Source organism: Marmota monax, unplaced genomic scaffold (genome assembly GCF_021218885.2).
Source record: "Marmota monax isolate L192 unplaced genomic scaffold, Marmota_monax_Labrador192_F-V1.1 WCK01_AAM20220418_F8-fsc00327, whole genome shotgun sequence".
Lineage (NCBI taxonomy): Eukaryota > Metazoa > Chordata > Mammalia > Rodentia > Sciuridae > Marmota > Marmota monax.
Window position 1 is genome coordinate 615,738 of NW_026692808.1, and position 71,140 is coordinate 686,877.

At 48.6% G+C, this 71,140-nt stretch overlaps 1 protein-coding gene and 1 non-coding gene across 5 annotated transcripts; one reads left to right on the top strand and one right to left on the bottom strand.

The window, feature by feature from the left end:
* Nucleotides 1–8,402: 8,402 nt before the first annotated feature.
* On the bottom strand, nt 8,403–32,497 carry Znf496 (zinc finger protein 496). Of its 4 annotated transcripts, none has more exons than XM_058580636.1 (9): nt 32,226–32,497; nt 30,905–31,010; nt 30,148–30,574; nt 29,621–29,804; nt 26,176–26,252; nt 17,643–17,775; nt 17,006–17,116; nt 16,186–16,299; nt 8,403–10,870 (listed from the first exon to the last, which is right to left on the bottom strand). In XM_058580636.1, the coding sequence occupies exons 3-9, from the start codon at nt 30,535–30,537 to the stop codon at nt 10,128–10,130; spliced, it is 1,752 nt and encodes a 583-aa protein (XP_058436619.1). In that variant the 5' UTR covers nt 30,538–30,574; nt 30,905–31,010; nt 32,226–32,497; the 3' UTR covers nt 8,403–10,127. The 4 variants fall into 4 exon arrangements, with proteins under 4 accessions (XP_058436619.1, XP_058436620.1, XP_058436618.1 ...); XM_058580637.1 differs by having other exon boundaries at nt 8,403–10,873; nt 30,148–30,527; nt 32,226–32,494; XM_058580635.1 differs by having other exon boundaries at nt 8,403–10,873; nt 32,226–32,494.
* Nucleotides 32,498–42,069: 9,572 nt separating this feature from the next.
* Nucleotides 42,070–42,198, top strand: LOC124095278 (small nucleolar RNA SNORA70). Its single transcript, XR_006852446.1, has one exon. It is a non-coding gene; the product is annotated as a small nucleolar RNA SNORA70 (small nucleolar RNA).
* Nucleotides 42,199–71,140: the final 28,942 nt, after the last annotated feature.

The window sequence follows — 71,140 nt, forward strand, 5'->3', positions numbered from 1 at the left end:
ATTTCTCCTACCAACCAGCCCCTGTGTACTTGTTCAATGTTTTAAGCTCCAACTATAAGTGAGTTCAAATAGTGTACTTGCACCCCCTCCTCCACAGAAAATTTTAATTAAGCTTCTCCAGAATCTTCACCATAATTGATCTTAGGACTATCAGCAAAAGAATCTCTACAAAAGAGTTCAATGTAGTTAAGTTTCCTATTTCCTGTATCTCTATCTTACAATAATTAAATTTGGCCACAGGTCTGAAAGAGATGAGCACTCCAGGTACTGAACACCTCTTTACTAGTGTTTCACAGACATTTTTGGACTATCTAGTATAGTAATAACTTACAGAATAGTTGGTAAAAGTTCTCAAGGGTAGTGGCTCTGCAAATGCAGAGTGTGATAAAAAAAAAAAAAAACAGATTCTTTTAACTAGGTCCCTGGCCTTGGGCCCAACTTCACAGTTCAAGAATAGGAGAGGATGTACCAACTGGGCTCCATGGTAACAGCTGGCAGGGGGAGGAAAGAAAAGGGAGAAGCAGCTCTCCCATTCTCAGGCGCTGTCCTTGAAGGGTTAACTTGCCCAGAACAGTGAAGGAAAAGTTGCTTTTGCGTGAATTTCTGCAGATTGTGGACTTCTGAGCCCCTCCCCTCACACTCTGGGTATAAAGTTCTAAAACTCCCTGAACTCAGGGTTCAGGGGCATTAATTGATTACCACAAAAAAGCTGTACCCTCTGAACCTGGCTGCAGCCAAATGTCTCCAGTGTCTCCAGTGTCTTGCCTGGTCTATCCCTAAAACAACAGTATTTGGGCCAAGGACAGAGTTCTTGGTAACTGGCTAGGGACCAAGGTGTCAACTCTTGGGACTTTTCAGCCATTTAGGATCCAACCTATAACAGGTTTCCCCCTCCATTTCAGAAGTGTCCTGAGTCTGTTTCCCTGCTTGTCCATCCATCATTTTCCAGAGGCAGGGCATGTTGAGACACAGGAGCAGCTCTGCAGATGAGTGTCCCCTGGCCAGGCTAGGGCCCTGGAGCTCAGGTTACGCCTCTGCCCATGTAGCTCAGGGCATGCTGTCCCCACGCTGAGGCTGGGAGAGGTAAAGTGGCTCCAGGAATTCAGCGCCATGCAAAAGTGCTGAGACCAGGAAACAGAAAAGGAATTTGCTTCCCCCTCCTTCTCAAAACGTGGCTCAGAAGAACTTTTCACTTCTCACCAAGAAGAGAAAAAAGACAACAAACAAACAAACAAAACTAATGTTTAGTGTTGTCAAATCACGTCTTTTACATTGTTTCCTGTCCAGGGTGAAGGTGCAGAGAGTGTGATGGCAAGGAGCAGGGCTTTGGGGCCACCTCACAGCTTGGCATGGCTCCCGAAGCAGCCCGGGAACAGTGCTTTGCAGTCCAGGCATCTGACTGCTCACTCGCCAGGAGACAGCCAGCAGGATCAGCACAAGTCTTCTGGACCGAATGAGGTCTCCTCTACAAGCTCGGTCAGGCTGGGCTCTGAGTACATGCTTGACAGATGCAAGCAGAGACCTGGATGAATAAAAGTACACTGGCTGCTATATGGTCAAGAGAAAGCAAAATGTCCTTGAGCCTCTGATGCTGCATTTGACAGGCTGTGATTACCTCACAGACAAAAGTCTCTCGGTTCTTAACACCAGACAAAGAATGCTGTGTAGAAAGAATGGGCTCTTAAGACTCCAGATCTCTAATTTTGGAACTTCTGCCAACTTGCTGACTATCTCAAAAGACCTACTTACCTTATTTTCCATCGGCCCTGTCAGGTAGACAAGTTGTCTTTTTTTTTTTTTTCTTTTGCAGTGCTGGGATTGACCCCTAGGTCGTGTGTGATCTGGACCAATGCTCTAGCACTGAGCAGTCCCTCAACCCTCAAACACTTTTAAAAGCAAGTTATTTGACTTCACCCATTGTTGTCCTTTCCCCTTTAGAAGTTCAGTCCCTCCCATCCTTGACAGAACACGTTTGGCTGCTATCTGAATCTGTGTCTCCTGATTTGCAAATCTATTCTGAGTGTGAATAAAGACCATCTTTGCTTTATTGTAACCTGTTTGTGATTTCTTGGCCCACATGCATGCAGAGATCTGGGCTTCGAGGTAGTGGCCATAGACACAGAGTTGTTGGGATAGATTGCCCAGAGCCTGGAGCTCCTGACGGGGCCAGCCCAGGAGGGGCCCCAGGCATCCAGGGGCAGTGCCCTGGCTGGGAGCCAAGATTGGGTTCTGCACAGGAGGTGGTCGATGGCATGAGCCTCACACTGCCTACCACGGCTCTGGCTCTAGGTGCTGGACCCTGGCTGAGTGGCTTGCTCCTCTGGGCTTGGCTTCCTTAACAGAGGAATGGGTGAAGCCATACTACTTTGTTTTTCTCACTCATTTTTCTTTTTTAATTATGAAAAAAGGGGGCACAGTTCAATGGCAGGGCACTTGCCTGTCATGCATGAGCCACCGGGATTATTCCCCAGCACTGAGAAAGCACCCATGTGTCGGGGAACAGACCCCGAGACCCTCTCTGCTTGCTCCCTCCCTAGCACCTGTAGTGGTTCAGGTCTTAAATCCCCCCTCCCAGGCCCATCTGTTGAGGGCTGGTGGTCAGCCTGGGGTGCTCCTGGGAGGTGGACCTTTGGGAGGATGCTGGGCCAACAGGGGGATGCTCTTGAGGGGATGCTGGACACACCCTTCCCCTCTTTCCTGGCTTCCTGGCCTCCGGGAGGTGAGCAGCCTTGGTCCACCGCAGGCTCCTCTGGTGATGTGCTGCCTCACCATGGGCCCAGAAGCCGGGGAGCCAACTGACCAGAGACCAAAACGAAAATTCCACATTGTTTACCTCAGGTCTCATGTCACAGTAATGGAAAGCTGACAGTGCACACTTGTTTGCTTGTTTTTGTTTTGTGGTGCTGGGAGCTGAACCCTAGGTGGGCCTTGGGCATCAGAAGCATGTGCTCCACCAATGGCAGCCCCAGGTTTTCACAGATCCACGTGCATTCGAGGACCTTCAGAAGGCAGGTTGGAAGAAATGACCAGAACAAGATGCTTCTCTATGTTTCAGACGAGGAGCGATGCATGTGGGACGGAGCAGCAGGCCAACTGGCCCTCTGAGCCGGCAAACTCTAAGAGCATCCATAAGAGACACGGGGGAGTGGAGAAGGGGACGGGAGGCCAGGGGTGTCCAGCAAGCTTTGGTAGAGCTTCATTTCGGCCCAATTAGCAGTCTCCGTTTACCTGCCTTGGTGTGAGGAGGACAGCCTTCCCTGAAGAATCTCCACAGCTTGTCCCCGGCAGGTAGAGGCCATTCCTCAGGTGACTTTGGCCTGAAGGAGGTGGCATGCTGATTCAGAGGTCCTTCACTCCTCAGGGCAAAGTGCACCCAGGATCTAGCGGTCTCAACCACATGCAAGGGTATACAGTGCGTGATGCCCAGCAGCTTCAGGTTCACGGCAAAACTGAGCCGGAGGTTTGGAGCCACTGTCCATACCACTGTCCCTCCCCTCCTTTGTGGCACCCCTGCTCCCTCCCCCTTCCCCCCACAGGCAGCGCATCTTGGCTGCTGAGGTTGCGCAGCACCTCTCCACCACCCAAGCCCTGGTGTGTGGAGGGCTCCCTCTTGGTGTGCACACTACAAAACCAGTGATCACTGACCCTGTAAAACTGTAATCACTAACCCTGAGCTGGGGACACAGCAAGTGAGGCTTGGGAGCAACTCACCCTTTTGTGAGAAGGTGGAGGATACTTGCTGAAGCTTCCTTCCCTCCCTCCCTCCCTCTCTCTCCTGTGTGTGGTAGGAGGGATTGACCCAGTGGTGCTCTCCCACTGAGCTACACCCCCAGACCTTATGTTTTGAGACAGGGTTTTGCTAGTTGCCCTGCCTGGTCTTGAACTTGAGATCCTCCTAACTCAGCCTGTCAAGTGACTGGAATTAAAAGTATGCACCATTGTGCCCTGCTTTTTTTTTTTCTTTTAATTTTTTTAATATATTTTTTGTGATGCTAAGGATTGAAGATACCCAGTCCCTGGGTATCTTTCATAAGAATGCTAACACCATTACTCATGACCTAATCACCTCCTAAAGACCGTCCCCTAATACTGTTAACTTGGGGATTTGGAATTTCAACAGGAGGATTTTTGGAGGGACACACAGTATAAGCATCACCTATTCTCCCTGGACCTACCTCTCTGGGGTGTTCCTTGCTGGGGTCTTAGTTCTACTGGTGCCTGGGAACAGCAGCAATTCTGTGAACCCAGCAAGCGGATGTCCCTGAGTGAACGGCCCTGGGCTGAAGCCAACACAGGATGGTTGGTACAGTGGAGGCAGATGGCACAGCTTTGACCACCGAAGAGAACAGTGCAGACCTGAGGAGAACCTGCTGGATACAGCTCTCTTGTGGAACAAGTCTCCCCCCGCACCCCTGTGGTGGTTTATGATGAAAAATGACACTGGTTCCTGGCACAGAGCTTCAGCAACCCTTGAGTTTCCCTGGTGTAAAAGGGTCTGTTATGCAGAGGTGGTGACTACTGAGAACCCTGGGTATTTTCAGGGCTGGGGCTAATACCAGAAAGAGCAACCACAGGGACAGAGGTTTGGGGCTCCGGGCAGACCGACTCCAGGAAGGCTGGGGCTGGAGCTAGTGTTCAGTCTCGTGGTCTGGGATCCAGTCTCTCCTGCCTGATGGGCAAATGTGGGAGGGTGGGGTGCCCTGACTCTGCAGGGCTGGACGGAGCACAGAGGCCTCCCCCTGGGCAGCTGGCAAGGGCTCTCTCTAAGTTACATCCATCATAACAACATCTCAGCAGCCCTCTGTTCTGAGTTCCAGGAGTTGTTCCGTAAAGAAGCCAACCTGACAGGGGAATGACACTCCTGGGTTACAGAGGCCAGTGCCGTTGCTGGGACCTGGAGTGTTCCCAAAGGCCCAGTGTGATGGGTGTGGTCCTCAGCATGTCTCTACCAGAAGCTTGAAGACGAAGGACCTTTGGGAGTTAGGTCCCTGGGGTGTGCCCTGGAAAGGGGCCAGGGGTCTGTAGTCCCTCCCCTCACCGAGAGGTAAGCTGCTGCCTCCACCACACACCTTCTCCACAACATCCTGCTCCACATGGGAATCAGCAACAGGACCGAGACTACAGCTGCACCTGCTCAAAGTGTGAGCCAAACAAGCCTCTCCTTCTCCTGAGGGGCAGGGTACCAGGAATCAAACTTGGGCACTCACCCACTGATCCATCCCCAGCCCTATTCTGCACTTTGTTTAGAGACAAGGTCTCACTGTGTTGCTTAGCACCTCACCATTGCTGAGGCTGGCTTTGAACTCACTGTCCTCCTGCCTCAGCCTCCCGAGCCGCTGGGATTACAGGCGTGTGCCACCATGCCCAGCTCCTTTTATTTATTTATTTTTAAACAGCAGATTTATCTGATATTTGTTGCAGTGATGGGAAGATGACCAACAGATGGTCAGAGATGTGGGTGACCCCTGAGACATGCAGCTCATAGGGAAGTCTTGTGGGGGACATTGCCTTTGACCAGTGGACTAGACCCTAGCTCTGGGTGTTTGGACATCTGGCTGGTGTCGCAGCAGGGGCCGGTGTGCCTCACCCCTGGGCCAGATGCTTTCCACACACCTGTTCAGACAGGAGTCCATTCTCTTGGAGACAGAAGTAGTGGCATGTGGATTTTTGCAACACATTGAAATTTGTTGCAGACATTTAGAGCTAGAAGATGTAACAAAACATGGTGCGGCCCAAGCGCTTGGTGGTCAGTGGCAGAGAAAGTGTCCACAGCAGTGAATGGGATCTGTCTGTTTGCATCTTCCCGACCCTCCATGCCCAAGATTGCGCCTTCCTCACGCTTCCTCCCAAGAAGGACCAGCATCCTCTGCTGTCACTAATGGCAGCTAAATGAATATCTCCACAGGGACAGAAGTCCAGCCTGAGGCTGTTAGGACTCTGTTGTTCCTCTCTGGGTCTTCTTTACTGAATCACCAGGTTTTGCTTCTGTAAATTGCATATCTGGTTGGACTTTTGGCTCCTGGGCACAGATTGTTAGAGAAAATTGATAGAAAACATCTCAGAACATGCAACTGGAGACATAATTCAGTGGTAGAGCACTTGCCTAGTGTGCATGAGGCCCTGGGTTTCCCCCAGCCACCACTTCTGCCTCCAAGATCGTGGACTCCCATCTGAACAGGTGTGTGGAAAGCACCTGGCCCAGAGGTGAGGCATGCCGGCCCCCAGCCTGACACTAGATAGACATCTGAACACCCAGAGCTGGGGTCTGATCCACTGGTCAAAGGCAGTGTCCTCCACGAGACTAATGAAACCCTGCAAAAGAAGAAAAAAAAAAAAAAAAAAAGGAAAAGGGAAAAGGTTTCAGATAGTTTAGATCATATACACACAGACTGTCATCTTGACATCAGTTCAGCCATTCTGTACAAGTCTTGGTGGCCAAAAAGAAACGTGTCTAGTCTCCAAGCTGATAACCCGCAGCTGGCTAGGTGGGTGTTGATTACATTGCTCAGGCTCAGTGCTGCTGTGATCCATTCTAGATGCTTTTCTGAGGCCCATAAAAACACCAGAGAGGACACTTAAAAATGCTTCTATTGGTGGGCAGGTTGCATCTTCCTCAATGGCAAAGGGTTCCAGCTGGATTCCAGAGGGGAGGATTTGCCCTAGTTACTATTAGATGTGGCTTTCCTCTCATTCTCCCTGAACACAGCACCATCCTCTTTTTTGGTACTGGGAATTGAACCTAGGGACTTATACCTCTGAACTACATACATCTCTTGTCTTCTTCTTCTTCTTTTTTTTTTTTTTTTTTAATTGTGAGACAATGGCAAGGGTCTCACTAAGTTGCCCAGGCTGGCCTTGAACTTGCATTCTCCTGCCTCAGCCTCCTGACTCATGGGATTACAGGCATGCCCCGAACTTTTTAGGTGTGGTGCTGAAAACCTGACATCAGCATGTAAGACCTGCTCCACCATGGAGTGCTACCCTTAGCCTTAGGTGTGCTTTCTCTGACTAGTAGCATGTCAGGGCAGGTATATTGTTTATTTCTCCCCAATTTTCTGTACATTTTGGCATCTTAAAAAATCTTTAAGACTGGGGAGAGATTGCCCCTCCCAAGGCCAGCCAGTTCTTAGTTCTAGGACAAGGCTCCACTGACCAATCCTGAGATAATTGACAAAGCACACCTGACCAACACCACCTGCTTTAGAGTCATGCAAAACCCCAGCCCTCATCCTCCTCTGCGTGTCCTTGCCAGCCCCTAAAGACAGGATTAAGGACAGGGTTTCCTCATCTTCCTGGTGCAGCTGCACTGGTCAATGTGCCTTTCCTGCTTTTCATCATGACTTTTCATTTGGTTTTGGGGTGAACAGCTGACCTGAACTGTGGGATCCCAGAGTCAGGCATCTGCCTGGGTAGCAGGATGCCGTAGGCCTGAAATGGGATCCTCCCCTCACTTGTTCTTCCCAGCTGGGCAGGAAGCACACTGGGAAAGGGCAGAGTATCAATGTGTAGGAGCCAGGATGGTAACCACCTCTTCACCCCCAGGGGCCAGATCAAGTGACCATAACCAGCTAAGGCCTGAAAGCCTAACAGGACACCTGACACCCACTGCTCTGGCTGCACTGCACATGTATTCTGTAATGAAAGTCTAACATAAATGCTAAGTCAGCGAGTCTTTATTATGCACCCGTGCATCTGAGTCCGTTACGCCGCCAAGCGACTGCAGGAACATGGCAAGAATGTGCGTCTCAGATGTGGGGTCTCAACTATGGCAAGGTGGAGGAGGAGCTCACCTGTGGGCTCAGCCCCCATGAAGAGATGGGGAGAGATGGAAGGCACCAAGTGGACTAGCTGCTCTCAGAGGCCACAAGTACCAGGAGCCAAAAAAGTGACAAAGATGCACCTGGCCCAAGTCCCCGTGCCCTTACCCACAGAGCAGGGCCTGTTGGCTTGGAGGACCGGTGGACACATCCTCAGAGCAGGTGGCTCCACTTGCGTCTCCTGCCAGGACTCAAACTGGGACTGGCGCTCCTTCACCCAGGAGGGTTTCTGAATCCTCAGAGAGTGTGACCCTACAGTGACTGAACTGCCTTGCTGGGCTGTGGATCAGCAATAGGGGTCCCTGACAACACCTGTGAGGATGCAGAGCCTCCTTATGGTCAAGCTCCACAGCCTTACTGGTGATCTGATTCTGTATTGGAGCACACCAGTAAGCTGAGCATTGCTCCCCTTTTTGACACAGTCTGAAGGTGGGGAGGCCCTTCCTGAGGCAATGGGGCCTGATGAAACCTCCTGCGGGAACACAAGATGGGGAGAAATGTGCACACAGACAGCCTGCTTCCGTCCGCATACTCCTGACCCTCGGCCTTAAAGATGTGAGGCAGGTCAATACAAAAGACAAACTATTTAGAAACTAGGACCCTCAATAGTTTATTTCTGATTTAAGGTATGACCAGATGTTTTATTGCATTTACTATTCCAGGTTAACATGGGTGCATCTACCCAGGAATAGAAATCTGGTTGTAAAATTATCACCCTTATTGGGTTTAGGGTGGAAGTGTCTTGATGTGAGCAGCAAGGGGCACCAGGCACCAGAAGCACCCGGCTTGGGGCTCACCCAAGTTGAGTCCCAAGAGGAGCTCTGACAAACCCAGCCTGGTGTGGCCCTGAGGCTGGCAGCAGCTGCACCGAGTCAAGGCTCTTCCCCACCTTGCCCGCCCGCACAACCTGTCTTACAGAAGAGTGAGACCAAGCTTTGGATTGTTCAAGGTTGCACTACCAACAGCCAGTCACCAACAACTGAGAACCCCAGATACTGAACTTTAAGACTCTTCCTTGCAAAGGACAGCCACTTGGGAGCGCACAGCTGGTTGGCCTGCCTGGTAGAAGGACAAGCTCCTCTGCATTGGGAAAGACAGCAGCACCACAAGATTATCTGCAGTTTGGGAGTAAACTGTGTCCCCGCAAAATCCCCATGTCGGAGTCTTTCCCCCATTATCTCAGAATGTGATTATTTGGAAATGGTCCCTGCAGAGGCAGATGAGGTTACAGTGGGGTAGATAGGATGGGTAACCCAATGACTGGTGTCCTCAGACACACGTGGGGAGCACCACACAAAGAAGGCAGTGATAGACTGCTGCTCCTGCAAGCCAAGAACAATCATCTGCTAGCAGACCCTGGCTCCAGTCCTCAGGAAGGACCAACCCTGCTGATGCCTGGACCCTGCAATTGCAGCTCCTGCACTGATGGAGTACCTCCCCTGGCTAGAAGCTCCGGGCTTTGCTACTTTGTTACTGCAGTCCTAGGAAACCAACACCACTGGTAGTGAAGTGAATGCACATGAAGAACTCCACCCACTTCATGTGAGGCTGTCCTGGGGTTGGGCTCAATCAGGCAGAACAATCCCTCCTTGGGAACTGAGCTCCCCATATTCTTAGCCAGGGTGAGGGAGGAATATAAGTGCCTTTTAAATGATGACATCTCAGTTTCCATCCCAAGAACATTTACCAAAGACCTTCAGGGTACAAAGACAAGACGTTGGGGTGGGTGTGCAACGTGGTTTAAAATATGTGCTTTGCTCCGAGACCCCCTCTCCACCCCCAACCCCTCCAGGGCAGAGGGAAAGCATGATGGACCTGGGCGCCACCAAGATTCCAGGCCCCAACACGGTTCCTGAAGAGCTCAGGGTCTCTGGGGGCTCCTGAGATGTTAAGGAACCTGGGCTGACTTGGATTACATGGCACCGATCTGTGTTGGGCCCTGACTAGGCCTTCCTCCTGGCCCATCATCCACCCACCCAGCATTTCACTATGGGATGGGACGTGTAGCCACCCTGAACACTCTCTGTGCTAGGGCAGGAGAGGAAGGGATGTGCCATCAAGGGGTCACCGAGGTGGGGGCAGCCCAGTCTTCCTGAGGACCTGGAGAGCATCCCCGTGAGGGTGCCTAAGGCAGACGCCAAGGGCGAGTTGCACAGCAGAAACAGAAGAGGGGCTCGTTATCTGGGGAGGAGGAGGCCACCGAGGCACCTGGAGAAGTAGACACTACCTGAGAGCAGGGGACAGGAGGAGGGTCTCTGTGGGCGGTGCCGGGGCAGGGCTTAGTACCAAGGGGGCGGGAAGCACCCGGGCTCAGTAGGAGTTCAGGGCCTGCTTGGAGCGCCGCTTCATGTGCAGCCGCTCATGGCGGAGGAGGTCGCAGTTCTGCCGGAAGCTCTTGACGCAGTAGCGGCACTGGAAGGGCTGGCCCTCGTGCTTCAGGTGGATGTCACTGCGGTGCCGCACCAGCTGGTCATGCCGCTGGAACAGCTTCCCACAGTCCCGGCACTGCTCGCCCAGCTTGGCCTTGCTCTTCTGCAGCAGGGCGTGCGCGTCCCCGCCCTGGGCCTCAGGCGCGCCCGGCTCCTTCTGTGCGTGCTGCAGTGTGTCCGGCTGCAGATGTATCCGCCGGTGCGAGAGGAGGTGTGAGTTAAGCCGGAAACTCTTCCCACAGGCGCCGCAGCGGTAGGGCTTCTGGGCCTCGTGGGCCTCCAGATGCCCATCCAGGTCCTCGCTGTCACTGAAAAGCTCCCCGCACACCGAGCACTCGTGCGGCTTCTCTTGCTCTCTGCGGCTCCTCAGATGCCGGATGAAGTTGACCCTCCAGCGGAAGATCTTCCCGCAGTTCGGGCACACATAGGACTTCCTGGAGGTCTGCACTTCGCCCCCCACCTCGTTGCTGTCGTGGCGGGAAGTGGGGAGGCTGCGCGGCTTCTCCCGGGAGCTCTGTGCCTCCTCTGTGCAGTACGGGCCGTGCTGTGTGTCCTCCTCCCCTGAGCTGGACAGGACAATCTCGATGGTCACCTCCTCGTCCAGGCCAGTGGGTGGGTCGCCTCCTGCTACAGGAAATCCAGGTGGGGTCAGTGGCGCTACCCAGGCTACACCCCAGTCCCCCTGAGCCTTACCCAGGAAGTTTCAGGGGAGTCCATAAACCCCAGACCTTGACCTCACCCTGGGTCCACTGTGAAGCCTGAGAAGGAAAAGAAGCATTCTGCCCATCTCTTTTCCCTCTCTCCCTCTTCCCTGCCATGCTCCCCTAACCCTCACCTTCAACCCACTTTTCCCTAGCCACAGAGACCTCTGTTCTGAGAAGGGGCACTGATCTGTGCCAAGCCTGGCCAACACACCATGTCCCGTAACCAGACACAAGTACATTCTGCCCAGACATGACACAGGACCCTTTATGCCATAGCTGGAGTTGCCACATACTGGGCACTGGAGAGCTCCTGGAACTGCAGACCCCCCCCCCCCCCCACAGCCTGGCTTGCTCTTGGACACCATTGCAGCACACTTCATTTGCCCTGTTATACATGTCAACTAAGGGGACCTGTCTAAAGGAGAGGGCTGAAGTGAGACCTGAGCCTGGCAGTGCCGTCCCAGGGTAAGGCTATATAATGGTCCCAGCCATTCAGGGAGCTCTTCCGGCTCCTCTTCTCTGCTGACTGGACCCCAATAACTGCACGGGAAGCCAACAGGTTTTTGACAATTTCACAGGAGCACAAATACTGCCGGCTTGGACTATGTGATGGAGAGGAAGGAGCAGTCAGGCCTAGGGGCTGCACACACCAGGCCAGCACACTGTCATGCTCTGCGGAGTGTTGTTGACAAGGAGAAGGAAGAGGACCATAACCACATTGGAGGTCCTGCCACCAAGGGCCCCAAGGGCATGGGCCAGACTTGGGTCAGCCTCCCCAGTTCCTGAACCAGGCCTTGGTCCAGGGCATGAAGGACAAAGTACTAAACCAGAGACTGTCATCCAGCCTGGAAATCCACAGGAATTTGTCTGGGCATGGTGGCACATGCCTGTAGTCCCAGCTACTCAGAAGATTGAGGCAGGAGAGTCTCTTGAGCCCAGGATTCAAGATCAGCCTGGGCAACATGTTGAGACCCCGTCTAAAATAAAAAAGAGAAATCTACTGGAATTTGCTAGGTTGGACTCCCTTGGATCCTAGGACCCATCACCCTTTCTCCCTTCCCCTCCTGGGAGGATGATGTGCATCCCGTGCCTGTCCTCCACTAAGCTCTGGAGGTACACCACGTGCCTGGTTGCAGCTCCATAGCTGATAAGGGATTCTGCCTTAGGATGAATTTTACCATCCCCTCCATGCCTGATTTAGGTGTGCGTACAGACGAGACTTCGGAGGTGGGGTCAATGCTGTGGGTTAAGACTGGTGTTGTCACAGGGAAAATGTATGTTGTGTGTTGAGAATTAGCCCAACTGGTTTAGAACTCCTGGGCTCTCATGACTCATGACACAGCCCAGGTAGCTGGGACCTTGGCTGCGCAGTGCCTGGGTTGGGGTGGCTATATGCTGCATGTACGAGGGGCACAGCTAGGAGGGGCTGTGGCAGGTGGCGGGGGCTGACCGTGCACCCTCACACTCCTGTGTCAAAACCTTGACCCTGCTAGCTCAGATGTGACTGTGTTGGGAGACAGTCTCTCAGGAGGTGCTTAAGCTAAAAGGAAGTGTTCTGGTGGCCTGACCAGTGTGACTGATGCCCTTGAAACAGAAGAGAAGACATGGACAGCCTGGCATCCACAGGCCAGGGAGAGGCCAAGACTAGGAAACCAAGCCAAGCCCCAGCCCACAGTCAACTCCAGAATTTGGAGAAAATCAGTTTGAAAATCAGGCAGTCAGTGAGACTTGGTTAAGGAAGTCCTGGAAGATTAATATCATGCATATAGGAGGACATTGCCTAAAACCAGTGGAAATGACCTCAGAGTGACCCACCAATGCAAGGCAGAAAGCCCCTCGAACAGGGAAGGCAGGTGACAGGAGACTGTGACGGGTGCTTGCACGACACCAGAGGGGTGTGTATGTGGGTGCACACACACACATGTATGTGGCTCTGTGTTTGCTGGGTGTGTCTGTGTGTGCGGGGTAGTGTGTGTGTATGTGTGTGCTAGGTGTGTGTGTGTGTGTGTGTGTGGCTGTATGGGCATGTATGTGGAATGTGTGTGTGTGCTGGGTGGGGTGGTGTGTGTGTGTGTGCGCACATGCACAGGGTGGTGTGTGTGTGTGTCTATGTGTATGCTGTTTGGTGTGTGTACATTTGTGTGTGGCTGTGTGGGCATGTATGTGGTATGCGTGGCTGTGTGTGTGGCTGTGTGTGTCCTGGGTGTGTGTGTGTGGCTGTGTGTGCTGGGTGGTGTGTGTATATGTGTGTGACTGTGTGGGCATGTATATGGTGTGTGTGTATGTGCTGGGTGGCTGCTGTATGTGTGGCTGTGTGGGCATGTGTGTGTGTGTGTGTGTGCACAGGGTAGTGTGTGTGTCTATGTGTGTACTGGGTGGTGTATGTGTGTGTGGCTATGTGGGCATGTATGTGGTGTGTGTGCTGGGTAATGTGTGTGCATGTGTGTGTGCTGGGTGGTGTGTATGGGGGCTGCGTGGGCATGTATGTGGTGTGTGTGTTCTGGGTGGTGTGTGTGGTTGTGTGTGTACTGGGTGGTATGTGTGTGTGTGTGTGTGTGGCTGTGTGGGCATGTATGTGCATGTGTGTGTGCTGGTTGGTGTGCAGGTGACTCAGTGGTCCAGTGCCCTGAATTCAATCCCTGGAAACCACTCCCCCCAAAAAACAAAACAAAACACTTGCCCAGGCTAAGATGCTGTGCCATTAGCCACAGGAATCATACCAAGAGAACAAAACAAACATGAATGAGTGGAAAAGTGCAAAACACAACACACCACTGAGTACCAGGCAGGCAACTCACAGGAAATGCAAAAGAGAAGAGAGCGTGCTGGGCACCTGGCACATGTCTATGATCCCGGCGACTCTGGGGGCTGAGAGTCATAAGTTCCAGGTCAGCCTTAGTAACTTAGGGAGACCCTTGTCCAAAAATAAAAAATAAAAAGGGCTGAGGATATAGCTCAGAGGTAGAGCACCCCTGGGTTAACCTCCAGTACTGTACAAAAATAAGATATTCTGCTTTGGTGACAGGAAGGTGACCATTCAGTGGCACAGTGAGTAGTAGAGAATCCCGTGTGGTCCCAGACCAGAGGGGCAGACCTCACCAGTGTCAGGGGTGTGGGGTGGCAGGAAAAGTCATGCTGGAAGGAGAGTTGGCAGGATCCACCCAAATGAAAACAGGACCTGCTCTGAAACTTTCCTCTCCTTCTCCAAGAAAGCCACACCTAGTGTCACCACAGGAGAGCAGGTTCTGCATCAGAGCATCCTCAGGGAGAGCAGCACAGACTCCTGTTCAAAGACGCCCGTCCACCTCCCACCAGCACCCAAGGACCACGGGAAGGGCTGTGGTCAGAGGAAGCTGGGAGGGGTTAAGGAAGCCCGTCCACCTCCCATCAGCACCCCAAGGACCATGAGATGGACTGTGGCCAGGGGAAGCCAGGAGGGGTCAAGGAAGCCCGTCCACCTCCCACCAGCACTCAAGGACCATGATATGGGTTGTGGTCAGAGGAAGCCGGTCCACCTCCCACCAGCACCCAAGGATCACGAGAAGGGCTGTGGCCAGGGGAAGCCAGGAGGGGTCAAGGAAGCCCGTCCACCTCCCACCAGCACTCAAGGACCATGATATGGGTTGTGGTCAGAGGAAGCCGGTCCACCTCCCACCAGCACCCAAGGATCACGAGAAGGGCTGTGGCCAGGGGAAGCCAGGAGGGGTCAAGGAAGCCCATCCACCTCCCACCAGCACCCAAGGACCACGAGATGGGCTATGGCCAGGGGAAGCCAGGAAGGGTCAAGGAAGCCCGTCCACCTCCCACAAGCACCCAAGGACCATGAGAAGGGCTGTGGTCAGAGGAAGCCGGGAGGGTCAAGGAAGCCCGTCCACCTCCCACCAGCACCCAAGGACCATGAGACGGGCTGTGGTCAGAGGAAGCTGGGAGGGGTCAAGGAAGCCTGTCCACCTCCCACCAGCATCCAAGTTCCACAAGATGGGCGTGGTCAGAGGAAGCCCATCCACCTCCCACCAGCACCCCAAGGACCACAAGATGGGCTGTGGCCAGGGGAAGCCAGGAGGGGTCAAGGAAGCCCGTCCACCTCCCACCAGCACCCCAAGGACCATGAGATGGGCTATGGCCAGGGGAAGCCAGGAAGGGTCAAGGAAGCCTGTCCACCTCCCATCAACATCCCAAGGACCACGAGAAGGGCTGTGGCCAGGGGAAGCCAGGAAGGGTCAAGGAAGCCTGTCCACCTCCCACCAGTACCCCAAGGACAAGATAGACTGTGGTCAGGTGAAGCAGGAGGGGTCAGGATCGGGCACACACCGCCCTGGGCAGCACTCCCCCATGCAGAGGCAGGCCCCTCAGGAAACAAGGAGAAACCACTCTCATGGGGAGGGCTCATCCTTCCAGTCCCACCTGCTGTAAAATCCCCTTTGTGCATGTGACAGTGAACCCAGCACAATGGTCACATGCCCTGCACAGAGATGAGTGCTAATCACACCATTCACACACCTGCCCCTTGATGATGGAACTGTCCCACACTCAGGGAGGAAGACCATTCCACACCCACCAGCAGTGCTCCACTGGCAACCTGCCTCAACCGCCCAGGGAAGGCCGTAGGAAGGCCTAGGGTCAGTGGTCAGCGGGAGAGACCTGAGCAAACAGAACTAGGGCCAGAGGCTGACAGAATGAGACTGCGAGAGTTCAGTTCCACAGCCCTGCCAACGCACGCATGCACACACACCACATGCATATGACCCACGTGTGCACACACATCTTCTAACAAACCTCACACGCAAATGCCCCACGTGTGCACATACCTAACACCTCATATGCATATGCCCCATGTGTGCACATACACCTTCTAACACACCTCACATATATGCTTCACGCGTGCACACACATCTCCAAACACACCTCACACGCATATGCCCCACGTGTGCACACACCTTCTAACACCTCACACGCATATGCCCCACGTGCACACACACCTTCTAGCACACCTCCCACGCATATGCCCCACATGTGCACACACCTTCTAACACCTTGCATGCATATGCCCCATGTGTGCACACACATCTTCTAACAAAGCTCACACACATATGCCCCACGTGTGCACACACCTTCTAACACACCTCACATGCATATGACCCATGTGTGCACACACATCTCCTAACACACCTCACACGCATGTGCACCACATGTGCACACACCAGTGCGGTAGCACGTGCCCATGTGCCTCCTCACCTGGGCAGGTGCTCTGGGTGAGCACCATCTGCTGGCAGGTCTGGAGCTCGGGCACCTGCAGCTCCTCCCACTTCCTTCTTTCTTCCATGGGGAATGGCTGCAGGCTGGGAAAGTCTTTCCAGAGAAGAAAAGGAAAAGGAGATTCACCAGGCACTGTACCCCCTGGAGGAGGCACCTGAGCAGACATAGGCTACGGCCCTCCTGGGCCAGCCCCTATAGCCACAAGGCAAGGGGTGACACCACAACCCGGTTCTGAAGCTGGACGGAACCAGTGTGGATCCTGGTCCTGCTTGCTCATTTCTGTGGTCAGAGACAAGTGACTTAGGTCACCTCCATGTCCTGTGCTGGGTTTGCTGCAGACCTGCAGACCCCACCATGCCGGGGTTGGGTGGGGCGTACCTGTTCCTGGTGCACACATCCACACTGGCTCAGTGCCAGTGCTAGGTCCCAAGAGGGAAAGAGGCCAGGGGACGCTGTGGATTCTGTGCAAGTCTGGCTTCACAGTGTGGGGGCAGAGGAGGCAAACCCAGCATGTGCAGAACTCCAGCCTCTCCCTCCCCCTGGGTGCCCTCACACCCCTGCAGGAAGAGGGCGGTAGCAGGATGGGACAGGCAAGTGTCCAGAAGGCCCTATCCAGAGAACTCCCCGCCAACCTGGCCTGCTATGGACACCTGACCCTCCATAAGGGCCTGAGATTATCAGCAAAACCAGGAGATACTTACAGGCTGGGCAGGGCTTGGGCTGCAGCCGATCAGAGCTGGGAAGAAGCTGGGAAAGGCCCAGCTCTGGCCTTCCACCTACTTCTGGAATGGTCACTCACCTAAGTAGGAGACCTGTGGCTCCTCTTTCCCCTGGAGGTCCTGCAGCTCTGGAACCCGGGGCCCGTTCTCCTCTCCCTGGAGCAGATCTGGCTGGGCTGCTGGGTCGTCTGCTCAAAAGAGGGCAGGATAGGCCTGCATCAGCCATCTGCTCCTGCAGACAACCAGGGCAGGCTGCGCAGGGGACTCTCCTTCAGGCCCAGAGGGAGGAGGTGGAGGGAGGCCGTTGGGAGAGCAGTCAGGGATGTGCAGGGTGCACACGTGCAAAGGCCAGAGCAAGCAGGGCAGCAGGGGGCATGCAGCCAAGGCGGGCCTGGGGCTAGGGCATGGCTCTGAGGCGCACAGGAGGTCGGAGGAGACGACAGGGTTGAGAATGGCCCGGAGAGCCGAACACTGAGATCACGTCCTGTGGGGCTCTGTGGGAGGGAAAGCCAGGCGAGCCTGAGCAGCAGGGGCAAGACAGTAGAGCAGTCAACCAGACAACAGTCTGTGGAGTCCCCGCACAGGCGGCCCCGTGAGGCTGGAGGGTGAACAGGGTGCTCTGATGCAGACCTGCCGCCTGATCCTCCGGGAGGAGGCTGGCCTTAGGGAGAGAGACCTCAGGTTGCGCGGCCTCGGTGGGGAGGGGTTAAGCCTTACTCGCAGGCATGGAGACCCCGTAGTCCTCCCCAATGATGAATTCTCCGTAGAAGCCCGTCTGGGCGGGGTCGAGAAGGGACCAGTCCTCTTCCGAGAAGCATAAAATCATGTCCTTGAATGGAGAAACCCGGTTCTGAAACCACAGGAGAGCAGGGGTGGCTCAGGGGGCGGCTGGTGCCCTAGTCCGTCAGGCTGCTGGGACGCGACACCACAAGCAGTGGAAGTGAGGTCTCACAGGTCTGGGGCCGGAAACCAAGGCCTCAGCAAGGCCTTCATTGTGGGGCACGGGATGCGCGGGCTGGAGGGTGGGGAGCTTCCCGGGGCACCTCAGGTGTGTGCTGTTTGTGTTCCCACCGTGCAGACCTCCTCCGAACAGAGCCACTCCAACTCGGCTAAACTGACAGGATCTTGGAATTCCTCAGGCAAAGGCCTCGCCTACAGTGCTCTTGACCTCAGAACCCTCCTCTTTTGAGAAGGCCAGGCTTCACCTTTTGGAGTCATGACAGGAAGGCCTACATCTTTCCCCTGTGGTCCAATTGACTCCAGCTGCTGAAGGGGCAGTTCTTACATGTCCTCTAAGCTTCCTAAGGTTGTTACACAGAACTCACTGTAATAAAACCCACTCTCTGCAGTAGCAGTAAGGAGAGCCAACTTCCACCTTGGGATCCAGCCTGGGGACTGGTACCAGAGGAGACATCTCCCTTAAGAATTCCCGATATGGGCTGGGATAGCTCAGTTGGTAGAGTGCTTGCCTCCATGCACAAGGCCCTGGGTTCCATCCGCAGCCCCTGGAAAGGCCCCTCCAGGTGCCCTACCTAGGCTGGGATGCTCAGTGGCACAGTATCTGCTTAGCATGTGAAAAGCCCTGGGTTCCATCCCCAGCACTGCAGAGAACAATATGCAGACAGGTACTTCTTCAACTGTCCCCTGTGCAGACCAAGTCAAGGGGACTGACCACAAAGACATGAAAGGCAGCCTGGGACTGTGGTCTCAGCTTGTTCCTGTCTGTAGAGGAGCAAGCAGCACCGTGGGTCATGGATTCACTGAAGGGTGGCTCAGGAATGGCCAGCCCCGGGAACCTACTCACACCTGCCTCTGTCTGATTCTGACTGAGTCTCCCACCCAACACTGGTGAGTTCCTTCAAACTTTCCTCTGGACCCAAACAACCCATTTTGGATAGGGACTGTTGGGCTGCAATCTTCCATGGTCACCAGGGAAGGAGGAGGGCTCTCCTCCTCAGGGATAGCCCTTTACCATGGTGCTGGGTAAGAACCCTTCCCACAACCTTGGAAGCTTTGCCAAGGACACTGCCAGTCCCTGTTCAGGAACTGGGGACTCCTGACCCAAAGTGGCCTCAGGTAACTGAATCACTCACTTACATATGGAGATTAAAACGCCTTCCCTACGTAACTGTGTATATGCATCAGTGCCTCTGATGACGCAGAAACCCATTAAGAAAATATCAGAAGCCCTCTCCTCGGGCGCATCTCTAAGGAGGAAGAAGGAGGAAGCAGGAGGTGCCTGTTTGGTGATCTTTTTAGTTGGTTATCAGAGAGTTCCTGTTCAGAAGACAGCACGTTGGCAGAACAATTCCTCTCTGCCTTCTTTCAACTGTTCTAATCTCTACATGCTGTACCTTGACAAAAGCCTGGACTGACCCCAAGAAACCTCTGGAAAAGCAGGAGCCCGTCAGGAACTTACTGGGTGTGCTCGGTCTCTGCCCTCTTGTGGTCCTAACTGGACTAAAAGACACCTCACTGTTGTAATCTACAAATTTCCCCAAACCATAAAAATAAAGTGCTTCATACAATTTATTGGAAAATATTTCAAAATAGGAATTTTGTGGAAGAAAACACGTATGAGGGAGAAACCAAAAAGAAACAGCAGATCACGCTTCAAAAGTCTGCCCTTGCCTCTGGTTAAATTTCTGAAGGAGACAGACGAGATGGGGGGGCTGGAGAGACAGCTTCCAATGGATGTCCTCTGGACCCTTGGACTCCTTTCCCCCTCATACTGGCTCTTGTTTATGATTTAAACCTAGGAATGGGAGTGACACAGTGGACACACACAGGCCACTGTCCAACTAGACCACCAACTCATCACCAGGATTCCGCCCTGGGGATGTGTATTGTGTCTGGAGGCTGCTTCTTGTCACAGAGGGGGGCAACTCCTGGCATGGGTAGAACCAAGGATGCTGGTTCATCCTGACACACACGGGACAGCCCCTCACGACCAGAGACACATGGCCAGGACAGCGGCACCGCCTGGACATTGCTTCACAGCACCCAAGAAACCCAACACTGGCTAGGAACCCAATTCCTTCCTTCTTGTATCTTCTGCGGTGCTGGGACGGAACCCAGGCCCTCACTTGTGCTAGGCCAGTGCACACCACTGAGCCCACCCTGGCCCTCTGATGCGTCCTGAATAAGATGGCATCACTTTTCCAGGGAAATCCAGCTGCCAGGAGTTGGCCAGGGCACTGTGAAGTAGTTCACGCTAGAAACTGCCAGACCAGAGCTTCTGAAGGGGCTGGAGAAATCTTGCTGAACACAGACTGTGTCCAAATGTCAACCGTCAGAACACAAGTGAGATCCCACAGTCTCCCTCATGTTCAGTTATTAGTGTGGTCACTTGGTTTTGTAAAGCCTCATCCAATTAGAAACGATCAGAAGAAGCTGCTCCACAGGTCATGCACATGCATGGGAGAAACTGTGTGGGTGAGGTGGTGTGTAGCACGAGGGCAGGTGTGACCCAGCAGACCCGGGACACTCCCAGGGATGTGGCTGGGGCACAGCGAAGATGCCTGCAGATGGAAGGACAGCACTGCATCCCAGAGCTTCTCACCCCTCGAGGGGACAGCATGGCACTTTGGTGTATCTTTAAATGACAAACTCTCGTTACCTTCACCTTGATATTTAAGGTTCCCTTGTGCCAGGGGGCCTGGGTCTAGTGCACTGAACTCAATGAACGTGTCCACTGTCAGAAATTACCATGGCTGCGACCTTTGCTCTGTCAATAATGCTTAGGGTTTTTCCAGTATTTTCCATTATGAACAACAGCTCCACGAGCTGTCCTGCCTGTCCTGTGGTGAACCCAGCTCCAGCTCAAACCCTGGTTTCATTGGTTCACATACAATAAGTCAACCAAAGGGCATGGAGGCGCACATTTGCAATCCCAGTAACTTGGGAGTCTGAGTCAGGAGAATTGCAAGTGCAAACCCAGCCTAAGCCACTTAGCCAGACCCTGTCTCTAAATAAAAAACAAAAAATAAAAAGCGCTGAGAAAGAAAGGAAAAGAAAAGAAAAAGAAGAAAAGAAACAGCACTGAGCACAGACAACATAAATTAATTTTAAAAGCTCGGAGAAAGCCCACTTTCTCAGCCATAGGGCCAGGAGGGGCAGCCTATCAGGCAGACAATAATCAGAACATTCCAGCTACACAACCCAGAATAACACAGTGGCCTCCCCTCACCTGCACCCACACAGCAGAAAGAGTCAGATACACACTCCATCAGGGCCCTGCCTGGTGGCCCTGAGGCCCAGCAGGGAATGGGACGTCCATCCCTGCAGGTTGGTAACAGTCCCTAACCCAGTCTAGCATCAAGCTGCACTGCCACTTTAGCACTGCAGAGCCCAACAAGAGCCAACTGTCCCTCAATGGCATTAGCACATGGGGCACCCTCCCTTCCATGATGTCACAAAAACAAACCAGATGGCTTACTGAAGGTGTGAATGGGACCCAGATTCTCCTGAGACATGTATAGAGGTGTCAACAGAAAGTCCCTCTCCACTTCAAGAACCAAGCTCTCAATGAGAAAAGAACGGACAGGAGCCACCCCGAGATGACAGAGGTGCCGGAATATCTGCAGACACTGGAGCTGGGATATGTGTAGAACGGAGGCAAAATGGCACCTCCCAGAGGGAATTGAGGCGGAGGTCCCCTGCAGGACTGCTGGGGAGCACAGCAGCCAACCTGAGGACAGACAGGCAGACACCGGGAGCTGAGACGCCTTCGGTCAGGAGATGGTGGGACTGGAAAGCACCTGGAGGAGGTTGCCACACGAGGCTTTCAGAGGACTTGGGACAGAGCCATAAACCTACAGATGCCAAAAAGCTGAGCAAACCCTAACCAGCCGACCTGAAGAGATGCACACCAAGACCCAGGACAAGAAGACACGAGGCTTCCGAGTGACCACAGAGCAGGGGGGCCCTGCCCAAGGCAGAGCCCCTCAATAGAAGCCACCTTCTCATCAGAGGCCACGTAGGCCAGAGGGAGGTGGCAGAGCTTCCCAGTGCTAAGAAGCTGCCAGTGACGAATCTTGTGTGCGTGTGTGTGCATGCGTGCACGCGCGAGAGAGTCGATACGCGAATCAAGACACAGCAAGACACCCAAGTGCATACCCATAGTGCTGGGATCTAAACACAGGGGCGCACTACCACTGAGCCACATCCTCGGCCCTTTTTACTTTTTATTTGAAATAGGGCTTCACTAAGTTGCTGAGGCTGACCTTGAACTTAGCCATCTTCCTGCCTCGGCCCTGCGAATTGCTGGGGTTACAGGTCTCGCCTGGTTCAACTATGAATCCTGCATCTGGTGAAAATGTCCTTCAGGCATGAAGGGGAAATTAGGACATTCCCAGATGAAGAAGCAGAAAAGCTGGTCACCTGCAGACCTGCCCTAAAGAAACCATTAAGGAAACAATGTAAGAGTGGACCATGGGACACAGAAAGGAAGAGTGTCCACGAAACCGTGAGCAGACACCACAGGTTTCTTCCTCCTGTCTGTGGAGAACATGTGCTGTATGGAGGCAGGCACAGAGGGCACATTTCGGACAGCCCTGCTGGCAGAGGGGCGGTAGAGGACGCGAAGGGAGGGAAGCCTCATGCTTCTGTCAAGCTTATGAACAAGGACCCAGCAGGCTGCAGCATGCTGCGGGGGAGCTGTAGACACACTGGACCGCACGCCAAGACGTCAGAAGAGGTCCACGAGAGGGCCCAACAGCCCACAGGAAGGCAGGAGAGGAGAGCAGAACAAAAACAAGTCTGGAAATAATAATGTAACAAAGTCTCAACACACGAATGAAGACACAGCAAGCGGGCTGGGGTAGGCTCTGCCCCTGGAGCGCTTGCTTAGGTGCATGAGGTCCGGAGTTGGATCCCCAGCAGCACAAACCAAAAGAAGCCAAAGAAATAAAACGAAAAGGCCCCCCAAAAGAGAGCAGCTGTCAGAGTGGATTAAAAAAAAAACATGATTCCACAGCATGCTGTCAAAAAAAAGAAAAAAAAAAAACACTTTAAATACAAGGATAGAGCAAGAAACAGCAGATTCATGGGAAAAGGATAGAAAAATTACATTGTGGGATCATTTATTAAAAGAAGAAAAGCGAGGAGCTCTCTCTGCGGTTCCGGGAGGAGGCCGCGTGGGTGGAAAAAATCTTCCCGGGCGCGTACCGGACATTGGCGGCAGTTTCAAAAAATAAACTTTGTTCCTGCTTGAGTGGCTTGTGATTTTTGTGCCCAGCCAGACTGCAGCAACTGGCGGCCCATACGGGGAACGCCTGAAGCTTGGAGGAAGAACAGCAGCCGATTTGGATTCCAGAGAGACTAACTAAAACAATTTCTACAGACCAAAAGGAAGATGATTCGACTCAAATCCATAACAGCTGATATCCAGATCTCCAGCTTGGCTATTCTTACATCTGCGACAGTGATTAACAGGATGCTTTTTTCAATATCTATTTTATTATTGCTTTTTCCCACATCATAAAGTTCTATTTTATTTCTGAGCTCATACAAACCTAGGTTAATGTTTTTTCTGATCAGTTTTATTTTTTGACTGTGGAGTTTTTGAACATTGCAATGGAGATTTCACCTAGGTAAAGCTACAAGGCCTTTACTATTGTCTTATGTGTTATATGTTACGTGTGCACACTTCTGTTTTGTGTTGTATGTCTGTATGTGTGTATGCCCATATATCACATATGAGGAGCGCTCATGCACATGGATCCAAAAATTTATTTTTATTATTCACGTGATTTTAATAGTTTAATTTAATTTGGGTAAAACAGCTGTTGAGGATTGTTTTAATATATGAACAAATAAAAGGTTAACAGATAAAAAAAAAAAATAAAAGAAGAAAAGCTACATAAACACCAGATAGGGTAGGCTTCAGACTAAAAAAAGATTACCAGGGAAAGAGGGACGTCATATTGTAATAACTGGGCCAGTCCCAGAAAGCACGGTGTCCATGTGCCAACAAGAGCTGATATGACACTCGAGGAGAGTCTGACTGAGAGGCCACCGGGCCCCAGCCTGCACACCTGGAACCCCACTCCTCTGTCAAGAGTGAGGGGCCAGCCAGGTGCGGTGCACACCTTAACTCCAGTGGCTCAGGGGGCTGAGGCAGGAGGACCACGAGTTTGAGGCTGGCCTTGGGAACTTCACAAGACCCTGTCTCAAAAATAAAAATATAAAGGGCTGGGGATGCGGTTCAGTGGTAAAGAGCCCCAGTTGGGTCCCCAGTAGCCAGGTTACAAAAGGCAGGGCATCCGGCAACAGTCTGCCCACACTGACAGAGCACGTCACCCACCACGACCAGAATATTCTTCCAAACGCCCAGAACATTCTTCCAAACGCCCCAGAACATATGCCAAGGAACCGAACTCTTGGAGAGAGGGAGTAGGGATCTCGAAAGTTTGAAAAGAAGTGAAAGCATCCAGCAAGTGTGTTCTAATTAGCAGAATCCACAGCAGAAAGATATCAGGAGAGTCACCACGTCCTTGGGATTAAACAACACATCCCAGAGTCCTTGAGTTACAGGAAGGCATAGGGAAGTGAGAGGAATGAAGGAAATGGGAACTCCAAAATGCAGTTTGTGGGACAGTTAAAACAGTGCTGCATCCCCAGCCAGACGGGGTAGTGCACACCTGCAATCTCAGTGACTCAGGAGGCTGAGGCAGGAGGATGGCAAGTTGGAGGTCAGCCTGGGCTACTTAGCAAGGCCCTAAGCTGCTAAGTGAGGCCCCATCTCTAAATTAATAAAAATTAAAATGGGGGAAGAGAGGGGAGATGAGAATGGGAAAGATAGTAGAATGAACCGGACATCACTTTCCCATGTTCACATAATAACGCACGACAGTGTAACTCCACATCAGGTACAACCACAAGAATGGGAAGTTATACTCCATGTACATATGGTATGTCAAAATACACTCTCCAGTCATGTGTAATGAAAAAGAACAAATTAAAAAATAATACAAAAGGGCTAGGGACATGGCTCAGTGGCAGAGCACCCTGGGTATTCAGGCCCCAAGACTGCTAAACAACAACACACACCTTGCTCTGCTAAAGACCCTGACCTCAGTAAGGGGATGCAAGACCAGCCACAGAGTGGAGAGAGCATTCACAAAATGCACATCCAACGGAGGATGAGTACTGGAATATGTAAAGAGCTTTGAGAACTCAAAAATAGGAAACTAAAGGGTGTAACTTGAGATAAGCAAAGTCAGACACAGGTGGCACCAGTACAGCCAGCTAGCATCCTGAACGTCCATCCTTTCCTCTCAGAATGGCTCAGACAGCAACAGGGACAGCACCAAGTGCTGACAGGGCATAGAGGACCAGGCTACCTGGACACAGAAGTGGGCAGGCAGCCCTCTGGGAAGAATGTGGTGGCTTCTCATAAAACCCAGTGTGCACTACCACGCCCAATAACTGCCAAACACCAAAGTCCACACGCAGGCCGTGCACAACTGTGCATTGTGGCTTCACACCAGAGGCTCCTGGACAGGTGGACGCTAAAGGAACCCTGGGGCTTCCACGCATGAAGATGACCACTCAGCAAGGGCAGGAACACAGTGAAGGTCACACACCATAGGAATCCATTTCCATAACACTCCTGAGACTAAGTATCTTCCCGAACCAGGACCCTGGTGGGAATGGGGGTGGGCAGAGCAGGTGGCCCTGGGGCAACAGGAGGCTCCTGGGTGAGGTGAGTGTTCAGTACCTTGCATGTGTCCTAGTTTGCTCCTAGACTGTCCCCACTGCTCCTGTGCTGAAGGCAGGTCCCCAGCTGGTGGTGCTATTGGGAGGTAGTGGATACCTTGGCAGGTGGGGCGCAGTGGGAACAGGTGAGTCACCAGTATGGCCTTGAAGGGTGGACCGTGTCCCCAGCCCCTTCCCTCTCTGCCTCCTGGCAGTCATGAGTGCAGCAGTGGTGCTCCATCACACCCTCCCAGCTGTGACCACCTGGCTGCAGGGAGCCCAGTGACCTTGGGCTAAGACCTCCTTCCATAGCATCTACCCAGTGCTTCCTACAGGTGGCCTGGCAGTCAGCATGGCACTCAGGACCACAGGGGCAGGGGAGGAGTGGGGCACTCTAAGCCCAACCCTGCCCACTCTGGTTTTCCTGAGCTCAGGCTAAATGTCCTGTGTGGCAGGCAGCGAGCTGGCTAGGGCCCTGGGAAGCTGCCTTGGAGTGTGGCTTAGACAGAGCGACAAAGGATTCTCAAGGACTCATGCAGAAATCACTTACCGGGGGCAGCTGGAGGGTGGTCATCTGCTCTGCATCCCCCATGCTCTCCTCCTGAAGAAGGGAGGTGTCTTGCGGAACTGAAAGAGACAGGGGCAGGGTGTCCTGAAGGTGGCCAGGTCAGGCACTGCCACCTCTGGAGCTCCCTGGGACTCCTCTGCTTCAGTTGCGGTAAGCAAAGAAAATCCTAAGAGAAACGCCAACAGGTGCTTTTCTAAACCCCAGTCTTGCTCTCGCCTACAAAACGAGGGTCCCAAGATGATGCGCGTGAGAGGCCCTTTCCAACCACACCGAGTTTGCTTTCTGGAACTCAGCACCACCAACGATTAGCTGTCCGACCTCTGGAGCTCCAGGGACCTCAGTTCTGCGTCTAAGATATGGGAAGCAAAGGTTAAAGCTTCTTGGAGTGACGGAATCAGAGAGGACTGATACCATCACAGGCTCTGCGGAGGCTGAGGCGAGGGATCACTTGAACTCTATGGCGCGCATACGCGCATGCACACACGAGGGCTGCCGGCAAGGACTGCCGCACAGCCCTGGTGTCACATAAACTACTGTATTTATAAGTCTGTAAACTGCCACACTCCTTGAGAAAGACCAGCTAGCTGAGGGCTGGTGAGCATGGGGAAGAAGAACTGCAGAGCGGCCACGGGGCAGGCAGTGCAAGGGTCCTCAAAAATTTAAAAATGACCACTGAACCATGCAGCAATCCCTCTTGTGCACGCCCAGGGGAACGGAGCAGGCGCCACCAAGAGAGAAGGCTCTCAAGTGGACTGCACCAGGGTTCGCCAGCCCGGTCAGCACCCACTAACACGACGGACACAGAAAATGTGGTTCCCACACAGTGGGATTCTGTTCACCCTTAATGTAAGCAACTCCTGTAGCTGTGTCATAGATGAACTGGAGGACATCACACCAACTGAAATAAGCCAGGCACTGGACAGAGCTGCAGGACCTTGCTTAAAGTCACCCAAGCAGTCCCACTCACAGAAGCAGAGGATATAAAAGGGTCACCAGAGGCTGCAGGAGGGGTGGGGCTGCAGGGGTCAAAGGGTACAGGCTTCAGTTAGCCAGAGGAACTCCAGGAGACTGGTGTACAGTTAGTACAATGTATCACACATCTGAAAGCTGCCACGAGAGAAGTTACTAAGTGTTTGGACCAAGGAAAAGAGGTAAGTACATGAGGCAATGCAAATATTGATTAGCTTAATTATTTTACAATGTATCAAGGTGTCACCTTATACCCCATGAGTTTAATATGTGCAGTTCCTGTCAATTTAAAAACAGAAATCAGGAGCTGGAGGTGTAGCTTAGTGGGAAATTTAATAGACATGTTGGTTGTTTTTATTGGAAAAGCTTATTAAAATGCCACTTATTATAAAGCCACTTGCACACATCACAGGAATGCACACCTGGTTTTCCACTATGATCACAGAGCAACGTGGCAAGTCTACCCAGACAAACCCATACACCAGCCATCCTTCAACTCAAAGCTGCCACACCTCCTGTGGTCATCAGCCCCACAACCAGCTGAGGACTGAATGTACGGTGGTGGGGGGTGGACGGGCACAACAAAAGCACATCTTATTGAACAGGTCAGTGTGTTTTCTGCCATTATTCTCTAGACCATGCAGTGTCACGATAATCCATATAGCCTTTGCATTGCATTAGAGACGTTATAAACAACCCAGAGAAGATTTAAAGTACAGGAGGACATGGCTAAGACACATGCAAATCTGCTGTTCTTGCCAAGCATGGAGGAGCACGCCTATAATCTCAGAGACTTAGGGGCTGAGGCAGAGGACGGAAAGTTCAAACCTAGTCTTAGCAATATAGCAAGGTTCTCAGCAATTTAGCAAGATCTTGTTTCAAAATAAAAAATAAAGGGAGGGCTGGGGTTGTGGCTTAGTGGTAGAGCGCCTGCCTGGCATGTGTGGCACTGGGTTTAATCCTCAGCACCACATAAAAATAAATAAACAAAATAAAGGCATTGTATATATCTGCAACTAAAAATATTTTTTAAATTTTAAAAAATAAACATAAATAAATAAATGGGGCTGAGGATGTGGCTCAGTGATTAAGCACCCATGGGTTCAATCCCTGATACAAAAAAATTTAAAAATAAATAAAAAATAAAAATGGTGCAACCAATCTGGAAAGCAGTATGGAGATTCCTTACAAAACTTTAAATGGAACCACCATTCGACCCAGCTATTCCACTCCTTGGTTTATACCCAAAGGACTTAAAATTAGCATACTGTAGTGATGCAGCCACATCAATGTTGTTTATAACAACTCAATTCACAATAGCTAAACTGTGGAACCAATCTAGAATGCCCTTCAATAGGTGAATGGATAAACAAACTGTCATGCATATACACAATGGAATATTACTCAGCATTAAAAGGAAACAAAAGTATGGCATTTGCAGGAAAATGGATGGAATTGGAGAATATCATAATAATCGAAGTAAGCCAATCTCAAAAAACCAAACGTTGAATGCTCTGTCTGATAAATGGATGCTGATCCATAATGGGAGGGGGGATGGGAAAAATGGAAGAACTTTGATTGGGCAAAGGGGAGGGAGAAGAGAAGAGGGAGCATGGGGGCATGAAAGATGTTGGAATGAGATGGACATCATTACCCCAGGTACATGTATGACTGCACACATGGTGCGACGCTATATCAGGTACAACCAGAGAAATGAAAAGTTGTCCTGCAATTGTGTACAATGAATCAGAGTGCATTCTGCTATCATATATATCTAATTAAAAGAAATAAATAAGTTAAAAATATATATATATATATAATATATAATGCTGATCTGTATAAGAAACCTGAGCACCCCTGGGCTTTGGCAGCACAAAGGGGTTGTAGAACAGGAGCTACTTTGTCAAGGAAATAGTGGTTATGAGAACCAAGAAGACATGGTCAGGCAGGCACTATGATATAGTCCTGAAATCCCAGCATCTCAGGAGACAGGCAGGGGAATCACAAGTTCAAGGCCAACCTCAGCATTTTGTCAAGACCCTGTCTCAAAATAAAAAATAAAAAGTGCTGGGGATGCAGCTCATGTAGAGGACTCCTGGTTCAATCCAATACCAACATAAAAGGTGCCATGGCCATGCTGAGTTCAGGCCACAGGCAGTTCCTGGTAGTCTGAAATGACAAAACCCACAGATAGGCACAGGTTCAAAGAGATGAGACAGCTCAACCTGGAGGATAGCTACCCACAGAAGAGGTCCCTCTGAGACGGCCTAGAAGACACCCTTACGAGATTGATTCAGTTGTTCTACGGAAGGACACAGACCTTATTAATAGTTCACAGCTCCTCAGGGACAGAAGAAAGCAGCTGTCATAAAAAACCACCACCTTAACAAAAACCCAAGCATACAGGACAGGGTTGCGTACCCCAGCTCATCCCTTCCGTGCCCCATGGGCTGCATACCTGGGTCCTCGCTGAGCTGGTTTGGTATTCTGCTGAGGATCCCCAGGCCCTGAGTTGGGGCCATGGGCTGGCTATCATGACTTTTAGTGAGGTCACTCTGGGGTTCTACTGGCCGCCGTTCTTGCTCCTGGTCTGGAGGGCCATCTCCATCGTCAATCACCACAGGGTCTTCACAGTGCTTGAGCTGCAATTCCAGAGGGAACTTTTCAGAGCCAGGTGGAGAGGTCCCTGGCCTAGGTCAGACTTGTGGGCTATGCAGAAGTTGGGGAAGACCCTGCCCCCTGTGCTGCTGACTGAGACCCCACAGCTAACCAGCAAAGGATTACCCTGGGTTTTGACAGGACTACACAGGACATTAGGAACTTTAGAGAGCAAAACTTACTTTCCTAGGAAACCAAACTGTATTCTGGGCCAACCAAAGTACATGACTTTAGACAGAACTCTTCAGCCCTGGTCAGGGGGGTACAGGACCCCAGCAAAAGCTTGAGCACAGGGCTGAGCTTTCCCTCCCCTGTGCCCCTGCTCACCCACTGCCAGGGTCTCCCCGGCTCGCGTTCCAGCGCCTCCACAGCAGCCACCGCCTGCTCACCACTCTCAGGTTCCTGTGCCCGCACCCAGCTCTGGATCTCCCGAGGCAGGATGGCCAGGAACTGCTCCAGCACCAGCAGCTCCAGGATCTGCTCTTTGGTGTGCCTCTCCAGCCGTAGCCAGCCCCGGCATAGGTCCCAGAGGCGGTGCAGGGCTTCCCGCGGGCCTGCAGCCTCCTGGTAGCGGAAGCGGCGGAAGAGACGCCTGGAGGACTCAGGGCTGGGAAGCTCTCCCTGGGGGCCTGGGTTTTCTCCAGGAGGACTCTTCATTTTCCTGGGCTCCTCACTCTCTTTTGGAGCCAAGACTCTGGGGCACAGGGCTGTGGGCATGATGGGATTTGATGGGGGTCAGCAGCAGAAGACGACCCTATTTCCAAACAGAAATCACTGGCTTTAATGCTGTGGTCTCCTTTGGTTATTTCTGGGGGTAATGAGGGGAAAGTGAAAAAGCCCACAAAGACCAGCCCTTCAGAGAAACCCAAGGAGTGTCATCATGGCTGGTCCTCACCTATGGGGACAGAAAGAAAGGTACCATCTCCCATCAGTCTCAGTACATGTGCTTTCCCCCTAAACAGATGATGACAGACAAGCCAAGAAGCCTGAGAAAAGTGGTACATTTAAACAGGAACTGGTCTTCCAACCATCCCAGACCAAGGGACCATGAGCGGGATGGGATGTAATGAAGGCTGCCGGGTACCTTTGGTGGAGAGGACCTGAGATGGACGGTGTGCCAAGCAGGTCACTGTCTTGAAGCTTAGGAGCTTAAGTTGCTCTCCTTATTCTTGAGACCTTTACAAAATGACCTGGAAAAACAAGGAGACACATGCATTTGAAACACATTCAGGGATGGAAAACAGATTCTGTGGTGCTGGAGGGCTGACCATCACTGCTGGTACTGGATGGACCCCAAGAACCAGAATCGGCCTTGGCAGAGGCCTACACTGGGAGGTGGGGGAGGGAGCACAAATAAGAAGGCACCCAGGCAAAGAGGAAGCCACACATTGTTTCCAAGACAAACCTTAGACAGTTTCCCAGAGAGACCTTCTGCTCAGTGGACAGGCGAGGTGGAACATTTACCTGAACATACCTTGACTTTCAACCCTGCCTCCATCCCGTTCTTTACCTTAGTCCTCTTCAAACCCTGCTCAGTCCACGGTACACCCTTCCTCCATGGCCCTTCCACAGTCAGTATGAAAGAGGGGGACTCTCGGAGTGTGGCCCTAATCCCTCAAGGAACCCAACTCCACAGGCTGTCACACGAGTGCTCCCTACACCTCCTAGGCTGCTGAGCACACAACCCAGCTGACACACACAGGGGCAGTGGTCACTGATCCACACCTTGAAACATGCACATCTCCCCCCTGTGCCCTTGGGTCTCTGTGATCTCAGGCATGGTGGCTTCACCCCCATCTGGTGAAGTTCTCAGCTGGGCAGCACCCTAACCTGAGGGCATTCAAGGCAGGCAGAAAGACAAGCGAGTCCAGAACAGTAACAAATCAACTGAGTGCACCAGAGAAACCGGTCTCCGGACTTCTTTGCTTTACAAAGTAAAAATACAGACGCGCCCTTGACCACAGAATTTGGCTGGAACCCATGACAGCTCTCCCCACCACCGGATTCCATTCAGCCACTGCTCCTTCCTTAGGAACCCCTTCTGAACCCTACTGGCTCCTCTCGGGCCACACATCACCTACCTGCTGGGTCCCTGATTACCAGGACAGCCCTCTGCTGAGACCCTAGGGCCCACCCTCAGCCTCCAGTCCCTGCCCTCTTGGATCATCTCAGAGTCTCTCGGTGGCCCGCACCTGGCGCGCGGGAGGCTCGGGAGCAGAAGCCTGATGAATGAACCCACGTTAGTCGGGGGAGGGTTCCCGCGGGGGCGGGGCTTGCTTAAAACAAGTTCTCGGAGGAGGGACGAGCCGGGTCTGCAGAAAGCGAAGAGGAGGGCCTTTTAGGCCGAGGAAGCGGAGACTTTCGCTCCTACACGCCTCTAGCACAACCACCTCGGGGCCCCTCACCTGCAGCCCGGGACCCCGGGCCGCGGCTCCGTCCTTCCCGCCGGGTCTCCGGTGTCCTTGCCGAAGCGGGCTCAGTGCATGGGCCTGATGGTCTCCGGCCGTCCGAGACCAGCCTGCGGACCATCCAGAGCTCCGCGCTAGACTGGAAGCCCAGGGAGGCGCCTGGAAGGCGACGCGCGGCCTCAGCCCCGTGCGCGCGCTGCGGGCGGCTCTGCGCGGGCCCTGCCGGGGCCGGCCGCTCTCACCGCCGCGGTGGGTCCCGCTGGCGGCCGCTCAGGCCCCTCCGCCGCCGAAAGGAAAGGCCGAACCCTCCGGCTCCCTCCCCTGGGACACTTCCTGCTCCGCTCTAGGACCGAGGAGGTCTCCGCATCTCAGTGGTTCGCTCCCCCGCCCCCCCCCCGGCCGAGGTGTGCGCGGGGGGTGACATCCGACACCCCCGGCCCAGCCGGCCCGCGCGCTCGGCCCCGCCCCGCGGCGCGCGCCCAGCCCCGGGCGCCGTCCGGATTCCGAGGGCCTGCTCGGGCGGGCGCGGGGCTCCGCGGCTCCCTGGGCCGGCCGTGCCCGCCGGCCTCCCCTGGGATGGCGCCTGGCGCACACAGCTGGCACCGGGCAGGGGGCGCGATGGGCAAGGACCCGCGAGGGTGCGGTCCGCCCCGCTCCGCTCGCGCCCAGGCCCGGGGGCCGGCCGGGGGCTGTGGCCCTCCCTGGGCGGGAGCGGGGTAAGCAGAGGCGCGCGGGTAGGCGCGCGCGGCTGGTCCAGGGCGCGGTGGGCAGAGGACCCGCGCCGGTGTACTGCACCGCGGGCCGCCGCGGGTCTGGAAGAGCCGCCTAGGGGTTCTTTCCGATGCTCTCTGACTTGGGGCGTAGGGACGCCTGGTAGAGCTGGCCGAAAGCCAGAATTGGGGTAGGGGGAGTGAGGCACTAGTCCTTGCCGACAGGCACAACCCCCTTCCAGCCAAAACCTTTAGTCCTAGCGTGCCCCTCCCAGGCGAGGAGGGCTGGAGAAACTCAGGACCCCTCCCCTTGTCCACTGTGCGGCACGGAAGGTATCAGCCCGCGCCTTCCATGCTGGCGCTGATGCACACAGTTGCACAGTTTAAGGACCGCGGTGCACCCAAGGACCCTTGCAAGCAGCGGAATGATCATGGGGAGAGCTCAGGCACTCTGTGAAGCTAGCCTGAGTGAAGGTTACTTGGTGCAAATGGCAGAGAGAGGACTAGTAAGGGGCAAGCAGAGCTAGGGTCTCGGACCCACAGACAAGGCACTAAGCTGAATATAGTCTAGATTCTCAGATGGATCTTCCCGGAGTCATCCTTAATTATTCAGGCTCCAGAGTTTCGGAGAAGGCCTGTCCCCAGTTCCAAACAGTTCTCATGCCCATGACCCTTTTTCATCTGCCCAGCAATGGAGTTGGGCTCTTCGACGGATGGAAGGCAGAGAAAATTCTTCCAGAGGATTGCTACTCTGATTTTCTTCAGATGCTATTTCAAGGACACAGGTGTTATGGGACAGGTTATATGGGCAATGACCAAACAGACTCCATTTTGCCCGGAGACTCCATGTCATGTAAGAAATGCTTCTCCCTTGAGAACACCCCAAGGGAGTGTGAATAAAGGTCCCATCTCAAGCTTTAGGATCCACTCCGTGATTTATTGCATTATATGGTGAGATTTCACCATAACACAGGGAAGGAAACAGTTCCTCCATTTTCTATGGCCTGCCATGTGGAAGTAGGGGAGAAGGTTACTGGGCTGAGGACCCGTACATTGGCTGTCTCTCTCCGGTCATTCCATGAGCCTTGGTGCCACTACTTGCCAGAGTTGCTAGTCAAATGCCCAGATTCTGTGACTTTAGCAGGAGACGGACCAAGCAAAGGAGAGATGTTCCCTGAGGATAGCCAGAATCTGGCAGGGCCATCTGGAGATCTTACTCCTCCTTGGACATGTGGACTCAGCATTTGCAGGATTCAGGCACATCCACCTCAAAAGCATGGGCCAGGAACTTTGGCCTGGAGGAGAGGCATGCAGAGGAGTCAAGGATCATCAGCAAGAGCGGCAGGCTTAGGTGCTTTAGCAAACAGTACAGCCTTTGATGCTCTGCTGAGGCCTGCTGGAGCTTCTGCCTGTGACTGGCCCAGGAACTGCTGTTGAGTGTTTGGGAATCTATGCTCATAGCGATGCCCCTAGAGCCCCAAAGCAAATAAAATGCTGGGCTCAGAGATTGCTGGCCCACAGCATTTGGTTCATCCTCACTATCCACTCCAGTCAGTTTCTTGCCCACCCGATATTTCCTTGCATAGGAGTCCCTCTCCCCATTAATCTTTTGAGGCTCTGAATATGCCCTTACTTTTTTTTTTTTTTTGCATTTAACTCAGCATTTGAGTCAGGACTCACTCAAGTCCTAGCCAGCCAGGTGATCTGAGGCCTGCATCACCTCTCTGTGCTGCAGTTTCCTCATGCAGAAACAGGGATGGTGCTGATGCTGACTGCCTCATTTTGTGATTGTGTGGGTCCTTCTGTCATTCAACACAGGTGTGCAGAGCACCTACTGGGCACTCCAGTGCAGGCCCTGGAGTGATGCTCTGCTGCAGCCTGCTGGAGCTCCTGCCTATGACTGGCAGGAACTGCTGGGCACAGCTAGCAACCCTGGAGTGGAGAACCAGCCCAGGGAAGGGAAATGTCAGCTCCAGCCTCTGGAGAGCCTGGAGGAGGGGAGAGGAAGGGACGGGTACTGTGGCCATGCTGTCATCCTAGCATCTGGGGAGGCTGAGGCAGGAGGATCACAAGTTTAGGGCCAGCCTGGCATCTTAACAAGAACTGTCTCAAAATAAAAAGGGTTGCAGATGGAGCTTAGGGGTAGAGCACCCCTGGATTCAACCCCCAGTATGGGGAAAAAAAGAGAGATGATAAAAATGGAAAGAAAAGGGGGAAGAAGGGCAGGAGAGGGGAAAGGAGAGAGACAACCTCCCACCTTGAGGTAATCCTGTGCACAGAGCCCTGGAATCTTACAGTCAGATAGTTTTCAAGGAAGAGGAGGAGTCATTGGAGGTAAATGCTGCTGCAAAATCAAACTAGTTGAGCAAAGAACACTGTCCCAGGGTTTGGGAGAAGGGCCCCTGAGCAGAGCAGTGGAGAAGCTTCTGGGTCACTGCACACTGGAGAGAGGGATGTGTCCAGACTATCCAGTGTGCTCCAGAGCCCACCTTCCAGTAGAGGAAGAAATTGCAGCACTTGGCCTTGAGGAGGTCGGAGGCTCCTGCAAATCCAGAGGGATTCAGCAGGACCTGGCAGGCTGCTTCCGCCTTCCTCAGCCCTCCAGTAAAATAAGTAGGAGGGCTGGGGAAAGAGCTCTGTTGGTAGAGTGCTTGCCTCCAATGCACAAAGCCCTGGGTTCCATCCCCAACATCACACACACACACACACACACACAAAAAAAAAAAAAAAAAGGAAAAAGGTGGGTATGTTAGTTTACTTAATATGCTAACATGGGTAGGCTATGGTAACCAGTTTTTTTTCAAATACCACCACTGTAGATGTTTCTATGAAGGTGTTTTGAAGATGTGACTAGCATTTAAAACCATAGACTTTGTTGTTGGTGTGTGGTGCTGGAGATTGAAACCAGGGTCTCACACATCCTAAGCAACTACTCTGCCACTGACCTATACCCGTCCCATTCTGTAGACACTGAATAAAGCATATTTCCCTCTGTGATGTAGGAGGGGCATCCAATTCATTGAAGCCTTGAGAGCAAAGACTGGGGTCTCCCGAGAGGGAGCTCTGTCTGTAGTCGGCCTTCGGAGTCAGGCAGTAGCACTGATGCTCCCTGTGTCTCCTGCACATTTTTAAATTTGTTCTTTTTAGTTACAAACAGTAGAATGTATTTTGACATATACATACAGGGAGTATAACTTTCCATTCTTGTGCTTAAACATGATGTGGAGTTACATTGGCCACGCATTCACATATGAACATAGGAAAGTTATGTCCATTAATTCTACTGTCTTTCCCATTCCCTTCCCTTCATTCGCCTTGGTTTAATCCAATAGACTTCTATTTTCCCCTACCCCCTTACTGTGTATTAGCATCTGCATATCAGAGGGTTTTTTTTTTTTTTTTTTTGCCTTCTGCCTGCACATCTTGGACTTGCAGACACCCACAATCTCATGGGCAATCCTTAAACTAATGCAGTCTCAATCTCTCTACTTTCCAATTCTCTTCCTCCCCTCATAGCCTATTCTGTTTCTTTGGAGAACCCTGATGCACAAGGCCCTCAATTGACAGGGAAGAGAGAATGGAATTGGAGGAGCATGAAAGAGAAGGCTTGAGACTACATTTTGCAGAGAGTGGGGGTGAATGAACTGCAACTTTGGAAATGATAAACCATGCCCAACATGGAAAGTGCACTACGTATAGGAAGATTGGATTTGCAACTTTTCTAATACCCAGTAAGTCATGGGAAGGCCACAGTACATCTTGACATCTCCCCTGGGGAAGGGGGGCCAAGGTTGTCATTCTATAAATATGCTCATGGGTCAGTACAAATATAGGTGTGGAAAGAGGTGCAGTCTCGCCACCCCATCCCAGGCCAGCCATGTGGGCCTTCCCTCTGTGGAAGCAGTGCCCCCAGGCCCCAGCCAGGGCCTGCATGGCCAGCAGGCCTGGTAGGCTTGTATGCTCTCGGCAGCAGGGGAAGACTGCAGCCTAGGTCCTGGGCACAGCAGAGGCTGTAGCTTGGTGGACTGTCCTGGGAATAGCAGCACTAGTTCTTACTGTGACTGTCACCCTCAGCCTTTCTGGAGGAAGGCACTAATCTAGCTCCAGTGTCCACAGGAGTGTGGCCTATGGAAGGAAAGTTCACTTGTTATGTGGCTTGCATGCAGGACCTGGCTCTCTCACAGAGGCCACTAATTTTTGTTGTTTTCTTTGCTTATCTCCAGGCAGGCTGCCTTAGCTGGACTGCTCACAGCACCTCTGAAATGCCCACCTTTCCCCAGAGAGTGAGGTGACACCTTGAAATCCCATTAGCTATGTGTTCAGGAAGAGGACAAGGACTTAAATATCAGCCTTCAGGAACTGTTCTTTTTATTGTTGTTTGCTTGTTTGGGTACTAAAGATTAAACCCAGGGCTACTCTACCACGGAGCTGCAGCCCCAGGCCTTTTTATTTGTTTATTTTTGAGACAGGGTCTCCCTAAGTTGCTGAGTTTGGCCTGGAACTCAGCGTGTTCCTGCCTCAGCCCCCCACGTCTCTGGGACTACAGATGTATACCACTGCACCCAGCTCGGGTCACCTGTGGCCACTCTGCACCCCCGCCCTCATATCTAGCTTGTTTCAATTGAAATGAAATTTGAAGCCTCAATCTCTCTCACATTGGTTTTCTCCCCTGTGTTCCCTGTGAGAATGGCTGACACGTTCTGATTCCATCTCAGAGCACAGACGGGTCCTAGATTCCAGTCTAACATGCGCCCCAACTTCGCCTCCCAGATCCCACCCTGGGGTCCCTCACCTTGGGGTATGGTGTTTCCATGAGCACCTCCTGCCTGTGGTTTTCATCCATTCAGCCTGCTCATTCAGCAGTTTGCCACAGGACCATGCTGTTTTCCATCTAACAAGAGAGTCTCATATCTCTGAGTTTGGCCTGGAACTCACTTGCTTTCAGAGTCACTTGGTGGTGGGAGATGGTGGATTCATTTCTCTGTTCATAACTGTTGCTATAACACCTGGCTCATATGGATAACACCTAACTAGAGATCATTAAGGCCCTTCCTTATCCATTAGATCTGCATACCTATCATATTTTCTAACGTTTGGCATCTCTTATTTCAGTTTATCTGTTGGCCTTTCTGCTGCTGAACACTGTCATATCTTTCTGCTGCTGAACACTGTCATATTTAATTATAGGTGTCACCTTTTTTTTTTTTTTTGCTGGGATTACACCTAGGGCCTCATGCATGCTGGGCAATTGCTGTATCACTGAGCTGTATCCAGCCCTTTTTATTTTATTATGAGATAGCGTCTCACTAAGTTGCCCACTCTGACCTTGAACTTGTATTCCTCCTGCCTCCCCAGTAGCTGGGGTTAAAGGTGGGTGCTACTGCAGCTGGCTCTAGGTGTCCACTGGACTGGGCTAAGGGACACACAGATACCTGGAAAAACACTTTTTTCTGGCTGGGTGCAGTGACACACGCCTGTAATCCCAGTGGCTCAGGGGTCTGAGACAGGAGGACTGTGAGTTCAAAGCCAGCCTCAGCAACAAGGAGGTGCTAAGCAACTCAGTGAGACCCTGTCTCTAAATAAAATACAAAAAGGGGGGCTGGGGATGTGGCTCAAGCAGTAGCGCGCTTGCCTGGCATGCGTGCGGCCCGGGTTCGATCCTCAGCACCACATACAAAGATGTTGTGTCTGCCGAAAACTAAAAAATAAATATTAAAAAATTCTCTCTCTCTCTCTCTCTCTCTCTCTCTCTCTCTTAAAAAAAATACAAAAAGGGGCTGGGAATGTGGCTCAGTGGTTGAGGTCGAATGCCCCTAGGTAACTGCCCCCACCACCCCGTCAGCACCCAAAAAACAAAACAAAATTTAAAAAACCCACTTTTTCTAGGTGTGTCCATCAGGGTGTTTCCTGAGGAGATTGGCATCTGTGGCAGGAGGCTGAGCAGTGAAGATCTGCTCTCACCAGGACAGATGTTGTTCCGCCCAGGGCTGCTAACCCTGTGAACACACTGTTAACAGTGAGCCCCAGTGCACTGCTTACTGATCCCTGGGAAAGAACTTGGAGAATGCAAGGAGACATTTTGTTTGTCTGTTTTTGCACTCAACCACGGAGCCATATTCCCAGCCCTTTTTTGCATTTTATTCAGAGACTGGGTCTTTCACAGTAACTTGCTGTTGCTGAGCCTGGCTTTGAACTTGGGATCCTTCTTCCTCAGCCTCCCTACTGCTGAAATTACAGGTGTGTGCCACCACGCTGTCCTTATCACATTCTTTAGAGACCTTCTTATCTAACTGCAAATTTTCCTAGGCAGGGATGAAGAGTGGTCATTATCAATCTCTGAGTTCAGCTAGAGTAAAAAGGCAAGTGAAGCTGAGTGTAGTGGCTAAAAGGCTGACTCAGGAGGATGCTAAACTCAAGGCTAGCCTCAGCAATTTAGTGAGATCCTGCCTCAAAATACAAAAAGTGCTGTGGATGTGGCTCAGTGGTAAAGAAAAAGGCAAATGATGGGGGAATTTCTGTCTCCTCCTGAGCTAGAACATTCACCTTCTGATTGTGGACTTTGGAGCTCCAAGACTTTAGGCCTTTGGACTCTGGCTTTATACTAGTGGCTTCCCCAATCTCTTGGGCTTTGGACCTCAGGCTGAGTTCAGCACTGGCTTTCCCAGTCCCACAGATGCAGGCAGCATGTGGTGGGACTTCTCGGCAGCCCTGAGCACCTAAACCAATTCCCAGAATTTCCTCATAGCTATATCTATCCATATTCATTTCTACACCTCGTCTTTCACATTCTAATTGTTTCTCTGCAGAGCCAGAAATAATAAACACCACCTAAGGGTTATTTTTTCCCTCATTATGAGGCATTCTGAATTGCATCTAAGTCCTCCAGTATTCCGAGTAATTTGCTTAATCGTTTGAACACAGGTGATCTGTCCCAGGAGTCCCTGACACTTACTCACTACTGATTCTTGTAATTTTGTGGTGTCCTCCACTCTCATTTCCTCTGACCCGATTTGTAGCATGTGCAAAAAGCATTGGTGAGGAGAGTCTCAATGATGGGTAGAACCATGTCACTTACCAAGATATATTTAAATTCTAACTTAGGGTTTCTGTGACCCTGACCTTAATGAAAAGATCAATTGTCGCCCTCGACACCAATCCAATAACAAAGACAAGGTCTTGAGAAAAAAAAAAAAAAAAAGATTTGTTGCTTTGCTAACAAAGGAGAAACACAGGGGACTCCTGTCGTAAAGGCTGAGATTCTGCCCATCAGCAGGAACAGGGGGCTTTTATAGAGATGATTCAGAGAAAATAAGATTAGGGGGCTGGGGATGTGGCTCAAGCGGTAGCACGCTCGCCTGGCATGCGTGCGGCCCGGGTTCGATCCTCAGCACCACATACAAAGATGTTGTGTCCACTGAAAACTAAAAAAATAAATAAATATTAAAAAAAAAAGATTAGGGAGGAAATATTAGGAAGAAGTTAGGGAAATGAAGATCAGGGAGTATAGGGAATAGAAGATTGGGAAAAAGAAAAAAAAAACATGCAAATTTCAAAGCCACAAGGGATATAGTCAAACCATCAAGTGAACCCCTGTTACTATTCCTCAATATCAATTTCTACATTCTATTTCTATGGAAAGTGGGCAACAAAGTCTCCAAGCTACTTCCTGCTGAAAGGGGGTGAGGTTGGGGGATGGGTGGCTGACAGTCTCTAAAAGCTGGAGAAGGCAACAGAGGACTCTTCCCTACAGGCTTCAGAGGGAGTATGGTTCTTGTCATGATGGGCAAAGGTGTGACATATTTAGTCAAGGTGAGAAATAAAGAATGTCCACTGCTAATGCTCTTTTCAATGCTTTATTCACTCAACTCACTCAATACAATTTCACTCTATAGGTTCTTAATCAAGAAATGACAATGCTTAATGCTAGGCATTGCAAATACGATAATTCAGACTGATAAAAGCACTAAACACAACATTCTAAGTTAACTCTAAGCACTGTAAACACAATCATGACAGACCTATTACAGATATTCCCTCTTCATGCTAAACTTAAGTCTTAAGTCTCGGGTCTCAAGTCCAGCAGATCTACATTCACTCAGACCACAGTGACCAGGTCAGGAACCCATGACTCTTCTCCTGGGGTGGAGTTGACAGCTGGCTGAGGAGATGGTTGTAAGGAGAAGTTAACTTTCTCACCAGGGTCAGGAGGCTGCTGTAGAGTTGGAGAGCAGTGAGAAGGATGCAGAGGATCAGGCAGATGATGAGAAGAGCTGGGTGTCAGTCCAGGTCCTCATCAGGCTCTCAGGCTTGTGTGCATCAGTGCCCACTGGCTGAATGTCTGTCCTTTTGCTATATTATTTATATAGAATTTGAGGGCTTCTGCATCCCTTTTGGCCCCTATCAGCTGTTACCAGTTTTGTTAGTGACATCTTACATCTTAGAGAGGACATATGGTCTGGTGGATTCCACCGTGATATTACCCTTCTAGCTCTTATCAGGGATAAGGCAAATGACATGTTTATATCAAGTGAGTTCACTGACTCTTATCAGGGTTGTGGAAAGTGACTTGTTTTATTAGGCTATGCCTAATGACATATTGGAGGGCCCTGTGGGCTTGCCTGGTAAGACTTCAGGTTTATTTTAAAATAGAGTTGCTTAGACTAAGGCCAACCTTACAGTCCTGCAAATACCTTGGTTCAAATACCAGAACCCTGAGAAAGTAAATTATTACTGTCTACACTTCATGGTTTCTGGCAATTTGTTATGCAGCCCTAAGAAACTAACCCTTGCAGCCAGGTATGAAGAAACATGTCTGTAATCCCAGCTACTTGGGAGGTGAGGCAATAGGATCAAAAGTTTGAGGCAACTTAGCGAGACAATAAACAAATTATGAGATCCTGTCTCACATTGAAAAATAACAAGAAAGGGGGCTGGGGTTGTGGCTCAGAGGTAGAGTGCTTGCCTAGCATGTGTGAGGCACTGGGTTCAATCCTCAGCACCATATAAAAAGATAAAATAAAGATAATGTGTCCATCTATAACTAAAAAAATCAATATTCTTAAAAAATTACAAGAAAGCCAGGCATGGTGTGCACGCCTATAGTCCCAGAGACAAAATGACTTAGGAAGGGTCTGCAGCTAGTTAAGTCAACCAGGTTCCTTTACCTGGAGGTCCCAGGGTACAATGGCTACAAAAGGCAGTACTCTGGTAGAGTATGCATGTTTCTTTATGGGTGGTCTTAAGGGACTTGGGAGTGAGCAAAATAGAAAAGCAGTTACAGAACTTTAATCAGCTTGGCCTTACTGGGAAGACTCAGTATCTCAGCCCCACCTTGGGATGCTGATGGGAGCCTTAGGTTGAGGTACATGGTGGCCTGGGGCAGGGACAGGAGCTCTGTGGAGCGCTCAGTTCTGGTTCTGAGAAGTGGGTCTGAAACAGGATGCTGGAATGTCCTGCAAATCTGGCCTCAGTCTTGAAGGAGTGATACGGCCAGTTACTGTTGACAGGTCCTGCTTCCCCACATGTTGAAGACTGAACATTAGAGAAGCAGCCAAGGCAAACATAAAGCAGGGTTTATCTAAAAAGGGGTAACCTAGACTTCTCCCAGGAGGGAGAAGGGGGCCATCGCTGGTATCCTGGATCCCCAGAAGCAGGTGTTCTGCCCTTTTTATATGCCCTAGACTTCCTCAGTTCTCCTGCCTCTTCCCCTTATCTTTCTCCTTCCTGCACATGTGACTAGGGGTGGGATGGCCCAAAGGTGGGACACAGGTGAGCTGAAGAGGGAAGGGCGGGATAGTGCAGCCCAGGACACATTAACAACCTTATAGCTCCCTGTAGGGAGGGGCAATTCCTGGGACTGGTTACCTTGGCAACAGGTTGGAGCAGGGACAGGTTCTTGATAAGGGTGGAGGAAGGGCTCTGAAGGAATCAACATTTCAGTCCCTCTGGACAGCCTCCAACTTCCCAGACTCACTCAAAATTGGCCTCCTTGATCTGACCTGACTCAAATTTTCCTCTCTATACCAACTGCTTGTCTGATTCTGACTTCAGGGGGACAGGGTAGTTTAGGTACATTTAGGACCAATAAACCTCGTAGTACTAGTTTCTGAATGAACACTCCTTAAATGAGTCATATGTCCTTTGCAGAGCTGAGCAGGGGAATGAAGGGGACAAGTACAAAGGAGGCAGAGGTATCGAGCTTTATCCTGTGTCGTGTTACACATAGGACTCCCGCAGGCTCCAGAGATCATTGCTTTTAGCAAAAATATTATAACTGTTAACAGTTTTAATAATGGCAGCTGTCCTAATATTGACATCTTCTGTCCCTTTATTTATTTATTTATTTATTTTTGTCTCTCTGGATGTGTCAGATCTGTAGAAAAACCCAAGGGTGACTGGCATGGCTGAGGCCCCTGGCAGGCCTGGGACTGAAAAACCAGCCTCTACCTCAGAGCAAAGCCTGTCTAAGGAAGGAACATGACTTTTGTCCTTGGAAAGACCCACAGAGCACTCCTAGGCACATTCCCACCCTGCTAAGTTGTTTATCTACAAATAACAGGAGAGATCTGCTGTAGCAGGTGTCCCTGACTCAGTCAGGCTAGGTGGGGACCCATAGCAATCCCCTAGCAACCTCAAATCAGCATGAGACAGGGAAAATACCTGGATTGCCAAATGACCCCCAAGTAGTTTATGGTGGTTGATAACATGTTGGGAAACCATGTAGTATACCCCTCATGGCTTAAACCAATCAGTTCAAAGGAATCCCTCTATTGTACTAACCAATCACCCCTACCCAACTTGTTCCCGCCAGTGAATGTGCTAATCAATGTTAAGAGTTGTTTGATATTCCCGCAATATGGAATGATTTGCTGTGTGATGTTGTGACACATAGAGTATCCCCCCAAAACCTATAAAATCTCACTGAACAAAGGACCAGGACTCATTCCCTGGGACCACTGCATCGGAAATGGTTGTGAGTCCAGGCTCGAGCTTGCAATAAAGACTCTTGTGTGATTGCATCGGATTCGGCTCCTGGAGGTCTATTGGGGTCCCACGAGTCTGGCATAACATCGGCTGGAGTGTCCATCTAAGCTGTGGGCCTCACTCAGTGTGGAACAGCATCCACTCAGCTTTAACTCCCTCTTTCTTTTATGTCTAGGAGAACCGGGACCCTCTGTGCCCTGTGGGTGTGCTAATTCTAACTGGGTAGAATCCCCTCCAGCTGACCATCTCCATCTTGGCTGAATAAACTCTTTCTCCTCCTTCTGGGAGCTCCCCCATCTTTCCTTTTAAATAGACAATTCTCCCTGGAATAATTTGTTTAAATTTTTTAATTTTAATTTTTAAAATTTGCTGCTTCTGCCTAGTGACCAGCCACTGGAGATACTGAGGCAGAAGAATCTCAGAGGCCAGCCTGAGCAAATTAGAAAAACCATGTCTTTAAAAAATAAGTTAATTAATTAAAGGCCTGTATTCCCAATCCTGGGGAGGCTGAAGCTGGGGATTTTTACCAAAAGCTTGGTCCTCATCCCCAATGCCCATCTGATAAAGAGGACATGGTTTTGAGAATAAGGACAACTTTTTATTGCTCTCCTAACAAAGGAGAAGCACAAGGGACTCCTGTCCTGGAGGCTGTGATTCTGCCCATCAGGGGAAATTGGGGGCTTTTTAAAAAAATTAAATAAATTTATTTCAAACTGATAATGCAAACATAAAGTTGTACATTTTGATGGGGGTACAATGATTTTCTTTCCCCCACTTTCTTTTTAAAGCAATGACACGAAAGAGTCCCATATAGATTTCTCCAGCCTCAAACAAGTTTTTTTTTTTTTTTTAAAGAGATGATTCATGGGCTGGGGATGTGGCTCAAGCGGTAGCATGCTCTCCTGTCATGCCTGCGGCCCGGGTTCGATCCTCAGCACCACATACCAACAAAGATGTTGTGTCCGCCAAGAACTAAAAAATAAATATAGAAAAAAAAAAACATTAAAAAAAAAAAGAGATGATTCAAAGGATACATTCCTGATGTTCCGTGTTTGAAGTGGTAATTCATTTGTTAATTTGAGAGATAGTAATTTCTGGGAACTTTTGCATCAGCAAGTCTGAATCTCTTTGTTCCTGTGGTGGGTGAGTGCTCAAGGATGGATAACACTGGTAGGATGGGAAGAAAGTAAACCTCTTTCCCCAAACCTGCAGATTAGGGAGGGGAGAGAATAGGAAGGGGCTGGGAGAGAGGAAGAGAAAGAAACACCTTCTTAAAAAAATAAGTCACAATGGCAGAGCAGCAAGGGTTGTATTCACAGCATAAAGTGGACCACTGCTACAGGAAGGAGCACAATCCCAGGCCAGCCTCAGCCATTTAATGAGACCCTCAGCAACTTTGCCAGACCCATTCTCAAAATAAAAAATAAAATGAAATGTAGTGGTAAAATCCCCTTGGTTCAATCTCCCTCCCTCCAACCAGATGTACAGTGGGAAGCCCTCTGGCTCTTGCAGCCCCTGGCAAGGCAGCCCCCAGTCCTGGCCAACCATGGTGGTGGTGGTGGTGGGCAGGGGCAGGTGGCCTCCACCCCCTTGCACAGAATTGCTGGGATTGGCCTGGAGGTGGAAATTTTAATTACCCCAAGGGCATTTGAATTAGTAATTACCAGAAAGTCATCTTCTAATTTCTAAGGCAGAATTATTATATTAATTTTGTATTGGGAATTAAATCCAAGGGTGCTTTACCACTGAGTGACTTGTCCAGTCTTACTAAATTGCCAAGGCTGGCCTTGAATGGATTCTCTTGTCGCAGCCTCTCAGTCCACCGCATTGCAGGGGTGTGTCACAGGGTTGCCCTAGGGTGGAATTGCTTAAAACAAAGCAGCTGGACTGCAGCTCAGTGCTTGCCCAGTAGGCAGGGAAACTCTGGATTCCAGCCTCAGTACAGTCAGGAAAAAGGAAACAAAAGGGAATTAGCATATTTATGTCACTCAATTTTTTGGAGACTTTGTTGATTATAGAAATTAAAAAGATTGAGTCCAGCACAATGGTGAACTCCTATAATCCCAGAGGCTTGGGAGGCTGAGACAGGAGGATTGTGAGTTCAAAGCTAGCCTCAGCAAAAGCGAGGTACTAAGCAACCCAGTGAAACTCTGTCTCTAAAAACAAACAAACAAACAACAACAACAAAAATAGGTGTGGGGATATAGCTCAGTTGGTAGAGTGCTTGTCTCACATGCACAAGGTCCTGGGTTCAATCCCCAGCAGTACCAAAAAAAAAAGAGGATTGAAGGACACTTGCAGAGTCCATGCAAAGTTCAAAGACCACACCACAGGAGAGATTTATTATCAGAGCATGGAGCCAACTAACAAGGCTGTCCCTCCGAGGAGAGCAGCAGCCTGTGGGCACTCACAGACAGCTCTATAGCCTGAAAGAGGAATTTCACAACCATGCTTAGGGATTATGTCATGGGCTGGGTTGGGTAGACCCTCTAGCAGGCAGTGTTCTTAGGCGAGGATAAGCAGCATTGCCTCAGGATCTGTAGATAAAATGACTCCTAAATCCAAACCTAGCAGTCTCTAGATAAAAATGGCTCCCAACCTAAAATGGCAGATCTAACACCAATGTTGATCTGATGCCAATATTCCTCCCTTTTTGTTTTTATAGATACCTAGGGTAGGGATGATAAACTTTCTCCTGTAGCTTCTTTTTGCTGGTTAGGGGTGAAGAATCTCATTCCTGTAAAAGGGGTCAGGGAGGGTTTTAGATGGGGGCAGAGTCTCTGGAACCAGAGGAGTTGGTCATGAGTCGTAGGTCTCCATCTTGGGCATCAGGGGCTGGTAGTGTCTTAAATAAGTGGTTGATTGACTGTCTGATTTGTGAATTTGTGTATCTGATCTTGCAGGAACTTCTGTGGGCAAATTAACAGACATGGTCCTATTAGGAGAAACATAAAGAGGACTATCAGGGATCCTGCGAGGGGGAGGACCAAGGCCACACTTGACTGAACATTCCCCATGGAGCCTGTTGGCCTCATTGCTGTCTCCTCTTTTCTAGCTGTTCTTGTAGTTGTTTGATCTTGTCCTTCACTACCCCTGACTGGTTGACAGAAAAACGACACTCCTCCTATAGGTACAGACAGAGTCCACCTCTCTCTGCTGTTAATAGGTCCAGTCCACAGCGGTTTTGTAGGACCACAGAGGCTAAAGAGTCCAGTTGATTCTGGAGGGTTAGTATAGACTTGACTACCTGTTGGATATCCCCTTGTTATGCTCGAATTCGGGACCCCCAAAAGACCACCAGAGACCCAAGATCAATGTAAGCAGCAAAGAGGTGTTTATTGCGAGCTAGCTTGGTCCTCCGTGCGCGCACACAGCAACTGGTGACGCTGAGAGGCCCAGAGCCCAGGGTTTGCAGCAGTTTTATACATTCTTTGGAGAAGGCAGGGACTTCATCATAGCATCTCTTAGCAAATCATCACACACCCTGGGAAAATCAAATAACAACTCTAAAACATGATTAGCACATTCACTGGCGGGAACAAGTTGGGTAGAGATGATTGGTTACTACAAAAGGGGTATTCATTTGAACTGATTGGTTTAAGCCAAGAGGGGTGTTCATGCTGAACTACATGGTTTCCCAACAAGTTATCAACCACCATAAACTACTGGGAGGGTCATCTGGCATCCCAGGTGTTTCCCTGTCACATGCTGATTGGTGGCTGCTAGGGGGTTGCTATGGGTCCCCACCTAGCCTGACTGAGTCAGGGACACCTGGCGCAGCAGATCTCTCCTGTTATTTGTAGATAAACAACTCAGCAGGGTGGGAATGTGCCTAGGAGTGCTCTGTGGTTTTTTCCAAGGACAAAGGTGATGTCCCTTCCTTGGACAGGATTTGCTCTGAGGTAGAGGCTGTTTTTTCACCCTATTAGCTGATTGGAGAGCTGATGAAAATAGGTAATGGTGTGGTTATTCCTGCCCTTCCTGTGGCTAGGCCTGCCATAAACCCAGGGGGGCTACTAGGGGAACAAATTCCATAGCCCATTTGTGTTGAGGGCTCATATGAGTAGGGGCTTCCCAGTGAGCTGTTTAGGCCTAGAAGACCTGCTGTTAAATGACAGAAGCCCATAATTTCTTGCCAGGAGGTGTGAGGGCCAAGAAGTTGTCCCCATAACAAGGTTGAGTGGATCTTTTATTTCATTTATTTATTCATATGCAGTGCCGAGGATCAAACCCAGGGGTTCACACATGCCAGGCAAGTGCTTCACCACTGAGCCACAACTCCAGCCCTGGGAATATAATCTTTAACACAGCCAGAGTTATCACGAATGTAAACACACTTAACCTTTAATGCCACAGATGTCTGTGAAAGGGGAGTGACTCACCTGAGATAGAGATTCAACCAAGAGATTTATTGGGGGGCTGCAAGAGGGGAAGAAAAGGAGAGGAATAGGGCAGAGAGAGGAGAGGAGGAGGGCAGAGAGAGAGAGAGAGAGAGAGAGAGAGAGAGAGAGAGAGAGCAGAGAGAGAAAGAGAAAGAGCAGAGAGGAGAGAAAGAAGAGGAAGAGGGCAGAGAGTGTGAGCTTGCAAGCTTCGGCTTAAGAAAGGTTGCGTTACTAATAGGGCATTATGTAAAAATGTGGATGTGTAACTGATGTGATTCTGCAATCTGTATTTGGGGTAAAATTGGGAGTTCATAACCAACTTGAATCTAATGTATGAAATATGATATGTCAAGAGCTTTGTAATGTTTTGAACAACCAATAAAAATAAATAAATAAATTAAAAAAAGAAAGGTTGCGTAGGCAACATGGAGGGTACTGACTGGCAAGGTGACTCAGGAACAGTGAGTAGACACTGTGTCCAGTGGGGATTAGTCGAGAAAACTTTTGTATTTGGAGCTCTTCATCTTGGTGCCCTTTGGAGAGGAGGGGAAGGGTCAAGGGATTATGTGATGATCTCATGAGATGGAATGGAAACTTAACTTCAGCCGGGAGTCTCCCTCACACCCAACATTCTGTCCTCTCAAGGTGTAGTTAAGCTATTTAATGTCATCTGATTTTGTAAAATATCTACTTTTGTTACCAGGGCTGGATAATCATACTAGCAAACATCAAGCCTACTTTTGTAGGTTACGAGTATCTGTAGGCCTTAAACTAAAAACTTCTGGCTTTGGCAGTTTCTCTTGATCCTTATTAGGCTTTCTCTAAGAATCTCTCTTTTGTAGCCTCCAGACTTATTCTTGAGGGCCAACACAAGTGTACATCTTAAGTTATACTTAATTATTATTATTATTATTATTATTATTATTATTATTATTATTTTAAATGCCCAGGAATGACTGTGTTTTGGTTTGACTGTTTTTGGTAGGTGTTTAAGATCAAGCTGGACAAAATTGACTTTGTTTCTATGTACTGTTAAGAGTCAGCTAAGTACCGCTCATGAGGGGGGTACTTGAGAGCAGCTTCTTAGTTCTGCTAGTGCCATTTGTGCTAGGATGGGTCCAGGTCTTGCTTGACCATGTGGCTTCCCTTGGAAGGATCAGGGATGTCTCCTGTCTCCAATGACCCTCCTCTTCACAGCAAGTACATGGATTGGCTTTTCATTCTCCAGTGGTCTCATTAATCTCTCTGATCAGGAGGTTATGTGGCCCAGAGTTGCAAAGCTCTCTCTTTAGAGAAATTCCCTGTTCCCTGAATTCAGACTGACACAGAGGGCCAGAGCCAAATATTGGCTTTCTTGGTCCTTTTAATTTAACTTTAATTTTAAATATTGATCTTAAATATCTAGCAAATCAGTCTCACTAGTCTTAAATTAAGAATACTAGGCTTTAACTTTAATGTCTATAATCTTACAGTCATTTATCCTTTTTATTAATTCGAGTCTATATGTTCTTATCTGTCCTGTAGGTGATGGCTTATTATCTTAAATTAACCCAGGTTGTGTTTTTTTTTTTTTTTTTTTTAAAGAGAGAGTGGGAGAGAGAGAGAGAGAATTTTTTAATATTTATTTTTTTAGTTCTCGGCGGACACAACATCTTTGTTTGTTCTCGGCGGACACAACATCTTTGTTTGTACGTGGTGCTGAGGTTCCAACCCGGGCCGCACGCATGCCAGGCGAGCCCGCTACCGCTTGAGCCACATCCCCAGCCCAGGTTGTGTGTTCTTAAAGCAGTACCTCTGCAAAACATTAACAGGCAATCTTGAAGTCATTTATAAGGAAAATACAAAATAAAATTAACAAGAAAAAAAACATATTTAGTTTATGTAATAACTATCTTAAATTCTGACTTAGTTATATATTAAACCCCTTGTTTGAGATTCTAATAATCTTAACAAAAAATTAATCTTTTGAACACAACTCTAAATGAGCTGAAGTCTGGCCTACGTTGGAGTCATTCTGACATGTAGTAGAATGGGAGGCAGAGCCTTACCTCAGGTAAGGCGGGGCTCTTCAGAAATCTGTATAAATCTTAAGTGTTCCAGATTTGAACCTGATCTTTGCTTCTTAAATATTATTTTACATAGTTTACATATATCATTGCTTGAGGTCACATGAATATTAGTTAATACAATATGATATTACATTTAAAAGATGAATTAAAGAAAGGTTGAGAGCTTTTAACCTTTAGTGGAAAAGGAGCAAAATACTTGTGTTTTACTATATTAACCTTTACATAGATTAGGCTCATATTAATTTAAAAACACATTTAAATTTTATCCCAGTGTAAAAAGTAACATAAAACTTTATGTTAATGTTATTGATAACAGGTCCAGTTATAGAGCATTAAATAATATAAATAAATCTCCAATATGTTATTCTTATAAGCCTAAAATTACCATACAACTTTATTTTGGAGAACACCATCTTGATATAATGCTCTTTGAAAGCTTTTATCTTAAAGAACTTGTATACCTGGAAAATATGAACACATTTAATATACAAAGAAGAGTAGTAGTGAAAAACCAGCCTCTACCTCAGAGCAAAGCCTATCCAAGGCAGGGTGCATGACCCTTGTCCTTGGAAAGACCCACAGAGCACTCCTAGGCACATATCCACCCTGCTGAGTTGTTTATCTACAAATAACAGGAGAGATCTGCTGCGCCAGGTGTCCCTGACTCAGTCAGGCTACGTGAGGACCCATAGCAACCCCCTAGCAACCTCCAATCAGCATGAGACTGGGAAAATACCTGGGATGCCAGATGACCCTTCAGTAGTTTATGGTGGATGATAACATGTTGGGAAATCATGTAGTTCAGCATGTACTCCCCTCATGGCTTAAACCAATCAGTTCAAATGAATCCCCCTATTGTACTAACCAATCACCCTTACCCAACTAGTTCCCACCAGTGAATGTGCTAATCATGTTTTAGAGTTGTTTTATGATTTTCTTGCAGTGTGTGATGATTTGCTTAGAGATGCTATGATGTATGTGAAGTCCCTGCCTTCCCCAAAGAGTGTATAAAACTGCTGCAAACCCTGGGCTTGGGGCCTCTCAGCATCACCAGTTGCTGTGTGCATGTGGAGGACTGAGCTAGCTCGCAATAAATACCTCTTTGCTGTTTACATTGATCTTGGTCTCTGGTGGTCTTTTGGGGGTCCCAAATTCAAGCATAACAGTAGCACCACAATTAAATTGATGTTTTTATATTAATGAAGTTTAGCTCTTAAAGAAATAACATATTACAATATTGCAAAATAACAGTTGTTGTTTAACCACAGTTGTATAATCCTTAATTCCTTCAAGATTGTTAGCTTAAAAAACTTAATAAACTCAATGTTATGTTTTAAGAAATTATTGTTCTTAACTTTGGTTATATCATTGACCTTAGGGGAAAAAAACCAACTTACACAGACCTTCTTTATCACTTACTTAAATCCTCTTATTTACTTAATCACCTAGAGTTTTTTATCCAGAAAACTTTTCCCCCCTTTTATTAAATATCGTTTCCATACCTAGAACCTTCTAATTTCTCTTTCCTACCTGTTAACCCCTTTTTTATTCACATTTTGAAATAATCCTTGTAAATTTCTGAATTTAGTCAGATTATTCCATTTTAATAAGAAATATTTTGTTATTTACAGTACACAGTTAATCACATCTATTTACCTAAACTCTTAGTAACCTTGTTTTCAGTGATGACAAAGCAACTTTAACCACCCCCCCACCCCCCCCACCCCACCCCCCCCCCCCGTTTTAAATTTACCAATTTATGAAAACATCAATGTTACCCTATGGAATTCAAGGAGTTAAGAGTACTTGAAGGTATATTTAACAATTAGTATTTTAACCTTGTAAATTAATCAGATGTCTAAGAAACACATTGATGAGTAATCCCATGTCAAATCTACTTTACTTATTTTTCACCAAGATATCACATAAGTGTATTGAACAGTATTAACCACTTCTTCTTTGTTGAAGAAAAGTCCTAGAACCATAGGATATTAGACATTTTACCGACATCACCATTTTCTTAGCTCTTTGACCACCTAGAGACTTGTGAATTAAGTAAGAAATCTTTACTTTTGTTTTTTTTTAACCCAATCTAAATTGAACAATTTTAAATCACATGAAATAAGGGTATTTGGATCCATTTTTAATTTATGAGCACTCATTTTCTGCCAATCTTGATATTCTATACATGACATATGGACACACACACTCATGGACAGACAACACACAACACCAGCGTGCACACATAACACAATAGCAAAGGCCTTGTAGCTTTTTTGTAATGCCAGATTTGTGGGATCCCAATAGACCTCCAGGAGCTGAATCCGATGCAATCACACAAGAATCTTTATTGCAAGCTCGAGCCTGGACTCACAATCATTTCCAATGCAGCGGTCCTGAGGAGTGAGTCCTGACCCTTAATTCAGTGAGGATTTATAGGTTTTTTGGGGATACTCTAAGCATCACAACATCACACAGCAAATCACTTCACACCGCAGGGGAAACCAAACCACAACTCTTAACATTGATTAGCATTGGCAGGAACGAGTCAGGTAAGGGTGATTGGTCAGTTCAAGTGGTGGATACATTTGAACTGGTTGGTTTAGGCTATGAGGGGTTGCAAGAGTGTATATGCTAAACTTGCAGGGTGTCCTAATCGGAGTTATCAATCAGGAAACTACTGGGAGGGCCATTTGGTATTTCAGGTATCTTCCCTGTCTCACTCTGATTGGTTGTTGCTATGGTCCGAATTAGGCCTCAAGCATCTTTTGGTCTTTCCAGGAACTTGCATTGCTGAGTCAAGGACATCTGATCACTGTAGTTAAGGATATGTGGCTCCACAGGTCTTTCCTGTTATTTAAGGACAAATGACCCAGCAGGGTGCCTAGGAACACTCTGGGTTTTTCAAGGACAAGGGTCCCCCCAACCCCCTTGGACAGGCCCTGCTCTGAAGTACAGGCTGGTTTTTCAAAAATGGAGTCACATCAGTTTCTCATTTTGTAGGTGAATCTCCATTGCAGTGTTACAGAGGTTTTTTTTTTTTTTTTTTTTTAAAAAAAACTTCATAGTTGAATAAAAATTTGGGGAAAGGTAGAGGGGTCCATGTGAGAATGAAAGCAAGTAATGGGTGGACTGAAAGTCCTGACACAGGTCTGGAAGAACTAGGGAAAACCGCTGTTCTCTAACCCTGCTCCCAAACCCACCTGAATTCCTCAGATAGAAGAGTGTTGGATAGGATCATGGAAAGTTAAATCGTATGTTTGAGTTAGGTATTGAAATTCCTTAGTGTACCCTGAAGGATTGGAGGGGAAGGACGCTCACCTACTTTGGATTTGGGAGAGGTCACTAGGGAGAAAGGGATGTGTACCAGGCAACTCCTTCCAACCCTGCTACTTCCTGAAAGGGAAGCAGAGGTGTGAGCTGGGTAGAGGGGCCAAGCAAGAGGGGGCCAAGTGGGTGCACTTAAAGTGGGTGAGGGTGGTCCCAGAGGAGTCAGAGCAGAAGGTGGATAATGGTAGGGAGGGGGTTCATCAGCAGGGTCAAAGTCTGGGATTTTGGGAGGGTTGTGAGGTCGGGAAGAGAGGGTTTAAGAGCCAGCAGAACCTGGGCCAGAGAGCCCAAGAGCAGAAGGACAGTTTGAAAGGAAGGCAGAGAAGGCCCAGATACAGGGGGACTCTTTCCATTTCCCCGAGTGCTCATAAAAGTTAAAAAATCCCTCAAAATATTGGGATCTAGAGTGCCATTAATCAGCCATTTGGAATCATTGTCTAGGGTATAGAGGAACCAAATTTGGTTGCAAAAACAAATTAGTTTCTGCGCCTTTAAGTCAGGAGTAAGGTGGAGTGAGTCTGAATTTGCTAAAAGGCAACCAAAGGGGTGTCCGAGGTAATGGCAGAGTTGGCTGCACCCATGGCAAGAGAGGGAGGAGCAGAGGTGTCCCTCTGTGTCTTCTCACACCGAATAAGGAAGAGTGGATGGCTTTGGGAGTGATCACTGCCTCAGGGTGGCAGCTGGGGCTAAGGCTGGAGAGATATCTTTTGCCAGGGGTGAGACCTTCCAAGCTTATGGACTGACAATAGGGACCAACCATAGCTTTGAAGCTGTGGTTGTAAGTGCTCCCGACCAAAGAGGAACCCTGGAATGCTGCATGTTCGAAGGTCACTTCCCCGACCCCTAGGTCATTTGACTTGTCTGATGGCAGGGGAACTTACTGGAATCAGTGGGTGGTGGATGAGATGTCAAGCGCTCCATGAAATGGAAGGTGGGTTTGCGGTGAGGGTGACCTAGGACCAGGTATAGGATCCCAAAGCAGCTCAGATCCCCAAAGGGAGAGCAAGATCAATGGAAGAGCCTAATCTGAGTCATGCCACCACTGAAAGGACACTAGCAGAGTCCACACAAAGTCCAAGGACCACACCACACACTGGAATCCCACTCGAGAGATTTATTGTCAGAGCATGGAGCCAACTGACAAGGCTGTCCCTCCAAGGAGAGCAGCAGCCTGTGGGCAGTCACAGAGCAGCTCTATAGCCTGTAAGGAATTTCACAAGCCTGCCTAGGGTTATGTCATGGGCTGGGTGGGGTGGACCCTCTAGCAGGCCTGTGTTCTTATGGGAGGTTAAGCAGCATTGCCTCAGGATCTCTAGATAAAATGGCTCCAAAATGGAAACCTAGGAGTCCTTAGATAAAAATGACTCCTGACCTAAAAAGGAGGATCTAATGCCAATATTGATCTGATGCCAATAGGGATATGTCTTAGTAGTCTAGTGTCCCTGAGTTTAATCCCCTGTACAAAAAATTAAAAAGATTAAGGGAAAGGCTGGACCCCACTGGCTCCACTTTGTTGCCAGGGTGTACCAATTGGAAGAGGCCATATATCCACCCCCCAGGCCAGTGGCCTCTGACTATGGGCCTTCAGCCCCTAGGCAACTACAACTTTTCTGAGTTCCAGTAAATTTGAGGGCCCTGCCACCTTCTCTTTATTTCTCCTTTTTCCAGAAAAGTCATTGGTTCCTAGTGCCCTTAGCACAACTCTTTCCTCCTGTGGGCTTTGAAAGCAACCTTAAGGTGTTCTTTGGATTGTTGTTAGCCCATCCCTTGCCATCATCACAGGACCATAACAAGGAGGCACAGCAGTCACTCCATCTTTATCCTGGAACCTTCCAACATATTCTCTCCTCCCATCAGTCCTTAGACATGGCTTAGTCAATGTAGAGGGCCTACTCTGAGCTGTTGTTGTTGTTGTTATTATTATTATATTTTAGGAAAGGGACAGGTGGAGATTTGTTGTGATGGGCAAAGGTGCAACTTATGCAGTTGAGGGGGAGAAATAAAGAATGTTCACATGCTTCTGCTTTTTTCAATATTTTATTCACTCAAATCAATCAATACAATTTCACTCTATAGGTTCTTAATCAAGAAAATGATGATCCTTAATGCTGGGCTCTGCAACAGACATAATTGATTCAAAGCCCACAATTCTAAGTTAGCTCAAAACGTTGTAGGGGACAGACAAAGAAGGGCATGGAAGATAGCAGGAAACAGTTTTATTTGGCTGCAGCCAGGTTCAGAGGGTACAGGTTTTGCTGTAATCAATTAATCTCCTGAACCCCAAGTTCAGGTAGTTTCAGAACTTTATACCCAGCATATAAGGGGAGGGGCTCAGAAGTTCACAGTCTGCAGAAGTTCACATAAAAGCAGCTTTTCCTTTCACTGTTCTGGGTAAGTTAACCCTTCAAGGACAACATCTGAGAAGGAGAGAGCTGCTTCTCCCCTTTCTTTCCTCCCCCTGCCAGCTGTTACCATGCAGCCCAATTGGTAACTTGTCTTATCTTAGAAATATAGTCATCTCTGTGAAGCCCAGCTCAAGGCCAGGGGCCTTGTTAAAATGTTAGTCTTTTTTGTGACATTTTGCATTTGCAAACACACTTCTACAAATTACTATACTGGGCAAATATTTGTGAAAAACAAGTAAAATGGTGTTCAGCACCTGGAGTGCTGATTTCCTCCAGGCCAGTGGCCAAGTAAAATAGAGCAACAGGAAAATACGAAGTTTAACTACATTGAACTCTTTTGTAGCAACTCTTTTGCTGATGGTCCTAAAATCAGTTATGGTGAAGATTTCTGGAGAAGCCCAGTTAAGATTTTCTGTGGTGAAGGGAGTGCCACTACATAAGTACTGCAAACACACCTAGTCATGACAGACTTATTACAGACATTTCCTCTGTGTGGTATGCTCAAGTGCCAGACCTAAAGTCTGGAGTCTTAGACCAGCAGATGCATACTCACTCAGACTGTAGTGATCAGGTGAGGAACTGACAGAGGCCATAGCTGGTTGAGGAGAGGAGAGGGTCCTAGGAAGATGTTGCCATTCTCAGCATTCAAAAGGCTGCTGCGGAGTTTGAGAGTTGTGAGAATGATGCAGAGGATCAGGCAGATGATGAGAAAAGTTAGGATGTCAGTCCAGGTCCTCAGCAGGCTCTCTGCCTGTGCCTCAGTGTTGGCTCACCTGAATGTTTGGTCATTTGTTCCATTATTTATACTAAATATTGGCACTTCTGCTCACCCTTTTGGTCCCTATCAACTGTTACTAGGTTTCTTAGTGACACCTTACATTTTAGAGTCAGGACATATGGTTTGGTAATTTCTGCCCTGATATTACACCTCTGACTCTTATCATAGTGAAGTCAATGACTTCATCCTCTTATCAGAGTTGTGGAATGTGACTTGTCTTTATCAGGCTATGCCTGATTGACATATTAGAGGGCTCTGTAGGCTGTGCCTGGTGGGACTACAGGTTTATTTTAGGCTAAGGTTATCCCTACAAGATTACATATGCTTTTATTTGTGAAATGACCCATAGGCTCAGGTGAATGTCATGAGTGGTTATTATCAACTCAGTCTGAGGTGCATTTAGATTCAATCAAATATATTTTATTAATGCTCATCACACTTAAGACACTTAGGACTTAATTCTAAGTCCTAACAGAGTCTACACTCAAGGGTCCCAGGTGCTCACTTGTGGAGTGTCTTAAGTCTGGGTCACTGGAACTTGATTTGGGTGGGAGGAGTCTGGTGCAGGGAGGACAACAGCAAAGGAGGTCTCACTCTCTCTGTTTGGGTTCTTCTAGTCCTGTCACCCCCAGAAGTCTGGGTTTTTAAGTCCTAATTCAGTTGTGCTTGCATCTGATAACTGGGTGAGGTCTGGGGTGTTCGCCTTCAGTGTAGACTTTTATATCACTAACTTGAGGCTATCTGTGTTCCACAGTTATCTAAGTTTTGCAGTTCACATTACACCATGGGCACATTGCTTATAGTCTTTTATCCGGCAAACACACATTAATTAATATAATCAATATCAATACTCCTATATTTCTGGTACTCATATCAATGAACACTCCTCCCCTTAGTTCTGGAGATGATTTGGGGTCTCTGTAAGGATGGCCTTAACCTAGGAAGGGCCTTAGCCTAAATGACTCCATTTTAAAATAAACCTGCAGTTCCACCAAGCACAGCTTACAGAGTCCTCCAATATGGTCATCAGGCATAGCCTGATAAAATAAATCACTTTCCACAACCCTGATAAAACTCAGAGTGAAGTCACTGTCATTTGCCTTCACCCTGATAAGAGTCAAAGGTGAGAGATCAGGACAGAAGCCACCAAACCAGATGTGCTGACCTTAGAATGAAAGATGTAACTGAAAAACCAAGTAACAGCTGATAGGGATTGAAAGGGTGAGCAGAAGCCCCCATATTTAGTATAAATGATGGAGCAAATGAACATTCAGGCCAGCAGACACTGATGCCTACATGCCAGAGAGCCTGATGAGGACCTGGACTAACATTCTAACTCTTCTCGATATCTGCCTGATCTTCTGCATCTTCCTCACCACTCTGGAACTCTACAACCACATCTGGACCCTGGTGAGAACAGAGATTTCACCTTATGACTCTCTCCTCAACCAGCCATCAGCTCCACCCCAGGAGAAGCCTCCATTGATTCCTGACCTGATCACTGTGGTCTGAGTGAGTGTGCATCTTCTAGACTTAAAGCCTAAGACTCGAGACTTTAGATCTGGCACTTGAGTTAATCATACAGAGGGAATGTCTGTAATGAGTCCATCATAATTAAGTGTGTTTGCAGTGCATAGAATTAACTTAGAATTATTTGCTGTGAATTGATTATGTGTATTGCAGTGCCTAGCATTAAAGATTGTTATTTTGTTGATTAAGAACCTATACAGTGAGATTGTACTGAGTGATTTTGTAAGGGTAAAAGAAATTGAAGTTAAAGCGTAAAAGTTAAAGGGTAAAAGACCGGGTGTTGTAAAGTTTCTAATCTGCAAGGTCTGAGTTAAAATGTAAAGGATTAGGTATTGTTAGGTTTCTATGCTACCTGCAAAACCTGAAATTTCTGTAGCTGTTAAGATAATGCTTGGAACCGCCCAGTAAATATTCCCACTGACTCCCTGGTTGTCCAATAACTCGGGACTCCGTGTAACTGGTCATGTAGTCCTGTAGGCCCTAAAACCAATCAGTTTGAATGTAACCCCCTCCTTAGGAATGACCTATCAGTCCAGCCTGACCTGTTCCCACCAATGAATGAACTAATCATGTTTAGGAGTTGTTGTTCAATTTTCCCGTGCCTCATGATGATTTGTTCTGATGTATGTAAAATCCCCGCCCTCCCCAAAAAAAGTGTACTTAAGCAATGCTCAGCCCCTGCTCGGGGCTCTGGGCTGCTTTCCCTTCTTGAGTGGGCATGGAGCCCCAGCATGCTGGTTCAAAAAATCCCCTTCTGCCAATTGCATGAATGGTCACTTGGTGGTCTCTTTCTCCAACGCTTCGCCTGACCCTTACAATTTGAGTGAAAAAAGCATTGAAAAGGGCAGAAGTTCATGGACATTCTTTATTTCTCCCCCTTGACTGCATAAGTCACAGCTTTGCCCACAAGACAGTCTCCTTTCTGAGTCACACCCCAGTCTAAGGCCCCAGAATAAACTAATTAAATTTCCTTCCTCCCTTCTTTCCTCCCTACTCTCTCTCTCTCTTTTCCTTCCATCTTTCCTTCCTTTTCTTTCTTTTTTTTCTTTCTTTCTCTGGGGCTTGAACCTAGGGAAACTTTACCACTAAACTACATTCTCAGTCCTTTTAATTTTGAGACAGGGTCATACTAAATTGATGAGAGTTTCCCTAGTTGCTGAAGTTGGCCTTGTGATCCTCCTGCCTCTGTCCCCAGAGCTGCTGGGATTATAGCCATGTAATGAAAGACCTAAGCAATCTCATTCTACTTGGGACCTCATTTTGCTTTGGAACTTAACCTCTGACCTACTGTAGTCCTAAAGTCAGGAAAATACTACAGAAAAGCTCTTTGGAAACAGTTCTCAGAAAAGCCTCAGATGGTGATCGCCTAAGATAGGCCAAGATATCCACATATCTGAAATTCCATATAGCCCCCACCTAGGTGTGGTGACCAGTATCTAAACTAAAAGCCCTGCAGTTTGGCACGTACCCCCCTTGCGACATCCTCAGGATTTAAACCAACCAATTTTAAGTGCATCAACCCCTTGAACTAACCAATAATTCTTTCCAGATTCTTTCCCGCCACTTGATACACTAATCATGTTTTAGAGTTGTTATTTGATTTTCCCGTGGTGTGTGATGATTTGCTAAGAGATGCTATGATGTATGTGGGGGTCCCTGCCTTCTCCAAAGAATGTAAAAAACTACTGCAAATTCTGGGCTTGGGGCCTCTTAGCATCACCTGTTGCTGTGTGTGTGCGGAGGACTGAGCTAGCTCGCAATAAACCCCTCTTTGCTGCTTACATCGATCTTGGTCTCTGGTGGTCTTTTTGGGGTCCCGAATTCGAGCATAACAGTACCACCAAGCCTCATTGGCCCTATAATTTCTGTGAGCTTTTCTTTTGTCATGATCCACAGGGAGGAAGTATGAGGGGAGAGGAGCATCCACCAGCCAGACCATTGATACTTCTCACAGCTACCACTTCTCACCTTATGTTTGCCCTTGTTAGAGGAGAGAAGATGTCCTCTCCAGGACAGTTTTGTTTGCTGATCCCTGGGAGGCAAGAAAGTCCTAAGAACTACAAACTTTTAACTTACTTTGAAAAGCTACTTGAGCACAGGGTGTGAACACTGGCTTCAACATTTGAAAGGGACACAAATATGCATTCCTTTTCATGGTAGTCAGAGGAGCCAGGCCTCATTCTGAGCCACAGGGAGGAGAACACCTTCAAGGAGGAAATGCCAGAAATTTTTGCCAAGTTTTTTTTTTAAAGAGAGAGAGAGAGAGAGAGAGAGAGAGAGAGAGAGAGAGAGAGAATTTTTTTTAATATTTATTTTTTAGTTTTCGGTGGACACAACATCTTTGTTTGTATGTGGTGCTGAGGATCGAACCAGGGCCACCCGCATGACAGGCAAGCACACTACTGCTTGAGCCACATCCCCAGCCCCCAAGTTTTAACTTTAGCTGATCACTGTGGTCTGAGTGAGTGTGCATCTGCTGGACTTAAGGCCTAAGACTTTAGATCTGGCACTTAAGTTAATCATACAGAGGGAATGTCTGTAATGAGGTTGGAAGCAGGGTTGGTTGTGGAGGACAGCTTTCTTCCACCACACTGACCTAAGGCCATGCTTCTGGAAACCTGGAAACTGTTCCCTCCTCATCCCTACATGCACGTGTGTGCACAAACATGAACACAGCCTCACTAGGTATGTGGAACATATTTGTCTGGGCTTTATATTTTAAAAAGCATGAGACAGTGTAACAGAGACCCTTTGAAATGAAGGGAACTCATGAAAGGAACCCCATAGAGTACAGGATGGGGTAAGGGGGAGGCAAGGGATTTAGGCCTGAGGATGCCATGTTCAGGAATGTATCACAGTGCACCTACTATTATGTAAAATCACAGCTCATCAATAATTATTTGAAAAACATTACAAGCAACTTCCTGGTAACTGCTTTCTGCAACTGGAGCTGGCTCCTGCTGAGGATGGGAAAAAAAAAGAAGTTATTGCCAGCCCTGGTGGGTGACCAGGAAACCAGAGATAATGCAGTTCTTATTAGATATGGAAAATTATAAGCCCTAAAATAAAAAGGCTTGGGAAAAGGGGAGTAAGAAAGAAAGTCACAAATTGGGAGCATTGATCCTTTCCCAGTGCATTCTTTCCTAGTGATAAAACAAACCCTGGAGAGAAGGTGTGCATCAAACCTAGAAATGTAGTCTGTGGAAAGGGGCCAAAGCATTAAATTCCTCCCTAACAAACCCTTTCCAGATACCAACCACTGACTCCAGGCCCTCCATCCAGCCTAGTAAGATAAATCTGACCTCCAACACCAGACTCCCTCTTATTTCCCCCAATAAAACAGACTCCAGATTCCTGAGTGCCCAAGCTGACACACTTATTAATTAACTTACTTTCAAGGTAACCTACATAAGCCCAGTCCCTTTCTTTGTTCAGTGGCTCATTTTCCACAAGGCAAATGGGCCCATTAGAACAATGTTCGCCACCATCAGAACCATGATCCATTCCTGAATAAAAGAGCTGAGCTGATTTGTGAAGTTTGCATCCATCTGTTCTTTTTGCACTGAGTTCTGACCAGCATGGCCTCCCTACATCCATCTATGTCTGTTTCCTGCCTCTTGTCCCACAGTATCCCCTTCCTCTCATAAAAATGTCCCTGATCCCCCAAATATGGAGATCTGAGACACAAAAGTGTTAGGGTAGCTGGCACAAATATCCATGAGAGATGCAGCTCTGAGTTCAAGTAAAGGTTTATTTGTAAGGGATCGGCCAAGCGTCGGAGGGAGAGACCACCAAGAGACCACTCATGCAATTGGCAGAAGGGGATTTATTGATCCAGCATGCTGGGGCTCCGTGCCCACTCAAGAAGGGAGAGCAGCCCAGAGTCCAGAGCAGGGGTTGTGCAATGCTTAAGTACACTTTTTGGGGAGGGCAGGACTTTACATACATCACAGTCTCCTTTAACAAATCATCATACACCAAGGGAAAATCAAACAACAACTCCTAAACGTGATTAGTTCATTCATTGGCGGGAACAGGTCGGGCGGGGGTGATAGGTCAGTTCTAAAGCGGGGTACACATTCAAACTGATTGGTCCAGGCCCTGCAATGCCTATGTGCAAGGCCACACAGAGCCCTAAGTTATTAAACAACCAGGCGGTCAGGGGGAATATTTACTGGGCAGTTCGAGTATTGTCTTAACAGCTACAGGAATTTCAGGTTTTGCATGTAGCATAGGAACTTAACAATACCTGGTCCTTTACATTTTAACTCAGGCCTTGCAGCTTAGAAACTTTACAATGCCAGGTCTTTTACACTTTAACTTCAATTTCTTTTACCCTTACAATTGACAGAGAGTATCTGCTAGGCTGTCCTTCTTCAAGGTGTAGCAGCCTGCTGGGAAACACTTCTTAACAGTCATGTACAATGGAGTAGTTAAAATATAACCCGTCTGGTCCTGGGATTGTTACTTGATGTCTTTATTATGGTTTTTGTAGTTAGGGACTCTTTGGAGGTGGGCCTAATAGGAAGGTCATGCCTGGGTGGGTAGGTGTTGATTTTCAAAATGGGGTTACTTTGACCTAAGGACCTAAGGTTCCAGACTTTTTTTTTTGTGTGTGTGTGTTAACAATTGAACCCAGGGCCTTGTACATGCAAAGCAGTCACTCTACCAATCCAGATAAATGTCCACCCCACCCTTTTCCCCATTCTCCACCACAGGACTTTGTCTTATGATGACAAGGGGGTGGGGTTGTTCCATTTGGCTTCTTTGAGCTGAATAGGGGCAAAGAAGGATTTAGGCCAGAACTTTGGGGAGGGGGCTATATTGATTCATAAAGAGCTGGCTTATAGTCTGATTAGTGAGTGCCTTTACTTGATCTTGTAAAAAAATTTTAGATCATTTACCAGACAAGGTCCTATTAAGAGCACTACGATAAATGTAAGGAGAGGACCCATCAACAGGAGCAGCCAGGGGAGAGTCTGGCCCACAAGTTCCAGGGAGATGACTGGTGCTATTCCTGATGGGGTTTTTGATGCTCTCCTGGAGCTCAGCTATGTTTCCTTGGACTGTTCTGGATTTGTTGGTGAAACAACAGCATTCTTCTCCTAAAAAAGCACAAATGCCTCCCTCCTCTGCTGTTAGTAAGTCAATGGCTCTCCTGTTTTGGAGAACTACATTGGCTAAGGAGGTGACTTGGATTTGAAGAGATTCTAGGGAGTCTGCCACCCACTCAAAGTCCTCATTCAATTATTGGGATAGTTTAAAGTAAAGATTGGTGGATGTTATAGTTAAAGCTTTGTCCCAGGGTTTGCTAAACTGACTTCCAGACCACTCACATATAATCGAATCAAGCCTTTATTGAAGCACACTGGTGGTGGCTGACCAGAACATAAAGCTGTTCCTGTGATCAGCCCCGAACAATTGCAAAGGTGCTCCTTATAAGCCTGAAAACCACAAAAGAATGTTTGGGGGTCCAGCCAATGCAAGTAAGCCAGGTTACAGAAGCAGGGGAGTGCAGTCAAGCGGAGGGAAGCCTAACCAATCAGAGTTAGCCCAGTCACCCCAGTTACAGAAACAGAACTCCTTTACCCTAGTTACAGAAACAATGTCCCATTAGGTAGTTCTGTGTTCTTAAAGGTTTCTATAGCAAAAGGAAAAGAACATCTTGCCCCAGTCATGACTCTTGGCATGGTTGTTTTACAGGATGAAGTCATAAAACAAAATGGAGTCACTTTTGCTTCTACTATCACAGTGGCTATACCTATCCCTGCTACCGCTTGCCAACTGTTGCCAATATGCCTAATCCAACGAGGACTGGGGCAAGGATTGCTGTTTTACATCTGGAACATTGAAGTAGAGTCCAGGAAGGGGAGGAGAGGGGTCAGTTCAACCTCCCCCTCGGAGTATATGGTTATATCATGTGTGAGGAGAACAGGGATGCAGAAGGTGGGAATAGGGTGTGTCAGGCAGTGAAGAATGGAGGAAGAGGAAGAAGATGCCAGGTTGGTTCTGGAGTGGCTGATTGACATTGTAAGTTATGTTGCCTAGGGAACTGTAAGATAGCATGGTGGAATAGAGATGGGGGGAGGGGGGCTGGGGATGTGGCTCAAGTGGTAGCGCTCTCGACTGGCATGTGTGCAGCCCTGGTTCGATCCTCAGCACCACATACAAACAAAGATGTTGTGTCCACAACTAAAAAAAAAAATTCTCTCTCTCTCTCGCTCTCTCTTAAAAAAAATGATGGGGGGAGGGTGCAGCAAAGTAGGAGACATTGGAATAAACTGGTCCCAAGGAATTACACAAGGAAGTGCAGAGAGAGGTTAGATTGGAGTCCATGGAGAAGGGATAGGATTTGCTATCAATGAGCCATGGCTAAGAGGGACACAGAGCCAGCAGTCAGAAGTGTAAAATGGATTAGAATTGTTGAGGAGTTGTAAGGTTTTGTTGAGAAATGTGAGCAAAGGGGGCGGGGCTCTAGGTGTGGGTTACTTGGGGAGAAAGAAAGAAAAAGTGTGTGTGTGTGTAGAAGAAAAAACAGAATTGACAAGAAGAGGAGAGAGAGAGAGAGAGAGAGAGAGAGAGAGAGAGAGAGAGAGAGAGAGAGAGAGAGATCTGTGGCTACCAGGGTGAGTTGTTCTGTACTAGGACTTATGGAAAGAAGATGAAGGGTGAGGGAGTCTTGAGATTTTGAGAGGAGATCTCTTCCATTAAGGGAGTGGGGAAATGAGGTATAATTAAAAAGAAATGGGTAAAAGGAGTCCACTTAGGGCTGGGTTGTAGCTCAGGAGTAGAGCACTTGCTTCACACATGTGAGGCCCTAGGTCTGATCCTCAGCACCACATAAAAATAAATAAGTTAATAAAATAATGATGCTGTGTACATCTACATCTAAGCAATATTAAAAAAAAGGGAGTTCCTTCAATGTTGCATAGAAGAGGATTTGTTATGCATGGTTTGGAAGTTATTTCTTCTACCTTGTCTATAGACAATTTGGAAGCTGAGTTGGTCCCCAGAATTCAGGCAAAGCTTAAAAAGTTGTTCCATATGGATGAGGAAAGAGATGGGCCTACCTACAATGGGCAGTTTCAGTGGGCTTTTGGTGCATGATGGTTTGGGGGGCAGAAAACCCTGGGCACCTCCAATCCTCAAAAGCCAGCCTTGTGCGGTTAGTTAGGGAGGGTGAAGAGGGAAAGTTTGGCCCCTCATTTTGTTGGGTGAAGCGACAGTCAACTCCCTAGGGTCAATTCCTTTTGCATTTAGGGCAAGGGACAGGTGGTGGTCAGGGATTAGAGCTCATAGACCCAGTGTCCTTCTTGTTTACACTTGAAACAAGGTCCAGGAGGTGACTTGTAGTGACCTTCACTGGGAGCTGTACCCTTGGGTTTGTCTTGCAGGGCCTGTGCCCAAAGCTGGAATTTGGCTTTATCTCTTTTTGCTTTATCTATTTTTTGTTGCTCTTCTCTATAAAATAAAATAAAATATTAAAGGCACCATTAAGAATGTTTTTTTGGGGGGCATTTGGGGGCCTTCCTCTAAACTTCTAAGTTTTTTTTCTGAATACCTGGGTCAGGTTGGGAAATAAAATGAGTCATTAGAATGACAGTACCAACTGGGGATTGTGGGTCTACTTTAGTATAGCATTGAAGAGCCTCTGTAAGGTGAGAGAGGAATAGGGATAAATTCTCATGAGGTTTCTTGGTAATATCCCTAAGCTGCTCAAAATTAACCACCTTCTGGGCAGCCTTTCTGAGACCTGCCAGGAGACAAATAACCATCTTATCTCTTAGTGTGCAGCCATTGGCTTGATAATCCCAGTTAGGCTCTTCTGAGGGGACTGTGGTAGCTCCAACAGGATGGGTGGTATTGGTTCTGTTTGTCTCATCTGCATGTGCTTGGGAAGTGGCCCAAATCTTCTGCTCTGCTCTGGGAGGAGGGTAGAAGTGTTGCAGGGGACAGGTGAGGCAAGACACCAAGTAGTAACAGGAAGCAGACTTTTATTTGGTGATAGCCAGGTTCAGAGGGCAAAACTTTTGCTGTAATCAATCAATCCCCCTGAACCCCAAGTTCAGGTAATTTCAGAACTTTATACCCAGCATGTAAGGGGAGGGGCTCAGAAGTTCACAGTTTTCAAAAGTTCACACAAAAGCAGCTTTAACCCTTCAAGGACAGCACCTGAGAAGGGGAGAACTTTTTTTTTTAAAGAGAGAGGGAGAGAGAGAGAGAGAGAGAGAGAGAGAGAGAGAGAGAGAGAGAGAGAATTTTTTAATATTTATTTTTTAGTTTTCGGCGGACACAACATCTTTGTTTTTATGTGGTGTTGAGGATCGAACCCGGGCCGCACGCATGGCAGGCGAGCACGCTACCGCTTGAGCCACATCCCCAGCCCTGGGGGAGAACTTTTTCTCCCATTTTTTCCTTCCCCTGCCAGCTGTTACCATGAAGCCCAATTGGTAACTGCTTTTATCTTAGAAGTGTAGTCATCTCTGTGAAGCCCAAGCTCAAGGGCAGAGGCCTTGTTAAAGGACCTCTCTTTTTAAAATCACATTTTGCATTTGGAAAAACACTTCTACAAACTATTATACTAGATAAACATTTGTGAAAAACTAGTAAAGGGGCATTCAGCACTGCAGTACTGATCTCTTCCAGGTCAGTGGCCAAGTAAAATAGAGCAACAGGTAAATAGGAATTTAGCTACATTGAACTCTTTTGTAGAGACTCTTCTGCTGATCATTCTAAAATCAATTATGGTGAAGATTTCTGGGGAAGCCTAGTTAAGATTTTCTGTGGAGAAGGGGGTGCCACTATAGAAGAGACAATGATATAGATATTGTGCAATATCAGTTCATAGGACTGGATACGGTATTGGAATTCTTTGGTATAGAAATCGAGATCAGTAGGATAGGAACCTTAAACTTTCTCAGTCTGGGAGTGGTCAGCAAGCAAGAAGGGAACATAAACATCCACAATGCCTTAGGCTCCAGGTACCCCTCAATAGTCGGGGTGGGGGGCTGCTGAAGCCTTCAGGTGGGGCTCATGAGAGTGAGTATGAGGAGGGGAGAAAGAAGGAGAGGGAGAGTCAGGAGTAGGAGAAGAGGTCCTAGAAGGGAAGGGAGATGAAGGACAGGACTGGACAGGGAAGGCAGGTTCACATTTAGTGAGGGTGTGTCCAAGTGAGGTGATGGAGGTATGGCAGGGTGAGGTAATGGAGAAGCATAGGGTAGAGGTCAAGAAAGTGAAGAGCGATCTTGTGGGTCAAAAGTGGGAAAATGGCTAGGATGGGTAGGTGGAAGGGGTTAGGGAGATTGAGCAAGGAGCATCTGTGCAGGGGAGCAGGATTGACCCAGCAAGGGGTAAGAGAGAAGAAGAGAGAAGATTCAAACATAGGGGATTTTTGTCCACTTTCTGTGGTGACAGAAGTTGTGTAAGTTCTGTATAATGTTGGAACTGGAAGTCCCATTCCCTGGCCAACCAGATTCATTACTAATTTATATTGGGCTAGGCTTTGTTACAATAGAAAATGAGCTTGCAAGGTTTGAGATCTGGAGTCCAATGGAAAGGCTGAAAGTTTTTGAGGAGACAGCTGAGTAGGGAGTCAAAGGGAATCTTGGATTGGGCAGACCCAATGGCCAAGAATTCTCAGGAGTCCAGAGAAGGGAAACGGAGGAGGAAGGGGCATCCCCACAACCTCTCTGATTTCCCATACAGGAGCAGACAGTCAGTGAGGGTCATCACTGTTCCTGACAGGCCTGTAGTGAAGTGGCACCCCTTTCTCCACAGAAAAGCCCTCTTCACCATGGCTGATTTTAGGACTGTCAGCAAAAGAGTCTCTGCAAAAGAGTCCAATGTAGATAAACTTCCTATTTTCATGTCACCCTGTTTACTTGGCCACTGGCTGAGAAGATACCAGCACTCCAGGTGCTGGACACCCCCTTACTAGTTATCACAAATGCATCCAGTATAGTACTTTAAAGAAATGTGCAAACAAGGCCTCTGGCCTTGAGCTGGGCTTCACAGAGGTGTCTACATTTTTAAGATAAGTTACAATTGGGCTCCATGGTAACAGCTGGCAGGGGGAGGAAAGAAAGGGGAGAAGAAGCTCTCCCCTCCTCAGGTGTTGTCCTTGAAGAGTTAACATGCCCAGAACAGTGAAAGGAAAAGCTGCTTTTATGTTGAGAGCCACAGCCAAAGGGGCCCCAGCAAACTTCCAGCTGCCAGCAAACTTCCAGCTGCTGGCTGATGATTGGCTCACAGCGGCCCCAGCAACATCTAGCTGATTGGCTCCTCTGCGGTGATGCTCATTGGGCTGTTTCCCTGCCCTTTCAGACCACGGAGCTGCTCACTGGGGGACTTTTTTGGCTCCCCCCACGTGACCCAGCCAATCGGCCTCAAGAGCAGGAGGATTGTGGGAGGTGGAGAGAAGCTTGTGTGGGAGAGAGAGGCTTGTGGAAAGCCGGTGGTGGCAGTTGAGGCTCTGAGGGTTTTTCCTGAGAGGCTGTTTTGTTTGGCGTGTGTGGTTCTAAAAATAAAGTTAGTTTCTTTTGACAAGTGGCTCCTGATTGTGCCCAGCCAGACTGCGGCATTTGGTGGCTCGCATGGGGAGCGACTGAGGGTAAGTGAAACTGCTCGCCCCTGAGGGCAGGGCGAGAGGATGGGTAGCCATTTTAAGATTCCTCTTTTATTTTGCTTCACTTTTGTTTTAAGTTGCCTGTCCCTGGAGATGAGTGAGACGGAAGAAAAACCGCTCACATCTGAGGAAAAACTATTTACGTCTGAGGAACAGATAGGGAGAAAGGACGGATGCACACGTCAGGAGGATAGAAAGGCTATAATGACTTTTTGTTGTTCCCTTTTTATTTCATTCTGTCTCGGTTTTGTTTGGCATCATCTTGTTGGGTTGTATTATAGTAGAAATATGGGATCAGAAATTAGTAAAAAACAAACTGAAAGAGTGTTAAGTAAATTGTTAGAGGAAGGAGGCATCCCAGTAAAATCAAGAGCAGTCAGGGCATACGTTGATACAATACAAAAATGTAGCCCGTGGCTTTTTAAGGAGGAGTTGTTAAATATATCACAATGGAACCATCATGGTGAAGATTTAAAAAGAATAGAAAAGAAAAGCCCAGGGACTCTGCCAGTTGGCACATTGCCATTGTGGACATTCGTATCTTGTTTGCTTAGTCCAAAGCCTTCAGTTCAGACAATGGTAGAGGAAGGAGAAGACATAATGATTCAAGTAAAAGAGAAGGTCTCTCAAGTTAGTCAGACAGAGGAAAAGATTCAAGTAAAAGAGAAGGCCTCTCAAGCTAGTCAGACAGAGAAAGAAAGTGTAAAACAGAAAAAGCCATCAGGGGGAAAGTTACAACAGGAGACTGCTACTAACACCTTTCTATCACCAGAGGGTGTAAGTGTCCAACCAACAGCACCACCTCTACAGGAGACTGCTACTAACACCTTTCTATCACCAGAGGGCGTAAGTGTCCAACCAACAGCGCCACCTCCATATGCTGGGAGGCCCCCAACCCCCGCAGTTGATAGTTGGGATCCTGAGACAAGATCTCAAATATTAACATGCCCTGTATTTGAGGCAGGAGGGCAGCAATTTTACCAAGTTTTAAATTTCAAAACAGTGAAGCAGCTAAAAGAGGCTGTAACAACCTATGGTCCTCAAGCACCCTTCACTGTAAGCATGGTCGAATCCATTAACAACTTGAACATGACGCCAGCAGATTGGGCTAATATGTGTAAAGCTGTGCTAAATGGAGGACAATACCTGTTATGGAAGGTTGCCAATGAGGAATTTTGCAAGGAGACGGCTAGGCGAAATGCAGCAGCTGGTTATCCTCAGAGAAATCTAGATATGTTGTTAGGAAAGGGACCTTATGAGGATCAGCAGCAACAAATTGCATATGATCCTGGCATATACGCACAAATTGCTGCAGATGCAATTAAGGCATGGAAGACTTTACAAGGACATGGAGGTTTACAAGGTCAATTATCTAAGGTAATACAAGGAGCTAATGAACCTTATGCTGAATTTGTAGATAGGCTTATTCAAACAGCTACCAGAGTTTTTGGGAATACAGAACAAGCAATGCCATTACTAAAACACCTGGCTTATGAGCAAGCGAATCGTTGGTGCAGAGATATCATTAGACCATGGAAACATGAAGATTTAAACACATATATTAAATTATGTAGAGACATTAATGAACAAGAGCAAGTCGTGGCAGCTGCAGTAAAACAGGCTTTAGATGCCAGAGACATTAATGAACAAGGGCAAATTGTGGCAGCTGCAGTAAAACAGGCTTTAGATGCCAGGCCAAGAACATGCTACAATTGTGAACAAACAGGACATTTTAAAAGGAATTGCCCCATTGGAGGAGGCTTTAACAAAACTAGGTATCAAAGGAGTAGAATACCAGGTATTTGCCCACGATGCCGTAGAGGGAGACATTGGGCTAATGAATGCCATTCTCAAACCACCATAGAGGGTACTCCATTATCAAAAAACGAACAAGGACCAGGTGTTTATCCACGATATCGTGGAGAAAGGCATCGGGCTCCATTGCCAAAAAATGTACAGGGGGGCCCAATGCTCCGGGGCCCAAAACCACAAATATACGGAGCACTGGAGGAACCCAGCAACCCCATCAGGGTAGTGCCCAGGACACATTGTCCATCAGATCCCTCATCAGACAAACCAGAGGGAGCGCAGGGTTGGACAT

Coding starts and splice junctions, on each gene's coding strand:
- Znf496 (XM_058580635.1), bottom strand. CDS start 30,537: ATGCCCACAGCCCTGTGCCCCAGAGTCTTGGCTCCAAAAGAGAGTGAG. Junction 29,805..30,147: donor CGGGGAGACCCTGGCAGTGG/GTGAGCAGGGGC, acceptor CTGGAATTGCAG/CTCAAGCACTGTGAAGACCC. Junction 10,874..16,185: donor CACCCAGAGCACCTGCCCAG/GTGAGGAGGCAC, acceptor GATTTCCTGTAG/CAGGAGGCGACCCACCCACT.